The sequence below is a fragment of the Limanda limanda genome, chromosome 7 (genome assembly GCF_963576545.1).
Source record: "Limanda limanda chromosome 7, fLimLim1.1, whole genome shotgun sequence".
Taxonomy (NCBI): domain Eukaryota; kingdom Metazoa; phylum Chordata; class Actinopteri; order Pleuronectiformes; family Pleuronectidae; genus Limanda; species Limanda limanda.
In genome coordinates, this window is record NC_083642.1 from 10,928,540 (window position 1) to 11,000,628 (window position 72,089).

The following is a 72,089-nucleotide window of genomic DNA, read 5'->3' on the forward strand; positions in this document are numbered from 1 at the left end:
TATGTTACAGTGGAGTACGTCGGCCTGGAGCTTTGAGGCTTAGTCTCTGTGTCAGTGTCTGTAAACCAGATTGGCTGTGTAGAATGAGAATCCTCCAGACTGGCTGGCATGTCGTCTCTGAGGCTTGTCTCCCCCCCCCCCCCTCCCTCCCCATTCACTCATTGATTCTCCGCTCACATATCTGAAGACAGCAGCTCTTCCATGGCTCCTACTGTGACATAGGATGGGGGAGAGGGCTGCCAAATGGATCCAGGGATGAGCTAAGAGAAGTTTCCAAAGGAGGCTGCAGAGAAAGGGGAGAGGAGGGAGAGCATAATTAGGGTTCACATGGATAGAAAATGGAGCGTTGAGAGTGCAGCGAAAGTTTGTTCTAACATCCTGCCCCTTTGAAACCTCTGTGCATCGTTAAAAATTTAGTACATTCCTCTATATTGGTCTTCATCTGTTAAGGCATCATGAAGTTGTTTGTCCTTTGTGCTGAGCCTTAAAAACACACTAGTTTCAAAGATCCAGCAAAGCTCAACTATTGGGCTCAAAGCCCCTCTGAATCCGTATGAGACCCCTGACTCCTCCAGACTTACTCTGACCGGTGTGGCCCATCCTCACCATGTAACACACGGTATCAATCGCAGCACAACAAACTGCAACAGACAATAATTTAGTATGAAACTCCGGCTGAATTAATAAGTAAGAGGATTGCAGTGCATGAAAACTACTGCAGTGTCTGTAATGCAGGTAATGAAAAAGAGACGAGAACAATGATTTACAAGCTCTGATTAATAGCAAAAGGAGGAAAAAAATGAAATATTCAAAATAAACGTGTTGTAAGTTTATGTGAGACTTTAAAGCTAGACAACATGAAAACTCTTCAAAAATAATGCCAAATCATCCATACCTTGTAAGCGGATGGGAGAGAGTCAAATTACATGCCAAATATTTTTTTCTCAATTTCTGTCATTGGCTCCAAATTACTTCAAAAGAGAAAGATGTCAGCCCCTTTAACCGGGATATGTTAGTATAATATTTCTTCAACAAGAGGAAGTGGGGACGTGTGTCCATCCCTAAATACAGTCTATAGTTGCAGCAAGTACATATTCAATAGTAAATATATTTTACTATAATATACCTACTAAAATATTACACTGTGGAGAGAGCAGCTATATAAATCATGTATCAAAATGATGACATTAGGTAAAACAGCATGTAATGAGAAGCCTGTTTTCCTTAATGTCATTATCTTTTTCTCTCTCTCTCTCTCTCTCTCTCTCTCGAAACAACAGATGTGGCCAGATGGTTTCCCTAACAACTAGCCCTCCTGAAATGACACCAAGTGTCAGTGGGAAAGCAGACGTTCCTCTTTCAGACTGTTGGCATTTCAGCTCTAAAGCCCTCATTTTCTGATCGCTAAAGAAGACACGCCACCTGTCTCTAGACACAGACAGATGTATCGTGGCACCGGAGCGACCCTGGACCAGGAAATGACAGCGAGGCATTGATATGACCAGAGGCTTGGACAGCCACAGAGGGAACCACCCCTTTGATAGAAATCATTTTAAATGAGCTCCCTGTGGAGCCGTCAGCGTTAAAGGGATAGTTCATAGAAAAAATGAAAACTCACTCATCATCTACTCACCACTATGCCAATAGAGGGATGGGTGAAGTGTTTGATACCAGAAAACACTTAAGTAGTCTCAGGGGTATCAACTGAAGTAATTGAGGCTTAAACAATGTGTAAATGGCGCCGTTTTGAGTCCAATATGAATATCGAGGCTTGTGGACACTTGGATGACACCACACGAGCAGTTTGGAGGCATATTTTGTTCTTTCTGTTGTTTTGTTACGTCTGAAGTCGCTGGGCACTTCAATTGTATCGGATTCAGCTGCAACACTGTTTATCCCTGAGATTCCTAAAGTGTTTTGTGGACTCAAACACTTCACCCCCCCCTCTCCATTGGCATAGTGGTGGGTAGATAATAAGTGAATTTTCATATTTCGGTGAGCCATCCCTTTAAAGGCTGACGGGAAGAAGGGACAGCTAGAACGGCAAACGGGAAAAATTTGTGCTGAACAAAAATGACATGTTCCTCACTTTGCTCTGTCTGTTACACACAGAGTTTCATTCATATTGTAACTCAAAGCTACGGTTCAGCTGGCAGGCATCACATCGAGCCCTGAATAAAGCTTTTCAAAGATGGCCAGCATCACAAGAGAGTTTCATAGCTGCTAACCAGGCTTACCAAGACAGTGTTCCAGGGCAGCCAAAGTGTTGCTGACAAAAGGATGAAATTGAATTTCAAGGCTTTCTGGCAGAAAGGTTTTCCCTGGCTTCACTTTTCAGTTGCAGGTTTTGTTAGGTTGAGGCAGGTTTCAGAAAAGGTAATAGTTTTGGTTTGACCCTTTCAGGAGGCTGAAGGCTTTGAAGCTACACTTCTCCCATGTGTGCTACCTCTTAGAGTCTGAAACCTGGCAGCCTCACTCTTGCATTGACCAACTTTGATGACGTTTCGGTGTGTTGAGAAGGAAGGGCGGCGCTGATGGTTTATTATAAAGATATACCAACAACCAGCGGCTGAGAGGGAGGAGGGCACATCTAAAATCTCCCTCCACAAAGCTTCGCAGATGTTACAACAAACCCTTCAACCCCTAAGAGAGCTATGGCTCTGGGCTGTGGAAGACATCATCCTTACCTTTCACAGATAACACAGCCTGCCGAAAATACATCAAAAATACTGTAGTGTCTGAAAAGTACAAGATGTATGTGCAGAAGCTTTCCCAAACATAACAGGGTTGCGTACAAGAGGCATGTTTAACAGACTGTGAAGTATTGCAATGCACAGTAGTGATGGATGAAGATGTGGATGCCCCTACATTTTAGTTTTTCTTTTTTCTATAGGAAAAACTTTGAAAATATTCAGAAGCCATGGAGGACACATATAGAGCAGAGCGGGTGGATTAAGCTGCAGGTGCGTAGTTCTTTATCCTTTTTGTTCCACTATGAAACTAACTGTATTTGTAGGAGCCCATTTTATCTGACAGGAATTTAACCTCTCCACGCTCTCTGCTCATGAAGTAAGAAAAGGAGTCGAGTTGAGTGTTGAGCATGACTAACTTGTTTTGTTAATCCAGTTTGATGTAACAAAATGTTACCCTTTGCTCAGCGCTTTATACAGAAAACATGAGAAAATCATATCAAATTTGTGATAGCTACATTATTCCACAGTTGTGGTTTAAGTTCATTTATTCAGCTCTTGTGTTCATTGAATAAACTGCGTTCTTGTACAATATTATTTCACTGCTCTGACTTTTTAAATCAGATTTTTCTGTACTGCATGTTATTATTCTTTCACAGTGAGCAAAGTAAGAGGAATCAAACCGACAGCGTCCTTTTAATCTTATAAACTTCAAGTACAAAAAGAAAATGATGGCGGAAAGGGGACTTTATTTATTTATTAACTTCAAATTCAATGTAAATCTATTTAAGTGTTTTCTATCTTGTTGAATTAGTGTGAATGAATCAAATCACTGGAGAGTGAATCGATTAAATAAATTGTGTGTTTGATGTAAATATTTATGTATAACTTGTCTTGACCTTTATTCAATGGAATACATAAAGTCACCGTTTTAGGCAGATATCTTTTTTTTTGAGAGAGTCACTGAAGAGCCTGAGAGCACTGAGCTAAATCACGTCACTGTAGAAGTCACTACGGTTACCTATATCATTTAATTTCAATTCCACTGTTAAATATGTTGAAATGATTTTCTATAAATTGTCAACTTAATGGAATAAATAAATAGAAACCAAGATGGAAGCACAGCACTGATGCGTTATCACCTCTAAACCTGATATCGTGATGTGATGTGGATAGATGGAGCAACATTAGTATTTATAGGCTCTTTAGCTACTTAATGCAGTATTCACATGATACAATGAGTAAATACTTTTCCAATTTGTATGTTTTTCTATGGGCATATTTTGTTATTGTGTGAACAACAGCATTTTCAACAGTGATTTGGAAACGAAGTAATGTGATTCCATGTTGAGTGTGAAATGTTATTATGGGGCTTTGAGTCTGCCGCAGACAGATTAGCCTGGTGCAGACAGTAGGGCCCCAAAGCCAAGGAGTAAACGTGTTACCAGGCCAAGCTTTGTTTCACTCTTTTCCACTCTCATTTCTTTATCTGTGATCTGTAGATTTTATCCACAGTGTTTTTAATGCCAGCGACGTCTGTGGCCGGAGGTGTAATGTTTCTGGGTTGTCCGTCCGTACGTCCATCTCATTATTTTGAAGCTGATATCTTGGGAGTGCAGTAAGTAGATTTCTTGAAATTTGACACAAATGTTCGCTTGTACTCAAAGTAGAACTGATTGCATTTTGGTGGTCAAAGGTCAACGGTTACTGTGACCACATCCGTTACCTTTTGGGTTTTTTAATTCACCAGTACTTTGCCATCACCATTGCACTTAAGTTATTACCATCATCATAGTTGTCTGCTCTTTGCAAGTATGTATTTGGTTTTAATATGTTTAATCATTTGTAATCTGTATATAAATCTTTAAATGTGTGACTTATCCGTGTAGAACGGCAATTAAGTTTTTCATCCAAAGGTCGAAGGTCAACTTCTGGGTATCATTTAATGACACATCACCGTAACAGAAGGGGCTGAAGACTGTGACCATATTTCCTGTTGGCGGACGAGATATGTCTAGTTTTGTATCTGTGAAAGATCTCCCCTCCCGTCTCAGTTGTCCGTCCTCATCTATATTACATGTCAGTCGTTCTTTTCTCCACTCTGTCTTTGTCCTTTTAATTATCTCTGTTATCTTAAGATCTTGAGACTTAAAGAACCCACTGGTTGTAAAGGTTTAAGAAATCCATAATGTGAATAATGTGAGAACCTTGTAAGGGTTGTGTTGAACTCTGCTACAGTTGCTCAGATCAGAGACGATCTCACATCAGAGTCTCGCTTATTTGTATTTTTGTCCTCTTTTGGAAAGTTTCTGTGAGATCGATATTTAATTTTTGGTAAATCTATTGGAGATGAGTCAGATTTGAGAGGCGTTGTGTGTGTGTGGGACATGAGGCTCCGCTAAATCACAGCAGAATTGTAAATATGTCAGGATAATTGTCCAGTGACAGGAGCTGGGAGTGTGTGTGGAGGACACATGAGGAGAGACCAGCATGAGGGCAAATTCTGAATCTGCATTAGCTGCTGGGCGACGAGTCCGAACATTTCTGTCTCTTCCTCTCTGTTTTCGTTCCCCATCAATCACATCACAAAAATATGAGTCATACTTTCTATTTTGACCATGGAAATCTGTGCACAATTTCCTGTTCACCATTTCATGTTCTCAAAAGAGTCTTGAGTGAAAATCAAGGAACCAGCACAGCAGATTATGTTGAAATTCCTGTTGAGATATTTTCATCTCGATCAAATCAATCAGTCAAGAAGACCTCCTGAGTTCCCACGTCCACAGTTCCTGCTATCTCTACATGCTCTATCAGCTCTTTTCATCCAATCACAAGCTGACACTCTGGCCTTGAGCCAATCACCTGTAAGCTGACAAAGTTTTAAATGTTCTCTCCCCCTCCTGTCATTCAGCTGTCAGTCACCCACCTCCATCCCTGCAGCACCTCAACTGACCGGGTCATCGCCTTTCATCATGCATCCATGTTTCACTCCTCAGAACCACAACCAGGTTCTAGGCTCTGGGGAGGAAGTCTCCTTCTGTCGAAAGCACCTAGTTCACAACAACCACCTCCACGGTGTTCTACTTCCTTCTGGGGTCCGTAGTCTATTCCACCTGTTGACAAAACATCTATTTTACTCATTCTCATTTGTTTCTCTTTAAGTCCTTCCTCATTGAACTAGAGCCACGAGCCTGCATTATTAAAATCATGTTCGTACTGCGTGACGTGTTTGGAGAAATAAAGTGGCCGATGGCCTTTGAGGTCCTTTTTTTCCTAAATGGTCCAGTCCCCATGTGGACGTGCATCACCTCTGCAGTGATCTCCCACCACATCACCACCTCATCACACTTGTTATTCTCATTTCTCATTTCTCAGCCCCGAAACACCCTGTTATCGCGCCTCCGGTCCAGACACCAGGGAGTCCTACCTTCATCACCTCTGAAAACCCTGTAACCATTTGGACCTCAGGTGTTTTATGAGGCCAACAAATTAGCCTGTCCTTGTCACCTGTAGAGAGTCAGAGTCTGCTGAACTGGCAAATGACATTTGCATTGCTCTGTCAACACGAGTGTCAAACAGGAATTTAATTATTTCTCTTTACCAGTCAATTGCGTCCCAAATCTCAATTTAATACAGTTTAATTAAATTGAACATGCTTCGCTGCCATGAATGTCACCTCAAACTTTAACACGTATAAGTTGAGTTAAAATGATGCAAGGAAACAATAACTTAGAAAACAAAATAGTTATATCGTCCTGGTGGTCAGAAGGATTGAGGCACAAGCCAAATAGCCTTGACTTCTCTGCTTTGATTATGGACACAAGGCTTTTAGTCACATTTCATCATCACTTCCCCTTCTTTGTATTTCTCATCTCTCCCTTATTCACTGAAGCAAAGATATTCAATAACGTTTGTTAAGTTTATGCCTCAAAAAATGGGCTGGTTGATTTGTGGTGCCTGGAACCTCAGTGTGTTTGAGTTTGCGTACGCAGAGAATTCAATAATTATATATTTTTAAAAATCTTTATTATAACTGGAGAGCAGCCAAAATTCAGTCATGCTTTATTATGTAACTGCTGGCCTTGTTCTTTCGTTTCTGTTGGATAATGACATGGTTCACTGTTCAGGGTTTACATGGCAATGCTTTTCCTGGACTGTTTGATGTGCTCTTGTGTTACTCTTTGACTTCAGCTGAATTGGGAACATTTCATTTAAGGTTTTAGTCTTTAGAGAACAACCTATTTTTTTCTCCCTCAAACACGCACACACAACATACTTGTACTTCTATCTTAGTGAGAACACTCATTGGCGTAATGCGTTTACCCTCACCTTAACCATCGCAACTACATGACTAACCCTAACCTAAAACCAAGTCTTAACCCGAAAACAAGCCTTTGAAAAAGTGAGAACTCATCTTTTTGTCAGGCATTGACCTCAATACTAGACATGCTACGATTCCAGCATCTGAAATCCATCCAATGCTGCCGATAATGGGGCGGGGATCGGCAAGCACTCAAATCTATGTACTGATCCGATGACGCTCTTTTGTGTATTAGTTTCACACAGGTAAAAATGCTATTTTTTTTCCAACCCAGGAATGACTTCTTCTTCATTGTCAAAAACACTAGTTGCTGTTTGCTATTGGCCGATATGCAAAGGCAGGGACGGAATAAATGGTATCAGAACATCTCTATTCAAAACTCATTGTAGTGAGTAAATACAATTTTTAATAAAAACAACAGCAGCACATGAGTGGTCAGAGAGCGAATGTGAGCCTCTCATATTAAAACAATGACTTCATTTACTTATTTAGATATAGCTGGAGCATAATAAATATTTGATTACAAAAACAAGGTCATTGTTTGGGCTGAATTCTATTTTGGTCCAAAGCATTAATGCTAAGGAGAGATTTGAGCGTTTAGAGCGAATGGTAGTGTAGTTATGTTTTATTTTTATTAATAAAGGCTCTACTAGGCAGCACATTGGAAACAACTACAGCAACAAGCAGGCTGCAATTTCACTTAAATACTGCAGATCTCCTCTTATTCTGCGGAATGAGCGCTGCCAGGATGCTGCTGCTGAATATAGGTCATGATCTTGAATAATGGAGTCCAATGGAAAACCTGAGTGAAATGGCTGGAAGGTGCTGGCTGCTTCGGGCTCAGAATACAAAACCATGAAAAACTAAGGCACTACTCATCCATCAAAAAAACTTTGTGCCCTGTGAGCCTTTACTAACACAATTTAGGAGTTTAAAAATATATGTGCATAATATATGTCTATTTATCTGCATGTTTTACATTGTGGATGACTTTTCATCCCATTAATAGGTAATTTTTTATCCAGGTAGTTACAGGGAATAGTTGAAATCCAGCTCTACACAGTGAAACAAAATATGATACACTTTGATGCCATAAAAACAGTCACCAGAACAGGCTTCAATTGTTGAATCCAGGTCAACAGAGATGGACTGAGTCAGTTTATTGATGGCTGAATAATAACAAGTTTACTGAAGCCTTCATTCAAAAAAGCAGGGCAGCAAATCATTAGTGTCTATCAATAAAACCACACACAGCCACTAGTATTTGTACTTGGATCTCACACTTCATGTGTCATGGAGGACATGCATGGCCTTGGACTATATACGTCCAATTTAGCCAAACACACTTCTCACAGAAATGCACAGAAAACATGTTGACTCTCACACACACAGGCACACTGTCTTGTTACTCACTTCTGCTCAGGAGCTGCAGGTTGCGGACCTCTTCTCTGACCTGCAGCTGGAGGACTTGTTGGAGGACCTCCTGCCTCAGCGTCTCCTGCACGATCCCCATCCTCTCAAGCTTCTCGCCGTTCAAACGCAGCAAAGCCCGTCCTGCCAAGAGAAGGAGGTGTAAAGTGGTTAGGAATTCACTCATCTAGACAAATAGCCCTCTCTGCACGACACTAATATGACCATAAGAGCTGAGGTAATTTGATTTAGCCTGTGGAAATCAATCATTTAAGTCAATCAGATGGTGGAATTATTGCTAACACTTATAACACCGCTGTAAGAAGATATACGACATTTAAAGTGATTATTTATGTATGGTAATTGAATAATTTAACTATAAATGCATATTACTCCATTATTAAGTAGTCATTACATGCATTAGTGTGTTTTAAAGCATTTACAAATTCACATACTGCTAATAAATGCTAAACTAGAGCGACCTAAAGTGTTTCCAAATAATTAAGTAAATTTGTCAGTGCAGTGTGACTGTATATCAAATGTATGCACAGACACAGACGTGCTCCACAGAACCTTAAAAAAATCATTCAACCAATATCTTCTTAAAATACTCATTCAGTAAGTGATACAAACACTCCCATAAAATGTGTCCAGGTTCAAAACACAGCCCGTTCGCTCTCTGAGGAGTTTTCATGTTCCTGCAGGTTTCCTCAAATTCTTCAAACAAGTACATTCAACAGGGAAAGGAGACTATTAATTTCCTCTCATGTGCTAAGAATATGTCTGCAACTGTATATTGGATATTTTCCCAAGTCTAATTTAGATCTCAGGATGAGGTGTTTATTTTCTGGTGGGCCTGGCGGTCTGGCAGTAAAAGACGGTGGCGTGGGCAGGATTACTGGTGCTGGCTGTTTGCTGTGGCTGAGCCTTGCTACAGAGTTTGGCAGTCAACCCTGTGGGACACCCCCATTTAACATACCATTACCCACAGTAAGCAGCTTTTACAAGCAAGCTGCTCTCACACAAAGACTAAGAATATGCGAAAAACTTGAGACATGCATGGCGCACACACACAGGTTACCATGGATAGGGAAGCTATGTCCTTCACCAGTTCAGAGAGAAGAGGAATCCATCACATGAGCAGCCTCTCCGTAAGATGTCCAAATCCTAATTAGACTCATTACTCATGCAGCTCACTCTCTGTACCATTCATTCCCATTTTCTTCCCTTGGACATTAGTACACCCCTCTGTCTGTTGGTTCATCTCTTTACTTCCCTATATGTGCATTATGTATGTGCTGCAGAGGAACAGTCCCCAAAGTAATGTATGCTTTCACGTAGTATGTGCTTCATACACATACTACACACACACATGCAAGCACAGAGTTGTTTCTGTTCATTTTTCCATCCACAGCAACCAATAAGTATGTCTGAGAGAGGAGAGCAGAGAGAGCAAGAGAAAGAGAGATGACAGAAAAGAAAAGAACAGAGTAAAAGAGAAGATTAACAGAAGGAAGTTAGTGAAAGGAGAAATGGAGTCCTTTGTTCGCTTTTCTGAGCCCATGAAATATAAATGTCCTTAATAGAGAGCTGGCAGTCATATTTAATAAAACAGGTTAGAGAACAGACTTGAGGTTGTAACAGTGTGATGGACTCAGGTAGGTCTGTTGTGACCCCCAGTGGTTCCAGGCCTGGGCTAAAGTGCTCTGAAAGCATGTGTATAACAAACTGAGTGACTGCAACTATATCACAGTACTACAACAAACTAGAATTACTGCCCTGCAGTTGTATGCCTCCACCAACCAGTGCAGGTTCAGTCTGCAATTTTTTTGACGAGAGTCCAACTGGTCAGAATTTGAATAAGTTCCCTTAATAGAAACTTATCATATCTAAGAGGCCAAAACATGTTTTGTGAGGTCACCATGACTGTGACATTTGAAAACCCAAATTGAATCAGTCAATTTTCGCTCTAAGTGAACATTGGTGCCAAATTTGACGTCTTTACACGTGATAATATAGTGTATTGACAAGGTTAAAAAAAAAGAGTTCTGTGAGGTCACAGAGACCTAAACCTTTGACTGCTAGAATCTAATAAGTTCATCTTTGAGTCAAACTGACCATGGGGATACAAGAAGAACCCTAAAACCTAATGCCTCTGACCACTGGCTTTTTCATCTGTGTGGAAACATCACAATCATTGGAGACGCACCACATTGGTCTATAACTTCCATATTCCTCTTTTGGAATATTTTTTCCTCCATTATGTGGCCAGAGTTCTCGACAGTCTTCCCATGTCTTCAACCGTTTGTCTCAGTTCACTGATCTGCTGACCAATGCACTCTCACAAATCAAAGCTCACGAGGCTCTGTCTGGTCCAATCTTCATTTCCTTCTTTTTATGCAATTCTACCTGTGCACAGAGTCACACGCACCCTCTGGAGATAAAACACATTGGATCAAGGTATTGGACTTTGAGAAATCCTGTACTGAATCCAATCTCTTAGAGTGGCACTGAAGTAGGAGCTAAAGTTTGATTATCGGGACAGAGCTAGAGTCTGTACCTTGACCCCGTTTCTTCAATCAGCAGAGATGAGGGAACTTTTATTGTTAACAAAGCTTTGTTGAAGTTGAGTGATTGATTCTTTGATGGCAGCGGACAGACTGAACATTATATCAGCAAGCAGCAATAATTATGGTTTTCTTCTTCCATCCTGTGTCTTTGAGATATGAGACGCAGCTCTCAGTGGAACTTGACAGGCCAAACGAGGACAGAACTGTGAACTAGTCCCCTTACAACCAAAGGGGCTGAACAATGAGCACAATAGCCACGTCCACAGTGGGCAAGGCATAAAAAAACAGTTAGCTCTCATTATGTTTTATTGGATGTGTGTGTTTGTGTGTGTGTCTGTGTTTATTTACTTCTCTTCAGAGTCCAGGTGACCTCTTTTTCTAGCACATAGAACTGAACAGTATATTGTGTGTGAGCACAACTACCTATGGGATACAACAACAATAATTATTCATTTATTTTGTGCACAGTTACACAATTCTGTGCACAAACACACTCCTCTATGCACATACACACTCATCAACCTATTCTTCCCATCACCGCTATAGTTTTCAAAGGTGTCTGCCAGCTGTGTGCACCAGAAATACCACTGCTGTCAGTTTCTCTCTCTCTCTCTTTCTCTCACTCTCTCTCTGTCTCTGTGAATGCGTGTGTGTACCGAGCACCGAAATGAGACAAAGCAGATGAATGGAGCTCAAATCAATTCCCTTCAGACATACTTAATACAGGTCCTATAATAATTGCCTGCAGATAGGGAAAGTAGTGCTGTCAAAGGAGAGGAAGAAAAAAAAAAAAGAGACACAAAAACAAAAGCTGTTTCAATAGAGATTGCTTCTCTCAATTTGGCTTGCAAATAAACTGCTTATTAACAATGGCTGTGGGCAAATGGGAACCAGGCCGGGACCATTATAACGCTTAAAGGAGGGAGGAAAAGCAATCCAAGAGGGAGAAAGGTAAAGGCATCCTTATAAGAGAACAACCTTTAGATTAAACCTTTGATAGGCCACCAATTCAGTCCCTGCTTTCCCTGAAGGCCTGCATAATGTATCACCTCTCTGTCAGCCTGTATATACAGTAGCATCAAGGTTGAGTGTGTTGCCCTCAAGCTACATTTTGCATGTAACTCACTCCGTTTATTTCACTTCCACTCTGGGTAAATGTATATACTGTATATTCTCTCGATATATCTTCATCCTGTCTGCCTTATTTGGCAAACGTGGCATTAAATTGTGACCCGTGTCAGGAGACGACCTTCGATAAGATGAATAGAACATTAATGCAAGGTGTAAATTCATGCCGTCGCAGCTGGACTGTAATTCTATCTGTAAAATCACATCTGAAGGTGGTTTAACCTGCATTTTGATCAGATCTCAGTCTATAAACGTACTGACCGACTGCAGATGACAGTTTATTGACTGACAGCTGAGGTGCTGAAGTCGAACCTGCTGAGCGACTATATGGCTGCAGCTTCTCATGGCAGAGCGGGCGGAATGTAGAGAGTAATAAATAAATGAAATCAGTAGGTGTGAATGCAGTCGTGCCATTATTCAGAGAACCAATCTAGGCACAGACCACATCAATAATACCAGGGGGTATGAATAAACAGGTCTGTCACTAAATCCCATTCACACCATTGCCCCCCTTTCCCTGTCAAGCTTTCATCTGCCACTATTGACTATTGATTAATATACACTGTTTTTTAACCTAAATATTTCTTTAACTAAAATTAGACTAAAATGTGCTGCAGTTGTATTTAGAAAGTTGACTTTAAATGAAACTTGTATCTAAGTTAATTCTTTAAAATATGAAAAGTTGAACTCAAAAGAAATTACCCCCCCCCCCCCCCCCCGGTTCAAATCACTTCAGTCAGGCTGTTTTCTGCAGCTGCCTCACTTGATCTGATTGGAGCTTTCAGCGGTTAATTATATAAAACTTATTAAATATGCTAGTTGCAGTGCAATTGCTGGTGTGTGATGTGTAACTTTAATAAATCTAGACTTTACTAATCTTATGTTATTGGTAAACTACACTTAGGTATTTCTGATGATTCTGTAGATCCCAGCTGAATTATAGACCGCATATAAAACCCTGGACAGGTCGCCAGCGCACCAAAGGTTAGACATACAGAGACAAACAACCATTCACATTCACATTGAATGAAATCAAATGATTGGACCAACTTCAAACGTACTTGGATCACAGGTGTTCTGCAACAGGAAGAGAAGGTGACATGCTGTGACTCTGCTTATCAGTGAGAAGAGTAAATCACAAGGCAACTCATTTCCTTCACATATATTACTGTGTGGTGAAAATGCCTGGCAGTCAATGTCCTACCCTTGACCACCAGCCGATAGAATTATCTAAATGTAAAATATTTGTAATATAAGAGCCAGTAAAAGTATGAGGAAAGATGAAAGCATGATTTTAATGTGAGAGCAGGAGACACTGAAGAAGCTGCACTGACCTCAGGCAACTTGTTTCACGGTAATGGTGCCCTTACACTGGGAGACTGAGAGAATCACTTTACTATTACTTTTGGGTCAGTAGACAAAGATGATACACACACACAGACACGCACAGACACACACAGGCACACACAGACAGACACTCACTCCATGTCTTCACTGCTGCCGAGATCCAACATCCTTCTTTGTTTGAAAAAGGCAGAGACTTTTGTACGGAGAACATTTACTAACAACACAACACATTTCCCCCAAGCCGCTCCCTCCGTGTGTGTGTTTGAAAAGACATAAATAAAAGTGATCACATCAGAGCTGCTCGAACTGTGACGGTGGCAGCGTTGTTAACCCTGAAGCCAGTGTGTGTGTGTGTATAAATGTGCCTGTGTGTTTATGTGTTTATATGCAAATTTGAGTGGTGGCTAACCCCACGGCACAGAACAGCAATCTGTTCTCAGCAAGACACTAAAAAAGAAACTGCTCTACCGTGTGGTCTGTCATGGCCGTCTGAGGGTGTGTGTGTGAATAAATGTGTGGCATGCATTTGTGTGGGCTTATTCCCAAATGAATGCATGTGTGCATGTGTTTGTGTGTGAGTCTGTTGTTTGAACTTGAAACACAGTAACCTCCCATTTTTTTCTGCAGCTTTCCCTTTCTTCTCCAAAAATAGGCCGCACTCCTTTTCGTAACCTCACATGAATGCCTTCTAAATCTCCTTTGGAGAGATTTGGGTGTAAACCTGTTTCCAGTTGAAAAGGCTAAGCCCTGGATCCACAAACCTAAAAATAATATGTGTGTGAGATTTGGTAAGCCTTTTATGGCATTGCCTTGAAATGTCTTAGTCCGCAGGAGAATCACGGAGGTCAAAGAGCAAGGTTCTAAAGATATTAAAGGATTCTTTTCTGCATCAGTCTTACTGTTGATGTGGATCTTGGTGCCTTGGTCTGTGCTGTAAGGTACGAGGGAAAAACTGCACAGATTTTGCTCGGTTCAAAAAACCGCACTCCCATGTTTGAGGCGCGTATGAAAGCTCAGCCGTCCCACTGAGCTAAATGAAGTCTCTATATTTAAAAGTTCCCCACTGAGCTGTGACGGACGGATACCTTCTAATGCTGGAGTGTGGGTTTTGTTGCCGGATTTGACTTAATGCTCAAGTGTTACTAACAAAGTGAATGAGAAACACGGTACAAATATAGCAACATGTGTGCTGGCCAATGAATTTGAGGGTTTAATTCAAATTGTCCATCTTAACCACTGGTAGCGAAAACCTGATCCTTTCAGAATCTCTCAGGGGAAATCTACAGTTGTTGTTTTTTAATCTGTCTAATATGCTTTAGATGAGACAGGACCCCCATTTATTTTAGACCTATTTTATGCACACGTTGACGTATCAATGTTAACAAGGTCCACTTTAGATGTTCTAAACCTATATCCTTTAACCAATCCCAGGTCACTTTCATTTGATTTACACTATCAAGAGTCACTACAACAAAAGGATTTGATATCAGCATCTGGTTTCCGTAAGAAATTATGCTTGACAATGCTGTGCAATCAGCCTGTTGTGCTGTGGACTGTACCTGTGATGGCGTGATGAGAGAAGGCCTCGACGTAGGTCAGGTAGTTGTGAGGACAGTGTTTCTTCAGCCACTTGCAGACGTCCTGCTGAGTCCACAGCACCACAGGTTTGGACAGACTGGAGAGTGTGGGACTGGTGTGATACACAGTGAAGGCTTCACCCGGACGCAGCTACAGAAACACACAGGAAGCAGAGATCATTCCAGGTTAGTGCAGGTACAGTAATAGTTATACAATGTCAGTGAGTGTAGGTATATGTGTGCGTATTGGCAAGCTCCACATTTTTCAGATAACCACCTTGCAATTGCTCTGTAGCTTTTTAAATATTTATAACATGCAGAATTTTCTCATTAATGTTGAATCTGTTGCAGCTTGTTTTAATGTCACAGTTTGCAAGAAAATCCCTTTTTTTTGTCAAATAAATCAGTACGACGGAGTGTTAGAGACACTTAAAGCGAGAATAACGTAATAATAATAATATTATGAGAAAAAATATGTATTAGTAGGAGAAAAATGTCTAATTGGCTCTTCTTGCTGTTAACTGTTAATAGTTTTGTAATTTCAATTATTCCTTTTCAATTACAACTTTATTCTCATATTATTACATCATTATTGGTGAAATTTCAAATTTTCTTTTCATATGGACCCAATACTCATATGTCATATATCAGAAATGGAAGAGTGCATGAAATAAAGTTAGAAGTTATTTTGTAAGTTAAAGTGTTATATCTCTTTTTTATTACAGATACAAGCCAAATCATTAGTGTAGTGCTATGTCATAAGCTTAAATCTAACCCACTGTAACAGTGAATTGAGTGTTGAGGTTTGTAGGCACAGATGGACAAACAGCTGCTGTTCTTCTGATTAAAGGGCTCCCAGATTTTCCCCTTTCAAAGAGAATGAAGTTCCACTGCTTCCTTTTCTCACACATCACATTATTTTAAATCTGTACTACGCTCTACTGTCAACAACTCATCTTGATGTGCTATCTACATTCCAGACACTGTGTCGTATTGTGTCTGGCACGGTCATTCATTCCCCAGAGGTAATTTTCCCAGACAGCAGCGTCTTCATTATGCAGTCTGCATAATATGAGTGTGACTCTTGTCATCTTTATCTTTCAACTTCTCGCCTTTACACCTCTCATCCTCCATTTCTGTCTTTTCTTCTTCACACGCTTCTCCTTCGCGGCCCATCCTCTCTGCTTCGATGTGCAGGGAATTAATACGGACGTTAATAAAGTCACAACCAGTTCAGATGAAAAGACTACACAACCAGTAGTCTTCTCAGCTCTCTCTCTCTCTCTCTCTCTCTCTCTCTCTCTCTCTCTCTCTCTCTCTCTCTCTCTCTCTCTCTCTCTCTCGCTCTCTCTCTTTCTGTGTTGAGCGACTTAACTCTCATATCTAATCGTTTCATTCAAGCCGTGACTGAGCCAACTCCGCAACAAAGGACTTGGCTGATTTTCAACAGCGGAACCCTGAAGTGCTGCCAAATGTTCCACATCATAACTGACTGCGTTTAATGGGATTGTGTATGCTGAAATGTCGCACACACAAACGAAAGATGCACTTCTAATTGTGGCTTCATATCCAAAGTTGTCCGCTGTTAACGGCTCAAAGTGTAGCTCCAAACCTCCCTCAAAATGTGATAGAAGCAGGTTCATAATCATCTTTGCCAGCTGCTGTAATGAGACCACCTCCTGTCGATTTAAGCACCAATCAGCCCCATCAAGTTCTGCTTGGTCCACTCGCTAAGTGTGTTCTGCTTTGTAGGCTGTAATTGGAAACAACTCCATTTTCCCTGCCCCAGTGTGTTTCCTTATTACGCGCATGCAAATACATCCCGACTCGACAGACCGTTGAGGCCATTTTAATAACCCAAATTTACTGCTCAGCCCTGTCATTAATTGAGATCTAGTTGGGAAAGGTGTGGAAACGCTCCCTCTCGTGGGTGATTGAGTGTGGACAGGAGCGGGTAAGAATGGTCCCTCATCTTTATGGATAATAACTGACTCCACAGAACCCTGAAGCTACACCGACACTGGTGCACGAAGATCCGTTCATCTTTTTATTCAAAGTTCAGTGAAGCTTTAGTCAGTACGCAGAGCCCTGAACTGGAGACTCTGTTGTCGTGAAAGTAATCGTAGGTATACCCACTTATTTTTCAATCTGCATAGTGTATACCCACTTCTAAATCGCCTGTGGTGCGCATCATTCAATCGTGTTCCGCATTCGAAGAAGAAGACTAACCTGCCGTGATGTTATTACTCATCTCAGCAAGTATGCATGCAAGTACTGGTAAATGCGTATTCGTGTGTAGTATAATACTTAGGAGTCACCAACAGAAGTATTTCTGCTGCCGTTTTATTAGCGTGTCTGCCAGTTCCTTCAGTGAACATTTCTTAACAGACACCATTATTGTTACTCAGCGAATTTCTTTGCATTGGTAAACCAACCATAATACCAAGCTAATTGAGAATGAGTTTGTGTTAAATTATTATTTATAAACAGAGGACATTTGTGGATATAATAGCACAAGTTAACTTAATAGGTGTGTTGGTCTGAAGCCTTAACCTTCACCTTTAACAATTCACATGCAATGTGTGAAGGTAATAAGTTGTGTGTTTTAGGGGTTGATATTGCTAAATGCACATCCCGGAAAAACTCCTAAATATTTCTATAAAATATGAACCTATCATAAACAAAAGTGGTTGTTGACCGTTTCTTCAGAGTGCGAATTATTTACCAGAAATTTCCATTTTCTAGATAGAAAACATTGCAGAAGATTTCTAAAGCGGAGACTGTGAATTATTTTTGACAGAGCTGAAGAGGATTGCTTTGTATGAAAAATTGAAATGATGCAATTGGAAATTTATATTTCAACAGGAGAGATATGAGGGAATAGGAAAACACACATGAGGTGTTTTGATGTGCATCATCCAAAGACGACCCTTCTCAGCTCATCAGGAAACTTCACTCTGCCTTGTATTAAAGATTAAAGATGTTTCTAAACTCTTAAGAAAGGAGTATTTTTTACTACCATTATTTACATCTGTGCTGCCTGTATGAAGGAGATGATGCGTTTCCCTGCTGCCTCTACGACCCATAATATTAAAATATAAATGATCACAGTATTGAGTCAAAGACTTAGCCGGCAGATTCATAACAATCCAAGGATCTATTTTATATGAGCAAATACATAGAGTATATACTTCTAAAAAGATGACCCAACAATCTGTAATAATTTATCTTGTATTAGCTTTAATAGCAACAAAGTCATTGCATCAAGATAAAAGAATGAGATGTATTTATGAGATATATAAAATAAAGTAGTTACGGGAGGGGATAATAAAATATTCTCTGAGATTTTAAATTCACAAAATAAATAGAATTGCGTGTTTCTTTTGTGAATAAACCATATTGATTTACTTTACACGGTTGGATTTACTTCAGCACACGTATGCTGCTATTTTCAGTGTGAAACGCCTGCAGTGAAATATCTAATCAAATTGTACCTTTAAAATCAGAGTCAAGAAAAAATGAAAAACGCTTGTTGTCTTTGCTCACAATCGCATTATTATCAGACTTTGAAGAGACAGTGCCGTGAAGCAATGTACTGATTTGAATAAGTTGAGAGCTTTGTGCATCTGGGACAACAGTGCAATGGAAATGATGCTCAGCAAGCAGCTGCATCTCTAGTGTGATGAGATTGATTCAAGCTTTCAAAGTGAAGCACATGGCAGCGTGGTTCCTTAGCAATAACACACTTCTAATTTCTGACTTCAATCTCAAAGAATTGTAGATTTTGTTTCTTGAAAATGTATTATTTAACATTCTCAGATTTTATCCCGTTAAAACATTTTTTGTGTCGATTTACTGTACGCTTCATTACCAAAGAATGACATGACAATACAGGATGAACAAAGAACAACAAAAAGAACGAGACGACAATACACAGGGGAGCGGGGGGGGGGGGGGTACTCCTTGCGTGAGTAATGGCCTTCATCATCAAGAAGCCATACAGCAGGAAAATGGAATGATATGTCCCCATCATCCCACCCCCTCTCTTCCTCCTCCCCTGGTTCTCGCGTGGTTCTCTCTGCGGCCATCCATCAGTGTGTCTCCCCTCTGGCTGGCTCTCTTTCGTACCCGTTCACCCTCTACCACCCCCCCCCTCCTCCCAAGACCTACTTCTGTCCAGCGGGAGCAGCACCCTCATTCATTACAGAGAGGAGGGCGAGGGAGAGATGGACCGGGGAAGGGAAGAGAGGAGAGGCACAGGCAAAGTGGAGGCTATATGTAGAGTGGAAGTCTTAATAAGAGAATGAGGAAGAAGAGGAGGAGGAAGGTGGGAGATGTATAATAGGGGAAACAGACTGTATGGACAATATGAATGACCCATCTCCACTTCCTCTCACTATCCAGAAATGAAGCAAAAACATCCCGAATACGAACGCTGCCATCTTGCACATTTGGATCCAGAGGGTGGAGGTGGAGGTGGAGGGATGGAGCCACGGTAGCGAGGTCCCACCGATAAATGCATTTCACCATTCAGCTGTCAATCATGATGTTTCATTCTAGTTTTTGAAGCATCAAATAACTAACTGCAACCAAATTTACTGGAAAAAAAACAACACTTTATGTTTGTTCCATGTACGATAATATGGAAGAGGTGGGACTGCACCCAATCGAGATGCTGTGGCTTGACTCTGGGTCCATCTCTACATACTTCTGCTACAAGTGTCTTTTAAACTTGTTAGATATGAAATCAAAACACAAATAGAAGAAAAGTTGTGATAATTGATATCAGAGTGGGCCTTTAGCTCAAATATCAAATCATGTTGTCAAAACAAAATCTAAAAGATTGATACCACTCACATGTTTGTAGCTTAATATGAAACCGGTATAGGTCATAAATCCTGCCTCCTCCATGTTAGCGGATGGGACACGGATCAAATTAAAAAGGTGGTTCTGTCATTTTCGGTACTCCTTATTACAATAGTGTTCCATGGTCAAATTTCTCCAGTGAGGGTATGTCCAGTCTCTTAATGCTAAACTATAAGCTAATTGGCTAATTGCTAGCTTCATTAATGAGAGTGGGAAAATGAGGCAAAGCTTCCCCGATAAATTATTAACATCATAACAGATGGTTATAAAGGTGTGTCTGTTCCACAGGACGTGTTATTCTGCTGTACTGCTTCCTCATATCCCATCTGCCCTCCGACTCCACATACTCTCACTTACCTCTCCGCACTTCTCTATTGATCAGTGGGTTTGTATCCCAGAGCAGCTTATTTGTCCTCCCCTGCTTACTTTGTTTTATCAGGTCTCTCATCCCCACTCTGCTCGCTCCTCATAGATTTTACCCTGTGCCTGCCTGACACCCTGACATCCCTTTCTCTGGCTTCTTTCTCCATGACTTCTGTGCACTGTGCCATGATTTGTGTGTTTGTGTGTGTGTGTATGCCCTGCCTCACTGTGTAGCTGCTCAGGGATTAGCTGAAAGTCAGGAGAGCGTGGGGAACCCTTAACATTCCCTGTGTGGCCTGTAACACATCTCTTCTGATCCCTGCATCTGTCTCTGCACATCCAGATCCTGCTTCAGATTCAACAATAAAGCTTTGCTAATTAATTGTGAAAATCCCTGTGTGTGTGTGTGTGTGTGTGTGTTTGTTTGCAGTATATGCATGCATATTTAAAGGACTGTAAGATGCATTCCATGAGCTCACACCTGCCTTTCCCACTCAGCTCTGGATCTTTCCGTGCTGTCACTTCATCCCTCTACAGGAAACAGATCGCTCCCCCCCCATCTCCCTTGTCTGCTCTGCTGTCCCACCTAACAACTCTCCCTTTCCATCTCCCCACCTACTGTTCCCATCCATCTCCATCCCTGCCAAGAATCAGATCCCCGCTCTTCAATCTGCCTCTCCAGTCCCAGACATGTCCTGACATGTGATCCTTCGTATCTCTTCCACACCTCTGGATCCCTCTTCTCATTTTATCCCATCCTTCACTCTTCTCTGCTCACGTACAACAAACCCTCCTCAGTACCCCGGCTTCTGTTGCATCATTTAACTCCCTTTTGTACGCCACCGCTCTGCAGAGCCTTGTGCATAAGCGTTTGAGTGTCGTTGGGATTCTTTAACTGTTGATGTGCAAGATTTTGTGAGTGTCTCCTCGAATGTTCCTGTGCAAGTGAGTGTGTGAACTGTCAACCCCTGTTAGCGTCGCACAACTGTGTCGTCAGTTGTCCTCAGGACTCTGAGTGTGGAGACGTCTTACACTCATGTGAATATGAGCTGGCTCTCAGTGGGTGGACAAAAGGCCAGATGGGATGTTTCACAAAGCTCTTGATATTGAATGAGTCAAACATGTGTCTTGGTAAGAACGACACGTCCCTGAGTGGCCGGACGAGGACGGTACCGAGTGAAGCATTTCTGCCTCACTACACAGCCGCTCTGTGTCGCTCTGCTGTGTCTCTAAAACCAAGAGGCTTCACTGCATCAGTATACCAGCACATCCACTGACTGAGGGGATGCTTCATAACAAGTCCTCAAACCTAAACCACAGACTGTAAATAAAAACTGCTAAGTGTTGACTGTGACAAAAAGTCCATATGAGAACTCTCTGATCAGAGGCTCTTATCAGCAGGATGGTGTTGGTCTGTGCCCGTCAAAAATGACCCATAATCACATTAAAATTCATACCAAGTCTTGATCTACCACCTTAATCAGTAAACTTTAGGCAATTAAAGTTCTAGGTCAAAGTTACAGATGGTCCGGGTCCCAGGATACGAATGTGAGCCCAGTGCAGTCTGTTGCAAGGAGGTGTGACGCAAGCTGTTGCTTATGGAGTCAAAGGCACTTAGAGTAAACATCCAGCCGCATGTCTTCTCATTCTGAGGATTTGGAGCAATAAACAAACATCACTATCGTCATCATAATGAGAATACTATATGTTTACCAGGTTCACCGTATTACTTTTATATCTTAGCATGCTAATGTGTTAATAATCAGCAAAGCGCAAACAGCTGAAGTCCACACAATGATAATGTGGTATTCTTCAAGGACTTTCTATACTTGTTTGGAAAATGAATAGTATTGATTTAGAGCCAGACCAAAATAGACTTTTGGGGGCTGATGGCAATACAGATATTTGGGAATAAAACAAATTTGCAATACTGATCTTTACATTATATATATATTTAAAACAAAAAAGATGTTGGTACCAAAATCTTAAGACAAAGAAATGTAATTGAGGTTTGATATGTTGCAGTTAAACCAAACTAAGATATAAGTAGGTAAAAATAAAATAACAACCAAACATATAGAGCTTGAATTTAGTAAATAAACATATTTTTATGTACAATATAAAGATTAATGCACAAGTTTTCATCTCCGCATGCATTGGCAAACAAATGCTGATATATTTTTTACGAAAGGTTCACATCTATTCCATCATATATCCAGGGCTATTGAATTTCTAAAAGACACTGGGCTCATGTCATTGGCTGACTCCAGAGAAGAGGAGCAGGACAACAGCTGCAGTTACTCATGAATTTCACATGTGAATCCATAAAATAATGAGCTTGACCGGAGACAACCACCTTAAAAATGTAGGGTGAGTCTCTGTGGTTCTGTAGAAAGGATTTGTCAAAGCTAGAAAGTTTCTGGTGGTACATGTTTTTATTTCTCTCTCCTTACTTCACCGCCTTGTGTCTGTGTCAGCTGAGGTCAGCCACTGTGTTCTCTACCGAGGAGGGAAAGAGAATCATCAGACTGCTTCTTCTCATTCGCCCACCCAGCAAACTAGTGAGACTCACTTCCTGAAACAGGGGGGAGCCGGGGCCTGATATGCAAATCTCCTTCCAGTATTGTCACTCTGTTATTCCACCTATTCCCCTGTCTCATCTAAAGGTTCATCCACAAGCTGTGTGTGTCTGAGAGCCAACCACTAACCCCCCCCTCCCCCCCATCTGGCTACCCAAACGACAGCCAATCGGAGGGCACAGGAGAGGAGCCAGCTATGACTCATTATTTGGAAAAATCCTACCAGCAGATAGGTCTGCACATATAGGTCCACCTTCTGCAGTGTGACCACACAGATGAGTGTATAGCCTCCATTTTAACAGTTCATTTAAGCTGTTACTGGGTCAGCAGCAGCTACTGGGTGACATAACACATAATTACACTGTTTCCAGAACAAAAAACATTGCGTCTATTTTGAAGAAAGATCCACGTAGATAAAATTCTCTTCATGGAGAAAGAAACGTTTCATAGTGAGCTTTCAGAGTTTTGGGAAGCTGAGAGAGTGGAACTCACGATAGCAAAGTATCTCCTTACTGCTTATTTTGTACTTTTTTTCTTCTGGAAATATATTCAATCATCAATTCAACAGTTTCTTTTTTCTCCAAAACGGCCCCAACGCTGCCCTATAGATGGAATAATCCTCTATTGTTGGTATTTTTACATGTTCATCTTTTATATTTAGATTTGAATTACCTATTATGCAGCGATCTTCGAGAAAGTCTATACACAGAGTGGTGCAGGGTGGAGGCTTGTATAGCAGCGCATAATGTGTTTCTACCAGCTATATTAAAATGATAAGGAAGATTCCCCAAGTGCCACATTATATATCTATATATATATATAAAGAAGATGAGCTCTCTTTCACTTAACTCCCTCATTACAGCTGATGTGTGCACAACTAGTGTAATGAAGAGAAATCTAAACATCACTCCTGAGAGAAGCACACACACACACACACACACACACACACACACACACACACACACACACACACACACACACCTGAGGGAACTGGACTGCTCTCCCATTTGTTGAATTATGCATAAAGAGGCTTGTTGCCACAAGGAAATGATAAGCCTTACTTCTCATGGTATGGAGGAGGTTTAATTATCCAGTCTCTGTGATATCATATGGAAGCAGCTTCCCACTCGTCTTTTATTAAGTCTTTTATAGCTGTTATAGCTGAGGGGGCACTCATTTATGAATTATTGAAACAATCTTATGCAGCGCACACGTTCATCTTACAGCAGCAAACTTTTTTTTTTTAGAAGCAGCAGGAAGTCTAAACAAATGACCTCCACTGGGCTGTGAGCTCTGTTTCGTGTGAGGAGTAGGAGCCAAGAGGGAGGCTGATGTGGAATGGGCTGTTCTGCTGTGGGTCAGACACAGGCAGAATGCCTTAAAAATAGATCATTCCACCCCTTTGTTGTGCCTCTCTGTGGTGATTCACAGATGGGATGCTATTTTGCACAAGAGCGATATGTGGAAGTAAACGATGCTCTTATACTAGTGAGTCATTGAGCCACCAACCAGAGAGCACTGGAAGCACTTCCATATCCGGCTTGGATATCAGTAGCAAACATCTGTGGGATAAATGGCTATTTTACACTATTAACTGTAAATTCCCGAGAGTCTATTTTCTGCGTTTCCTCGGACTGAACGAGCACGGTTACATCACAGGCCATGAGGTAACAGTTCCTTGTACCACTCTTCTCTTACGTAACCACTTTCTCTCTGGTCGTGTCTACCCAGGCTCCGGTGAGACCAGCCGACATCGTGTACAAGAGAAAACAATTAGAACTTCCGTCACCGCTGAGCTCTGACAGCTCCAGATGCAGCCCTGGTGCGTTTTCTCTCGTCTCTCTGGTGATAACAGATTATCTGCCATGCTGCATTCACAGTATGAATTTTCTTCACCAACGTTAGAACAGTTTCCTTCCACCAATGAGACGCCACTTTGAAAACACACAGCTTTTATGAGTCACCAGTTAATTCACACTGGGCGATATTGAATTACGGCAAAGCTCCCCCCAAGGGAAATAATGTTTTCTTTTTTAAAAGTTCAAACAACTTCATTAAAATATTTAATCCACTACGAAGATGTAATTTAAGACAATAGTTAACAGTTATATTCGACTTATTACAACATGAAATAGGACATGTTGCACTTGAAATATTGAGACACTGAAATATTGAGCTACTATATCCCCCATGCACCTGCCTGTCTTTCTTATACTTTATCTCAGATAGAGAAAATCCTTGAGATATTAAAAGACATCTTCACCACTGATGATTGAGCTGGTAACCTATGATCACACAGCATTTACATGTCACTTTATATCTGTTTCACATATTTGTTTTATATATTATTTATATATTTGGTGGAAAATATTAAAATATTGCTTTTTAATTTTTGGCCAAAAAATATATGTTTATATAAATTATGTAAATGATAAACACAAATTGCCGGGGTATGAATTTATTCCTTTTGAAAAATTCAAACAAGAGACAGATTATGCCTAAATCATTTTCCTTCACCTGGGAAAGTCAAATATGTTCTCTTTATATGTTCACTGAGGCCAAACCCTCATGATTCTCCCCTGTTGACTGAACCTACTTTATCTACTTGATCTGTGATTTGATTTTCATACAAGAAGTATGCTTGTATATGCTTCTAATCCAGTTGTTTGTCTTTATACCTGGATGCCCTCTGTGCCGGGCTGCTGCAGTAGCTTGACGGTGCGTGAGTGTCCCGTCTTCTGGCCGCGGCCGTCGTGCCAGGTCAGGTTGCTGCCTCCGGCGCGACGCGGCAGCTGGTAGCTCAGCTCCTCAGCAGACAGCGTGTGCTCCAGGGAGGCACGGCAAAAACTGAAGCTGGACGCCGCTGAGAGGAGAGAGACAGAGAGAGAGAGAGAGAGAGAGAGAGAGAGAGGGGGAAGAAGACGAGGGGAGACAAGCAGGAAGAGAAGAACTGATTAACTATCACTTTGTATGGTCTTTGTTTAAGGGGTTGGAAAACACGTTGTCTGTGAACTGAGCAACAGGAACACCAAAAAGAAAACAACAGAATAAATGATTGATAATCCTCAAAGAGCTTAAAAGGCTGCGCTCACTCGCGGTAACTCGCTTTGTGTGCCGACAGAGCTGCAAACAGATGGCTGTTTTGGTGATGCTGGTGGGCAGCAGTGTTACTCCACTGTGATCTCCAATTATGCTGAGTGCACATTCACAGAGGCATGCAGGGTTTTTGGGAACTGTCTCCCATGTCAGATTAATCCTTGATTATTGAAATCCCGCATTATGTATATTTGATTCTTTTTTTTCTTCCCTCAGTGTGTCTATCCGTCCCTCTTTTCCAACTAAGGATTACGTTTTTCTAAAGGATCTGCAGTTCAAATACAGTCCCTGGTCCTCTTACCTATTAGTAATGGTAATGATGAAAGAGAATATGTCTGCATATAAGCCAGACGCAACAAAAAGGAGACAGTGGAAACGAGCAGAAAAGGTCAAAGAAATTGTGTAACAAAATAGGAAACACTTAAGTAACCTTACATTTCTTGAGGCTTAAGAGAAACCTGGTTATAAAATAACACAAAATGCCAACCATAAAATAAATAAGTTGCAGTTGCACTCAGAACTCAGAGCTTTTACACACTCCACTGCAAAGCTTGAGCATGATTCACCACAATCATACTTTAAATAAACTGTGATAAAGGAGAAATCAGATCACCAAGCTGCTGCCAGTAAATGCAGGGTTGCAGTACTTTGTGATTTCCATCTGAAATTCCCCAGTTTTGTGTGAGTGCATGTAAACGCCGTCATTGAGACAAAGACAGAATCGTTAATGATGGTTGTAAAAGCGGAAGGAATGATAAATGTTTGCAAAAAAAATAAACCTGTCTCTTCACAATGTCAGAGTGTTAGTTTGGAAAAGCTTCAGTTCATTTCCCACCAATGATTCTTAATTTATGTTTCCTGCTCCTCCAAAAAAAGATTGGATTGAACTTTATTTTCATTGCATTCAGTACTGAGACGAGAAACTGCAGTCTAGCATCGAAGCAGAAAAGCAAAAAGCAGCAAACTGCAAAGTAATGTATATTTAAATAAATAAATGACAATGAAGGGAGATATATGTAAATGAGTATGCTTAATTTTTTTATTTTACTCAAGTAAAATGTGTGAGTACTTCTTCCACTGCTGAATAATATGAGCAGGAATAACAAGTAGAAAATTACAGGTATATAAAGCTAGAATGACTTTTAGGGTATTTACAGTATGTTTATATATTTGTCCCATTTTTGTTTTTTATTTTAGGTGAATTTGGACACTGTGACTCAGCTCTATATTCACATAAAAGAGCTGAAAAGAAAATAATTGAAACATAAAACAGAGGTAACAACGAAACTAACAGATAAAACCTCAAACCAAAGAATCCCTCCTGGACTGTTCCCATTTTAGAATTGCACAACGGACCACTGAGACCTGCTGTATGACAGCAAAGGCTTGTGGGAAAAACCTGGTTGCAGATGAAAGAAGTGGGAGAGTAAAAAACCCAGGTCTGAACGAGTGAGCAGCAGAGTTCGCGCGGCCATGATGAAGGAATGAAAAAGAGGGTGAAGCTGAAAAAGAAGAAAGGCCTGTCAGGAACCACTGGTGTGTAGCCTGTTCTGCTTCCCTCCCCTCGTACACCAGCGTCTCTCTGGTTGGGCGCTTCACTCCTGCTTTCCTCATATCCATACGTTGCTGCTTTTTGTATCTTCTTATGCAGCAGCATCCTCCTTATACCTTCTTTTCTCTCTGGCTGTCACGTCTTCGGGGTCGTCCGGGTAAACTAGGCACGGCCCCGATGTAATTACTGTCAGTCTCACTGAGGGGGAGGAGACAGGAGGAAGAAACGTGGGAAGCTAAGTGCCTCGCAGCCCTAAAGACCTGCCAATCGCAAAGAAGGAGACAAGAGAGACCCAAAAAGCGAGAGCGAGACAGACACGGAAGCGAGCGGGAGAGCGGCGCTGTAAATTAGCTCTCTGATCCATGCAAACCGACAGTAACCTGATCAAACTGTGTTGAGGTAAAGGAGCCCAGGGACGAGGCGGGGGAGACGCATTAATAGACCACGAAACAACTTCATTTCACAAGCTGTTAAAGACGGAGCTCTCCAGTTATTAGACAGAGACCACCCAGCACTTTATAGACATCACTTTGAAAATGAATAAGCGAGGCATCATGACTTCCCTGCGACACTGAAATCTCAATCTCTGCCACATCGCCAGACCTTGACACCCCCAAGCAGTCATAAAACCAAGACAAAGCACCCATCCTGCCCGCTTTAATGGACCCAGTCAGCTTAACCTCCTGGCACAGGATACGGCTCTGAATTTAGAATCAGCCAAAAGCAATTAAATATCCATAGATTCCCACTGACCTCTTTTTTTAAATGACATTGCAACGTGTGCCTCTGCTGGTCGCTACAAGAAAAACCCAGAGACTGGATGAAAGGATTTTACTCAATGTCCTTAGAAGCATTATTTGTGATCAGGGATGATTATTACCATCCTTACAAATCAGCAGATGGGGGGGGGGGTTGGATATATGTGTCACCTTCCCTCGTCTACCTCAACGTGCACTTGATCAGCCCGGCCCAGATCTCCTGTGTCCTATTTATCACCAAGTGCTGTTGTATTATCTCTGGCTGCCCTTGCCGGCGACTTTTATCACCTCCAGTCGACGGAGGGGAGAAAAGAAGGGATGATGGAGGGCGGCCGTAAGGAGGCAGGATGAAAAGTGAGAAAGCGTGATATGTATCTTCTGAGCTACAGGCAGTGAAAGTACAGACTCACATAAAGACAAGAAAGGTAGAAGAAAGAGGAAGAGAGAGAGAAGTGGTAAAAAATATGAGAGTGTGTGTTTACTTGAGTTCCTATCTTTGTGGGGACCAGTTTGGCCCGTACACCTTACATAAGTGTGAAATGGTGTGAGTGAGGATCTTCTCACCCTCACTTTCTGACACACCTTCAGAGGGCTGTCTAAGGTCTTTTTTCACCCTCTGTGACAGGGCACACAAAAGCCGTTTTCAGACATGACCTCGGGGCAAAATCTGGAGAATTGGCTCCAGAGTTTACCCCAGTTTGACTTTCACTCATGCACAATGCAGAGGGAGGTTCTCTGCATGGACACGTTCACAAACGGAAAACATAAAAGAGACAAAAAGATGAAGATACGTTTTCGGAATAGTTTCTACTTGCTGCATTTTTCACATCCTTTAAAAGCGTTCCAGAGATTTTTAGTTGCTCGAGATCAATAGGTTCATGGAAATTGGGTTTTTTTCTATTTAATATGCGACCTCAATGGTGGTAGTGTATCAAACTGGACCGCTGACATCCTGAAATATAGACTTGGAAGCAATCAGGATAATTTTGCATTTCTTTGAAGACATGAAATTGTTCCTGACGGCTTCTCAGAATTGGATGGACCCAATGTTGCCTTTCTTTTTTATTTAAGAAGTGTGAGGACCACAAAATCCTCCTCACTGCTCGACCTCATTTAATCTCCTACTGAAAATATTCACAACAAACAGAATAATAAATCGCATCGGACTCCAATGCGGGCTCAAGAAACTCGGTGAACTTGGTGTGCAAAGACCTGAAAGCAGAAAAAAGCTTTTGTAAAGCACAAATAAATAAATAAAAACAGTTAAATGTATCCAGAAGAAACCAAATTTCTTCCCACAGAATCATGATGCATGTGCTATAAATCCTTGTTAATATTACATATAAAACATAATATGCTACTATTTTCAATTTCAAACAATTGGAATGTTTGTGATTTTGTGAGATTCTTATGACAAAAATGTGCCGCGGTACCAAGAAAGGTAGATAAACACTGTTTTAAGGGTTAGGACTTGTTTTGAAGGTCAGGGTTAGGCCTCTAGTCGTGATGGATAAGGGTTGGGTTAAGGGGCCATGAAATGCCCATGAAGTGTCCTTACCAAAATAGAAGTACAAGTGTGTGTGTATGTGTGTGTGGAGGTTAGGTAGGTCAATATGACTCGAGCCCAGTCGAGTGTAACCTCATATCAACTCCTCTTGACTGAGCCACATATCTGCTGTGCCGAGTGGCTGCTAAATCTCTGAGGTATTCCCCTCTGAAAAAAGGTAATTAAGCTGTTAGGTGCGTCTCCTGGAAGGTCGTTCCAAGCCGAATCCCACAATAGATTAACATGACATCACTGGACATCACTCATTTGACACCAAATGAGAGCATCTAAATTAGCCCATGTGAACTATTTTGCTGTGTGGGCTTTTTCGCAGAAGTTTGATCTTTGCACAACCTTGGCATCAACTTCAGGGCTGTGTGTGTGTGTGTCTGTCTGTGTGTGTGTGTGTGTGTGTTTGTGTTTGCCTCATACTCTTATGAGGAAAGTGGTCTGGTTAATCCACCAGGGTGCCATCCATGGTGCATTTCCCTCCCGACACCAACCACCTCTTATTCAACTCAAAGATAAAAACTATTTGCAGTGCAAGTGTTATATGAAAGAGAGGAGAGGGGGGGAAAGAGATCATTCTTATTCCTCTGTAATCCTCAAGAGGAGGAAACTTCATCATGGAGATTTCATGCATCTGTAATGTACCTAAAATCCAGAGTCCAACTATAGCATCAACTGGACTAAAGCTGCCAGCACCGACAATACACCCCCCAGTGAGACAGATTTGTTGCTCCTATGGTATGTTGGGGGTGAAGCGAAGGCCTATTTACAACGCTTCCACTCCACCAGACCTGGTCCTCACCTCAGGAATGAGCCTTGAAATTACTCAATTTTTAAAAGAGCATGGGGGGGGAAGAAGAATTCGGTTGCAGCTTTAAAAATAAATCTAAAACCCAGGACCCCCGGGCTTTTTCCCATGATGCATTGCGGTCCATTATCCACTCTGACATGAGACATTGTCGCCAAGGCTGGAGCTGAGGTTTACCTTTCAGAAACTATCAGTGTCATGGGAGCGCGGTGATAGGGAAATGGGAGTGAACTTTGGGCATCCACCACGCAGGCTGATTGAAGATAACAACACACCACCTCTCATCAGGACACAGACGGGGGAAATGCCTGCTGAAACTGTGTGTCATTGTGTTTGTGTGTGTGTGTGTGTAACTGAACACCGGCACGCTCATGCATACGTGAATGTGACAGCATGAGGACTTGCATATCCACACGTGTGTATAATTTCTGTCTGCTTTGGTTTAGGAGAGCGGACCTGAATAAAGCTGCAAAGAGTCTGTAGCTGTGGCTCAATTCTGGGGCCGCATCCTTCAGAATCCGCGTTCGTAGACTGATTACGTCACAGCGGCGAGATAGACTATTCCAATTCGAAGGCTCCTCCAAATGTGTCCTTCCACCCCTGACCACCGGGTGGATCATTCCCAGCCCAACAGATCCCATGATTCATTGCGCTACGGAGACAGCGGTAATGTTGAGGCGAAAATGTTAGAAGAATTTATTTTAAATGTCACTACTTAACCAAACAGCTAACGGCACACGTGTTATTAAAAACATGTTTTCAACCGAATACTGTTTTCCTTTGTAGCTTTGTTGCTACGGTGACGGGAGGCTGTAAGGGCGGGACAAGCTGGTGACGCAACAGGAAGACCAGGCTGTCTCATTTTGGTTTTGAAGACCGGGGTCGGCAGGTCCTTCAAAGGATGCGGCTGCTGAATTGAGACACAGCTTGTATGTGGACGGAGGTTGAATCTGGATTTTAGCTGCAGGGTAATAAGGGCCCACGATGCAAAGTGCAGCCCAGGACACAGGTGGAGTTGGCATTTTTCTTTTGGACCTGACAGAAGTCCAACTGCACTCTGAGAACAACAGAGGCTGGTCGGAGAAATGCCAAACCCGACCTTGGCCTCCTCTCTTTAGGCAGTGCTATGACACCAAACACAAAAAACAAACTGGAAGGTCAAGCGCTGAGGACAGGACGACTTTTACTCTCTCCACTCTGGTCCCCACCGCTCCAGACAGATAGAACTATTGATTATCCATCACCGTGTGTGCGAACATACAATTACAGATCACTTTAGATAAAACACACACACACACATACACAGTCACACACACACAGACACCATCTACCCAACTCCTCCACCCGAGGCCACTGGCTGTCACATTCGCTCCGGCTCAGAGGATCTCATACACGTTTCACACAAAAGAAGAAAACGGAAGGATGACACAAAAGAGGAGATGGAACACAGAGGTCTACCGTGGTCACGCCCTCTTGAGGGGATGAAGGAATTAAGCCCAGGGTGAATGTCGGAATAGAGACATGTAGAAATAAATGAGATGACAAGTCACAGAAAGGAAAGAACAGCTAAAAAATGATGCTTCAGAATAGAACAATGCTATTATTTGCATGAGGAAATGAAGGGTAAAGAAAGAGGGAGCGCAGGGAGAGGAGAAGGGTTTATGGAAATCGTGCACTTCTGCTATTTTCTCCCCTTCACAGTCAAGTCCCCCTATGGTGATACAGGACAGATTACATTTCACTGACAATCGATAATTCAGCGCAAATGGCAGACAAGAAGGAGAGGGGAGAGGAGGAGTGAGACAAGGTCGACTAACAGGATGTGAGGTGTGATCGGGCTGGGGAACTAGAGAACGGACAAGATCGATGAGTCCCTCTGTGTCCAAGACAGACAGGAGGAGAGAAGTATGAAAGAGAGACAGAGACGGGTAAGAGAGGTTGGAGAGAGAGAGACAGGTAAGAGAGAGGGATGAGAGAGAGAGAGACAGGTAAGAGAGAGTGTTGAGAGACAGAGAGAGACAGGTAGGAGAGTGTGAGGAGCTAGACACTGTGGAGGGAGGGACAAGGTAGACAGACAGACAAGTAGGAGAGAGGTATGAAAGAGAGACAGAGACAGGTAAGAGAGACATTGGAGAGAGTGCGGAGAGAGAGAGAGAGAGAGAGAGAGAGAGAGAGGTAGGAGCGACTGATGAGGGAGGTGGAGAGAATGGTAGGGAGAATGAGGAGAGATAAAGACACACAGAGAGGGAGCAGATAAACAGGCGGGAGTGAGGGAGGAGATAGACAGGTAGAAGAGATGGATGAGATAGACAGGTAGAAGGCATGGAGGAGATAGACAGATAGAAGGTATGGAGGAGATAGACAGGTGGAAGGGATGGAGGAGATAGACAGATAGAAGGTATGGAGGAGATAGACAGGTGGAAGGGATGGAGGAGATAGACAGGTAGAAGGGATGGAGGAGATAGAGAGATAGAAGGGATGGAGGAGATAGACAGGTGGAAGTGATGGAGGAGATAGACAGGTAGAAGGGATGGATGAGATAGACAGGTAGAAGGGATGGAGGAGATAGACAGGTAGAAGGGATGGAGGAGATAGACAGATAGAAGGGATGGAGAAGATAGACAGATAGAAGGTATGGAGGAGATAGACAGGTGGAAGGGATGGAGGAGATAGACAGGTAGAAGGGATGGAGGAGATAGACAGATAGAAGGGATGGAGGAGATAGACAGGTGGAAGTGATGGAGGAGAAAGACAGGTAGAAGGTATGGAGGAAATAGACAGGTAGAAGGGATGGAAGAGATAGACAGGTAGAAGGGATGGAGGAGATAGACAGGTAGAAGGGATGGGAGAGATAGACAGGTAGAACGGATGGAGGAGATAGACAGGTGGAAGGGATGGAGGAGATAGACAGGTAGAAGGGATGGAGAAGATAGCCAGGTAGAAGGGATGGAGGAGATAGACAGGTAGAAGGGATAGAGGAGATAGACAGGTAGAAGGGATGGAGGAGATAGATAGGTAGAAGGGATGGAGGAGATATACAGGTAGAAGGGATGGAGGAGATAGACAGGTAGAAGGGATGGAGGAGATAGACAGGTAGAAGGGATGGAGGAGATAGACAGGTAGAAGGGATGGAGAAGATAGCCAGGTAGAAGGGATGGAGGAGATAGACAGCTAGAAGGGATGGAGGGGATAGACAGGTAGAAGGGATGGAGGAGATAGACAGGTAGAAGGGATGGAGGAGATAGACAGGTAGAAGGGATGGGGGAGATGGACAGGTAGAAGCGATTGGGGAGATAGATAGGTAGAAGGGATGGAGGAGATAGACAGGTAGAAGGGATGGAGGAAATCAACAGATAGAAGGGATGGAGGAGATAGACAGGTAGAAGGGATGGAGGAGATAGACAGGTAGAAGGGATGGAGAAGATAGACAGGTAGAATGGATGGAGGAGATAGACAGGTAGAAGGGATGGAGGAGATAGACATGTAGAAGGGATGGAGGAGATAGACAGGTAGAAGGGATGGATGAGATAGACAGGTAGAAGGGATAGAGGAGATAGACAGATGCGTGATGTACAGTATGTGAGGGTTCGGTCAGAATTAACCCACCATTGCTGGGAGGTGTTGGAGTGTTGTTGGGATAAAATACTTCCTGTACATGTATTTATGCTGAATGTTTACTCCCCTGCCTTGTGAAGGTGCTGTGCAGAGGGTGACTTACCCTACAGCTAAGTCCAGCTCCCCTCCAACCACAGAGCCAGCGTTTCTCCCCAGCCTGCCCAGTTGCATAACCTCCCTGACGACTGGTATAGAACATGAGCTACTGCTCTGGTTTGTGTAGTATTCTACGTATCCTTTTTTTGTTCGAAGAGGGCTGTGTTTGCTGCATGGCTCAGATACGTACTGAAAATGGAGAATCTAATGAGAGCTGATGTAATGAGGGCTGCATGCTGATGTTAAATTTAAAATCTTAAATTGGATCTGCAATTATTGTGTTGTCCCTTTCACTTTCACTACAGATGGAAACGCTAAACCCAGCAGAAGTTCAGGCAGCAAACAACAAACAGTGTTCATCCTCATCTGCTGAGGCTATAGACCTTCATATTGTTATGATCATATACGATAAACAGGGAATATGCAATTATGAATAAACTGCTGTCTCAAGTTCCATTGCAGCTATAGTAGAAGAATATTTTATGTTCTTCACAAGTGGCCCATAAACAAATCAGGTTTAAGTCTTTTTTTCCCCCTCATAGAATATTTCATGGATCTTTGAACACTGTAATCAGGCGCGTTAAAGGGACTGATCCTTGTGAGTGTGTGCTATTTGGGATCCACTAAATTTAAACTGTTGGGCCTTGGCAGAGGTATAATGATTCTAATGAGCTCCCTGGAGACAAACACCCTCAAAACTGTCTTCACATATTTGAAACAATGCTAAAAGATGTAAAATCCTGAATGGTTCACCAGACACACACACTCACCCTTTCCCAACTTCAATTCGGTAAGGAGAGCACATTTCTACTTAAGCAGCAATTGTTAGGATCACTCATCTTCTAATCTAAGAATTTGTTTTGGTTTCAGAGAGGAGCAGAATCTCCACACGAAACATGTTTAGCATTTTTCGGATGGAGGTGGTGGAATTAAAAAACTGCACATGCAAAACTTTGACCCTGAAGACTGTGCTCTGGTCCACATACCGAAAAGCAACACAAGCATTTGCATAAAGAATTTATAATTTAATCATCACAGTGGACCGAAGGCCTCTGTGTTTCAGGGCTTCAAGGACATGTGCTATCTGTGTTTATTTGCATGATCTTGTACGCGAGATATTAAATTATAATTCGACCAGCCAGCCTGACTGGACAGGTAATAAGATGATTAATCTGTCCTCACACAGCCACTACTGTTATCACTATTATGGAAACCTTTGGCAAATCCATCCAAATTAACCTGGTTAGGAATTCAAAAGGGATCGAGGCATCAGATAGGATGGAGCAAATTGCATTAAAAAGGTCGAGCAGGCCGAGCATGACTTTCTGCATGTTGAGGTGTTTTAAATTCCCACAGCAGTGACATCCACAGGCAGCCAGGAGAAAGGTTATAATCTGAATTGTAACAGGTTTGACTGGTTGAATCCTTTAATACTGGAAAAAGGTCAAATGCAACAAGTTAACTGATCAAACTAGTTTCTTTCCTTTGTTGTCCTTGTTTTTGATTGATTCAAAACTTTAAAAAATTTACTTTAGATCCCGTCTGAAACTTTATACTTCACAGTTTAAGATGTCTGATGTTTCTGACGAGTATTTAAACTGAGGGAAGAGCTGCCTCTATGTTCAGTTACAATCCTTTTTCCGCTGTCCCATAAAAAAAAAAAAAAAAACGTTTTATTTTTTCAGCTTTCAAATCTCAGTACGTGCTGTGATCTAAAAAGCCTTCACAGTTTGTCGTGCAGACCATCCCCCACGGTATTATCCTGGAAAGAATCCAAGACCGTCTGGGGAATGAGACGAACACAGGCACGTAACTTCTCAGCTTAGGCAAGACTGGCTTTTTAAATATTTAGTGTTTGTTTACAGCTGTTCCCATGACTGGCAAAACGCTCTGTCTGAGTGGATTAACCAACATTTGGGCACAAAGTATTAAAGATCCGAAATACTCCATTTCCATCGTAACACAATGGCCTCGATAAAGACATAAACTGAATTAAAAGGAAGGAAATTAGTCATCTACCAGGAACACCACAAAAACAATGTCTGCATGCATTTCAATATCAAAATTTAGGCATTTGGAACATCAAGCTATGACTCTGTAAATGAGCTCGAAAGTTACCTAAGCAATTGGGCAAACAGATTTTACCACTGAAATCAAACATCCACTTTTCACGACCACCAGCGGCTCCTTGACTTCACAGCACAAATACCTTCAGTGAGAGCCTGCAGCGCCGGCCAGCAGGGATCCTCCCGGCTCCCTCTGCCCAACATAGGGAAAACCAGCTCCATGTATGCCCAAGTAATAACGCTTTACAATTAGCACGAGAGGAGGAACTGCGGCCAGCTGCAGAGGTTCAACTTCCCCGAGTGCCCGAGTCTGTGTGCAAGTTGGCACTCGCGCATGCAAACGCACGTACGCTGGCCTGCGGTGACGAGAATGGACTCCAGTTCATTGGGACCATGTGGTCTGTAAATCGATGCGGTGCACTGGCGCTGTGGCCTGGTGAGAGAACGAGATGTGGCCGGGTTCAGCACTCAATACTTTATTGAGCGTCCTCGAGCCGTGACTATCACTCGAGTAGCCTACTTTGTTTGTGCATGTGTGTGTCATCGCTCGTAAACCTCTGTGACATATTAGAGAAGAGATGTCGGGGCAATGTAGTGTGTCAACAATAACAACCAGACGATGGCACAAAGCGTGCACACACACACACACACACACACACACGCGCGCACACACATACACACAAACAAAGGTTACTGAGCACCGAGGGGTTTGCAAACAATGAAGTGAATAAATGACCGTTGTGAGAGTTAGTTGGTAATCTGCTCTACAGCATCCCTGCATCCTCACAAAGAGACCAGGATGAGGGGATAAAATAAGATAAATGGGGATGAAAAGAGGAGGAAATAGGATTATAGAATGGGCGGGGAGCTGGTGGAGGGAAAAAAATAGATAAAAGTTAATGCTCCACAGACGCAGAGAGGTAAACAGAGAGAGAGAGAGAGAAGCCGAAAAGTGCCAATGAATTTGGAGCTGAGATAGAGGGAGAAAATGAAAATTGCAGACGGGGAGTAGGTTCTTAGTTTTGTGGGTAGTGGTAGCGGTGGCGCTGGCAGCAGTGGGGGGGCCACTTCTGTCCGGGCAGCCGGCAGAAATATGAGAGTCTTTAAAGTTTGCTGTAAAAGACGAAAGGAAGGAAAGAAGGAAAGAGAGAAACTAAGAAAGAAAGAAAGCAGGGAAGAAAAAAGAAAGACAGAGAGCAAGCAAGAGAGACAGAAACTAATAAAGGATTAAAAGCATGCAAGAAAGAAAAAAGACAGAAAGAAAGATAAAAAGACAACCAGACAGCCAGACAGCAAGAAAGCAAGAATGCAAAGGCCATACAACGTTAGTACCTCTGAGACAGGTGAGTTGCAGGAGATTTGCAGAACTAACTAAGTTCTACAGGCGTTACAAAGACAACAGATGTAAACCTGACACTTCCCCTGCACTCTACATCTCTTCAAAGTCTGCACCCTGAGTTTGAAAACTATTTTTTTTTCCAGATGGAGCGGCAGCATCAGCAGGTGTCGTCTGTGGATGGCGTGCGTGCACATCCCAGTCAGCCATGTTTGATACCAGCCCTTCAGGAGCCTCCTTGTTTCCGGTCTAACAGCGAGAGAAATAAGCTCCCACACCTGGGGCCGCTCGCCCGTCCCCCCTCTGTGTGTACTCTCTCTCCACAGGCCTCCCTCTCTCTGTGGGCTGCAGCAGAATGCTGTGCTGATTGGGGGTCTCGCTCTCTCAGCTTAATTACCGTGTTATCCAGTCCACTCCTGCACTGCCCAGGACTTTCAGTCAGATGGACATGCCAATTACCTCTCCTCCTCCACACACACACACATCATGCATGCATGCACACACACACACACACACACACACACACACACACACACACACACACACACACACACACACGCTCATTCACTAGGTTTCGTGAGGCTGCGCGCTGTCAGACAGCAGCTAGGACAAAGTAGACAGTTTGGGATGAAACAGGAAAGAGAATCAAAGCACTTTGTCGTTCTTATCGGTACACACACACACACACACACACACACACTCACACACACACACACACACACACACACACACACACAGTCCCAGTAGGAGTTTCTTGTCCAGGCCATAAGATCTCAAGGGAACTTTTCTTTTTCTTTCATTTCCGTCTTGATCCAATACTCTAAACACACACATGCACACAACACATTCTTTCATTCATCTCTCTTTTTATTCAGAACACACTCTTTATCTGTTTCCTCATGGGTTTGTTACAGTTTCATTTCAACACTGAAATTGACACTTGTTTCAGTGCAGTAAAGAATCTAGAGCCTGCAGATGATTCTGCTTAACTTAGACAGGACGCAGAGGGAAATATACACTGACTCAAAGGTAAAAAAAAAAAAAAGAGAACAAATTATATTGTGTTTATTTAATCCAATACAAAAAACAAAATGAGAATTTGTGGAAATTTTCCTTGTTTGTGTTTTGTTCAGATTATATAAATAAGGTTAGTATATAAATTGAATAGTGAGCTTTAGTGCATTTATCCCCATTTTCTGATATTTTATTAACTGGATTATTAATTATTTTAAAACAGTCAAGGACAAATTGACGATGAAATCACACCCCGAGCACACAGCAGGATTAATGTCTCATCTGAAGGGCGCCCAGACAGAACATACCAACAGTCCTCTTATGAAACTAAAATGATGAGATGCAGATGGTATTTTGGATGTGCACCAAATTGCAAACACTCATAAATATCCGGCCAAACAAATGCAGATGAAAACGTAACCTCCCTGGCAGTAACCATCCTCTCATGAACGTGTCTGTGCCTGTTTCTCTGTGAACTCAATCTCTTAATTATGGGACTTAATCGAACCATCCGCAGCCACAATAGTAAATCTCTTAACAAGTAATCCCCACAGTGATGGTGAATGTAATTCTGTGATTTACAAGCAAATTCCTCTTCCGATGTTCAGTGGTAAACACATCACAGCGGATGATAAATGTCAGGTTTTCAAACGCTGCTGGATTTCTATTGATAAAACCCTGAAAACGCTGATCTCTAATAACGCCAGATGTTTCATAGATTCTATAGAGACCCACTTATTAATCAACATCAGTGCGTGTGTGTCTGTGTGTGTGTGTGTGTGTTCTGGTTGTTGACACTGACACTGCCACCACACACTGGTGTGTGTCCCGGTGATTTCAGTAATTCTGGTCCAACACAGCAGCAGCCAACCAGCTCTCGTTCCAGCCCTCTCTCCTCTTCCACTCCACTAACGATTCCCCTATTATCACTCGGCTACTCAGACAATCTCCCTCGCACACAAACACATACACACATGCACGCACACACTTAAACACACTCCAATTATCCCACAGACACATCATGTTAACAATGGGGCATTAATAGCACATGCAACCCCCGCTTTTCTTCTTTCTGTATCACACACACACAAAATTGAACATCTACCCTACAGAGGACATTTTTTGCCATAATGCATTTTCCCTTACCTTAACCATTCAAATTAAATGCCTAACCCTAAACCTAATTTAAACCAAACCCTAAAACCAAGTCTTAACCCTCAAACAGCCCATTAAAAGTAGGTCAAAATGTCCTAACTCTGTAGGTAGTATAGGCTCAAAATGGTCCTCACAAAGATATCTGTGCAAGTACCCACACACATATCAGTGCCATTGCATCTACTCGTATAAATGTGCTGTCTGATTGTGGAGCATTTTCCCTTTAGATGAGAGGACTAGAGAGAAAAGCTTTATTATACAAAGCTTAATTATTTCACTTTAAACCAAATTAGGTGCAGCTCAAGCTCAAACCATCCAATTTCCCTAAGTACAGTGACCGTGCTCATCGCTCTCCGTTATGTTTTATTGAAATCTGTCTCATCACTGGTGAGCCATTCTGAAAAGCTTTGATTACCTCCATTGAAAACACAGAAGTTAGCCTGCGAGCTAAATACGTGACTTGCATCCGCTGAAGCCTCTTTCTCTGAGCCTGACCCATCTCCGCCAGGGCAAATGTACGTGCACACGAGGGCATAGACTGTACATATACGTAACTTGAGCTACGTGTTCAGAAGTATTTGCGTCGTCGTGTGTTATTGCTTCTACCGAGACCCAAAGCCTGCAGAGCACCAGTGACCCGGTATATAGGGCGAGACCGAGAGGCTGGTATGACAGTTTAGAGCCCACCCCCACTAACTCTGACTGACAGCCCTGTAACCTCGGCTGCCTCCCGTGACAATAGTTTGCACCGGCTTTCTTTTTAACATCTGTCATTCCGGGCTCAATAAAAACAACTACGTCTGGGGCAAAGTTCCATTAAAGCATTGCGAGAGGACTGGAGGATAAAAACAAATGGAATGAGGTGGAATAACTGCTTTCAAGGCGATACACTGGGACTCTGACAAACCGATGGCTGTTTATCAGCAGGAGTCTTGCCATGCCCCAGGTGGTTGTAAAGAGGCAAAAGAAACGACATGTCTATACATGTATCCCTGCAGGATCCTTTGTGACCAATGCAGCACTTAGGCAACGACATCCCGCTGACTCTTGCCGGACAAATCCCTCCTAATCTACGGATAAGGTACAACAGTCGCATGTCTCACCGGATTTCATCGAAAATCAGGTCAAAAGGGTGCAGCCGCACAAACGAGCATTGTTGCACACAGACACTAACACACACACACACACACACACACACACACAAACACACACACACACACTGCACCGAGCCACAGCCAGTTTTCACTCCATTTGATGTGAAGGAAGCAAAAGACAAAAGGGATTAATACAACCACCAATTCAAAGAAAACCAGGTTAAAAGGAAAACCAATGATCTCAGTAAAGAGGGAATTTAAGAAGATTTCAGCTACACTTACTCACAGTTGAAGCCAGATTAAATTGGACATTTATTAAATATATAAAGATGTTTAAGAGCCTGTCTTTGGCATCATGGCCGCAATCTCTTTCTGAGAATGAATCATTCAATAAGAAGTCCGGAGAAGGGCAGATGAGGCAGCGGGTTACACTGAGGCTAAAAGGGATCTCTTCAGTTCAGCCTGCAGGACATTTCCTGGGCTGCGACATTCAGAAAATCACAGTCAGTTCTTATTTAAGGCAAAAAATCGGTTTGCGCCAAAAAAAAACATGTCACATTAAACTGGTCAGGAAGTAGAAATATCCACATTAACTGAGCGTGATATAAATCTCTGCAATATGTATTTCCCCCCCGATGTTGACGGTGCCATATGGCTTTTATATATGCGTAAACCAGAGCTTCCCCCCATGGGTTCAGTGAGTGTGAGAGTTAAAAGAAGCACAAGACTGTGAGGTGAAAATCTCAGTTAAATGTTCAGTGAGCATGCAGAGGACTGTGGGATTTGCATTATCGTTTGGGGAAGGCTTTTTTTTCTTTAATGCAACTCCAGTGAGCTTCCAATGAGGGGGAAGAGCGCGAGAGAGATTAATGTTGTGATGAGATGAAACCTGGAAACCGGACAACGAACGCAGCGATGGTGCAAGAAAATGCAGGCGAGAGAGAATATTAGTTCCAGGGGGTTAGCCACACAGTTGACCTGCATTTTGACAACTCTTCCTCCCCACCTCAGCCGCGGAGCTGACACGCTGACACTTGGCTGCCTATTGACATAGCAAATTGAGGGGCCATTTGAGAAGCACTGTGACAGCCAGAGGAGGCCACAGACAGGGCTGTTTATTCACAGGAAGCAGGTTCAACACACACCAGGGGGACGGGAGTGGGAACGGAGAGAGAGGAAGACAGCGGAATATGGATGGAGGCTGGGAATGCGACAGAAGGTGGTGGTACGACGGTGGTAAGGTGATTTAAAAAAGTGTGAAGTAGGGTGGAGCAGCGAGAGGAGGAGCAGCGAGAATGGGAACAGTTAGAAGGCTGATAAGCGGTAAAGCAATTGTATGATTTCTATTTTTGGAGGACAATAGACCAATGATTGGGATGAGTCTAAAACATGTTCAATTCAAAACTCACAAACACACACACACTTGGATCGTTCTGAAATTTGCATTAAAAAAAAACACTTTCTGAAAGACAGAGCCAACCTGTCAGAGATCATGCTACGAGATTGAGAGTGGCAGTGTAATTGCTTTTTTTCGAGTGCACGGACGTGACTTGTGCTCGCGAGTGTGCAAGGATGGATGCCTTGTTAGGGCGTACCTGCAGCCATTAGCCATTTGGTTTAATGGGTAATCTGTGCCGCGGGTGCCACTGACCCCCAGCACTTGGTAGGAGGAGCGGGGGGGGTCAGCTTATTAACGACGAGTGAAAATCTCCAAGCTCACCCGATCGCACAAGGCCACACTTAATTAGACTGTTTGTTCAGCGGACTCTAATGGGAAGGATAGACAGAGCGTGTGGGTGCGTGGGGGGTGGGGAGAGAGGTTGACTGCTCTCCTTGAAAGTGCCGGCTGAAAGACATCTGGCCAAGGATGAGATGGAGGACACAAGATATTAGTGGAACGTGGCCTCATCACATTTAGCGCTATCTCGTTTTCCCGGGACAGATGGTAATGATGGGGAGCAACATTGAGCGATGTTTATAAATGGTGAATTAAAATCATTACAATTGTACAAACATATATTCTGAAGTCGCAGGATGCCAACGCCTCATCGAAGCAAGCGTGAGGGGGGGAAATACAGCGAGGAACAGAGACAGTGATGGACTTTGTGTGTTTTAAGTCAGCAAGTAACAACAGTGCGATACATGAGGGACACAACCCCTGTGTCAAATTAAAGCCAATTAGTGTGATCCTTCAGAAAAATTACATCTCTCTTCTTTATCCACCCTTACAACCCCTTATACCCGTGCAGAAGGCTAATTAAAAGAAGAGAAATTGGATATGGACCCGTGCGCACTCTAATTCAGAGAGAAGGAAGGCGAGAGGGGGGGGGGGGGGGGGATTCAGACCTGGGACAAGGGCACTGGATCAGAACGGTGAGGCCTTATCATTTCTGGACGTATTAAAAGGGATGGTGATGTTAGCAGTGAGGGCCCGGCTGAACGAAACGGTCCAAGTCTGACGCGTCAGGACAGAGTCCAAAAAGAAATCCACTTCATTTTCATCCACTGCTGATTTATACTGAAGTCCGCCCTTTACCACTTCATCAATCAGCGAGTCGATGAAGATCTACCGAACTGTCCTCTGTTCAACCCACTTCAACACAAAGGGGTTAGAGGTCGAGGCAGTTGGCGGTGGACCACTAGAAAAATCCATCAGATCAATATCTCCCTGAAAATGTTTTCCTCCCTTGACAACAACAACAACACTCCTATAGATGTTTGAGTTTGACAAAAATGGATTATTGCATTACTGTTACAGTGAAAAGTCCAACCACCGTAACCAACGAGATAAAGTGCGATACATACGAGCTCTTTCGACTGGGGTCTCATTTCCCTAGGATTGTCCATCTTTCTTATTGGCACTTATATAACCTTGTTCTCACCAGTGTAATAACTGAGATCTGGGAACGTGATAATATTGTCAAAATGAAAAAGCACACACCTCGACTGAGGCCCAAAAGTTCTCTTAAGTTCAAATAGGTCCTTTTTGTTTCAGCATAGTTCTAAAGCTATTGAATATGCATATAAACCGTTGATTCCTTCAGAATCCACATTATCTCAGCATCATATTGGCAACAGTTCAAGGGTAGTGGCTGGAAAGAACGTTCCTCTCTAAGAAACAACATCTAAAATCCGCGAGATATGGATTTTTCTTTGGACTCACACCAGATTGCACAAACTCATATATCTCAGTCCCATAAATATATACCGCCATCAAGAAGCGTGCATTATTCCCTGGGAAATAGTTGAAAAACACGCTCTTGCAATCTCGGATCTGTGCCAGAATGTAATGTGTTGTTTTTTGGCTCAGCTTCCATCCTTTCACCAAGTTAGAGGCAAGTCCATTTCATTTTTGGGGGGTAATACTGCTGACAAACAACAGCCCCACTGACAGACAGGGGGGAAAGCATAACCTTGGTGGAGGTAAAAATCCAGATTGGGTAAGGAATGCATAAGCAGTCCCATGATCATACAGGTTTCAGAGAAGATTCCAGTTACACCGAACTTATTTGGAGGATCAGATAACAACATTTAATGTCTTTGTTTAAACTTCAACTAAGCTTTCCTGTTCAATCAGGGATCGTAACCATGGGTACGATCATTCCTGTCGTTACTCCACCATGTAAAGTGGTTCAGATAAAGTTTAAAAAAACAACATCCTCTAAGATGCTGATTAACTGACCGATCAATGTGAGCACTTTTCAAATCCCCTGATAAAGCATCGTGCGAACTTCAGACAGACTCCACTAGATTATACAAATACATCCTTCTCTGTCTCCTCTCTCCCTCTGTCCACTTTGTCTTTGCCGGAATCCACAAGCTCAGACCAGGTGCAGCTGCAGAGCTGCGGTGGATCAGAGACTTGATGATGGATGACAGGAGGCTGTGTGTGTGTGCATGTGTGTGTGTGTGTTCAAGAGTATGCTCCATGAATTAAACTGAGTGACACACTGCCTGCTGCGAGGAAGCAGGGGATGATGATGGACAGGGCAAAGAGGTTAACAGCTTGCATGCTCTCCGTGACACACACACACGCACACAGAAGCGCACACACAAACACACACACACCCACACAGCTGTATAACCCCCACTGTAACGGAGAGGGTTAACACACTAACACCATATTACTTTACTAGAGGCCAGAAAACACATTTGGCTCCAAACACCAAATGGACGCCGTCTCCAGCAGGCGACGAAACACACGCCAGAAAAACAACAAAGGGTGTATTTGTCCGTGTAAAGCTAACACTCAACACCCCCGTCCCCCCCATACCAACCCCCCCCACTGAGGTGCCGGCTCCCCCTCTGCTTCATCTGCATGCAGACACACACAAACATAAACACGCACATGGACCAAAACACAGATTGAAATCCTGTGGTATAGCAGGAGCGCCCCCCCCACTGGAAATGGGCAGTTATTTCACAGTTGAATGAGCACACGACTGTGTGACCTGATCAGAGGGAAGGGCGGGTTTGTGTGCTGTTGGAGGTTTGGAGAGAATGGTTCCCTGTAACCGTTCCCAAGCTTAAGAAGACAGACAGCTGCATTATTCCTCAGCTAGTTAGTGATAAAATGATGGTTGTTACTGTGATTACTGGCATTAAATTCATCATAAATGGTCCGTGGTGAATATATGTAACTTCAGTGTCCTTTGAGGAGGAAAATCCTATTAGATTTTATTTCACTTTTGCTCCACATTCGTTAGCCCTCTCCTGCTCACACGTCCATCACTAAGGCAGCACAGACACACCATCACCTCTCGTACAGTGGTGTGTCTACACACGCTCACAGAGACATGGGGGTTTAGATAAATACATAGGTTGCTTTTGGACTGAGATCCAGCGGTGGGCTTGTCTCGATGTGGGTCTGTCAGAATGACGGTGGGCACGGCAGCTCCTTTTTCTTTTTGCTGTGTGTGAGCATATTTCCAGCAGTATATGATGTATGGATGCAAGCCAGCCTGGCGTCCTCAGCCAGTTCAAGTCTTTGTATGCCCAACATGCAGATCTTAGTATGCCTCTGTCACCCTGCACTCCTAGCTCCTCTTCAGAGGGAAAAAAAATCCCTGCATCTGGAAGTTCACTGATCCAGGAGCATCAATTTGTGTGGCTATCTGAAATATGACAATACAGCCGGAGGTCCTGGGCGATTTAAGCAAACATGTGATGAGTTTCATCTACTCTGAATAGGCAAACACCGAGGGAAACATAATTATAGAGCGAAACTCGCTGAGCGGCAGACAATGTAATTCCCTCAGAATGTACGAATATGAGGAAAAAAAGGCAATTATACCATTTAAAATGCAGATCAGCCCTTGTAAATGATACAGTCACAGGCCTGTAGTTGAGAACCCACCTAACAATCAAAGAGCGGCCCACTGACAAATTGAAATCAGGGTAAAATTAACTAAATCAACTCAGCCATTGTCCTGTGCAACAGTTAAACAGGGATCAGAGATGTACAACTTTAAACCTCCCCTGGCTTTTCAGAGGATGACGGATCGTGTGTCTAATATTTAATCACAGATTTGACTTAAATCTTAGGGATCTGTGGTCCTAATCATCTCCGCTGGTTGTAAATCCAGCCCTCAGTGTGTGCGTTTGTGTGTGTGTGTTTAAACAAAGCAACAGTCTATCCGGACCAACATTCATTAAAGTTTAAGTGGCACAGCACACTGACAGGGTGGTGTCCGTGCCCAGGGCATTGGGTAAATTAATGATGCTTAAGTAAACTGTGGATTAATTATAGATAGCTCAATGTGTCACAAGGCATATATGCATATCTGACTGAGTGTCTTACCTGCAGCAAGGAGGAGCTAACCTGCTTCAGCAGACCAGGGGCAGATGGGAAACACACTTGGCACTACGCTGATGCTCTCACACACAGTATTGCCCTTGAGCAGAGAGAGGTTCTGATTAGGCTTCACTTAAGTCAGTTAGCCCGGAGCAAACAGCAACCAGCGAAGCACAGGGAAGAGAGCGGGGCAGGAGAACAACAGGACCAACGAAGAGATTCTCATGCACGGTATAGTTTAAAGAAAATAATTGGATTTGTCCGCTGAAGCTTGAAAAGCAGGGAAGAGGACGAAAACAAGATATTTGTTAAAAGCCAAGGATGAATGAAATGTGGCCTCTTCCAAAGATGTTTGATCATTTCCAACATGTCCTCACAGAAACTGGGAGGTGATACCAGGAGGGATATTGTCTAATTCTTGTGTAGACCTATCTCTCTTTCTTTAGGGCGTGTTGGATTTATTTAAAGGGGCAGCACGGTGGAGGAAATTCTCCCTAAGTCTGAAAACATGCAGGTTAGGTTTACTGGGGAAAGTGGCCCATGTGTGAATGTGATGGCGAATGGTTGTTTATCTCTGTACGTCAGCGCTGTGATAGAGTGGCGACCTGTGCAGGGTGCACCTTATCAGCTGGGATCGGCTCCAGCACCCCCACAACAAGTGACCCTAAAGAAAGATGTATGACTGCATGGAGTGATGGATGTTTGTGCTTTTATTTAGATTACTTTTGATTGCATACATAGCAGAGGTACATAAGTTATGTTCTATTTATACCATTGTCTCGCCATCATGACTCAAGGTAAATAATGACGAACAAAGACGGCTGCCTGACTGTTATATATTCCAGAAGTGAATACTGTCTCCCAGGTGAACAATGTGCCGGCACCGCAAACACAGAGCAGGAGAACTTATAGTTCCAGGCTGCTTAGCTGCAATGAATCTTAAAATATTCCAAAACAAGAGAACACTACTATAAAGGATGAGTCGACTGATACGTTTCTGAGTGGATTGGGTTTTCAACCTTGCAGGAAAAAAAGGATCCATCAGCACGTTGACACATTCTGCAAATGGGTTAGGGTTCTGACGCAACTTAGAAATTGTAAATATAATGTATATATGGCTGCTTTTACTGCAGCTTTCAGCGTAACAGCTCATCATGAACTAATTTAAATGCAGAAAAAGAAAATGTCCACATAGAAATACTGTTTAAAAATGTATCTATTTTCTAATATAAGATTTTAGGATATAAAAAGTACATTGGCATCAGTATGAACTGCCTCTTACATTTCAAAATAAGCACAGATGGAAATACTCCATACATTTTTTCTATGGTCTAATAAGAGATTTCAAAATAAAGCAGTAAAATAAGATCAATATAAACTCTTACTTTTCAGAATAAGCGCATGTCCATAAGAAAAAATTGTATGATTATATATTATTGGCCAATATAGGATTCTACAATGTGAAAAAGTGCATAAAGATCAAATTAAACTTCCTCTAACATTTCAAAATTAGCACATGTCAATACGGAGTTATTGCATTAAAATGGGTCTATGGTCTAACATGAGATTTTGAAATGTGAAAAGTACAATAACATCAATATTACATTTCAGAATGAGCACATGTATTCCATCAAATGTGTCTATGGTCCAAAATGATATTCTGAAATATGTCAAAGTGCAGTGAGATGACCGTGAACTCCTTCCTGGACATGAAGTCCCAGTTGGAACAGTGGGAGTGATGCTGGGATCTCTTACCGTCCACGGCCATGCTCGGTCTCAGCGTGTATCTCTCCGTGGTGTCAGCTGGACTCTCCCATGCTCCTGCGAGAAATCACGAAACGAACCGGGAAGAGGAGCGCGTCTCTCCGTCCTCTCGGAGCCGCTATGGGAGCATGGAGCCGGCTGCGGACTGCGGCCGTGCACCGGGAAGAGACAAGACAAAAACCTCCATCACTCTCTCACGCACATTTGTTGTGCGGGACGTCGCGGGACCGCTCGGATTTAACAGCGGCTCCCTGTGAATCTCCGCCCCCCTCGCCCCCCCCCCCCCGCTGCTCCGCACCTGACCGCCGGGAGACAAAAGGTCATTACGCACCGAGCAGCTGCTCCTGGAGCCAGACTGGATCCTCCCGCTCTCTCTCTCTCTCTCTCTCTCTCTCTCTCTCTCTCTCTCTCTCTCTCTCTCTCTCTCTCTCTCTCTCTCTCTCTCTCTCTCCTCTCTCTCGCATGCACACAACACACACGCCCCATTTTATTATGATGGCAACCATAGGCTACAAACGAGGCTGTCATTGTTTAGGATCTCTATTTAATGGAAATATCCCAGAGAAGTTCTGATATAATATTTCTCCATATGATGGTTTTGACACACAAGCGACAAATACACACATTGTCCTGTTCGAAGTGTTGAATATAGGTTTCTTTAATTTGTTGTTCTGATTTTTTCTTAAGTATTTATGTATTTTGGATCATTACAATAAAAAATGATGATAAAATGGTGATAAAGATTACTTTTACAATCACCATGAGTTGATTTGGCCAGAACCGCAGAGAGAGTATGTTTTCCAAGAAGGTTATAAACTGGGTATAACCTAGTATGATATGTATACTGGGTGTCAGTGTATCTGTCCCTCCAGTCCTCATTTTCCTACTTTCAAAAACAAACCCGAGTATTTGTGCTTGTGAAATAAACCCGGCTGTAATAGTTATATTTTTGTTCTATATCACTGTTGGTCGTGAAAGGCTAGATTTCTTTTTTTATTCACCACTTTCTTTATAGAGATTTTTGAGGTTGCAGTTGATCAGGGCACAAGCCTCCCAGATTAAACAAAGGGAAACTTCAATTCAGCAGAAATCCTCGAGAGCACGTTTGTTCTTTGGGTGCAGTAAATATTCCCCCCCTGGGAATGAGCTCCCTTTAATTGTAGCCTATTGTGGGAGCTATGAAAACTGCACAGTGTGTGCCTTGTCTTTTTATTTTTGCATCTTTGTAACTTGCAGACACAAACCATCGTCTTGTATTCGACGCTTCTCCTCTTTAATAAAAAGATAAATCAAAAGCAAGCCTTGTGCACGTCAGACTAACATAAACAAAACCTGCATACACAACTAAAAAAGTAAGTAATTAAGTAAGTTGTAAGGATTGATCAGCGATATGCAACTTCCTCTGTTTACTCATGATGATACTTTCTGTTATTATTTTGCAAAGTTTTCCAATTCTCTGAATCCTTTGATGAGTAAAATATTCTGAAAAGTCAGAATACCCGAAAATATGGCAGTAAGATCTGTGATATAAAGTACTGGGAGGAACTATAGCACTTCCATGAAGACACACAAATACGACCAAAACACTGACGCAGCAGAGGCTGAGATATGCTTTTAGTTTCCTCTATATATCAAGCTTCAAATCACTGTATACAATACCTGCAGTGCAAGTAAAGAAAAAGTTGTCCTGCCTGTAAAAGTTATTGTTATCGCCTGATTTTTCTCACAGGACACATTCAGTTTATAACACAAACTTTCTGTCGATAGGATAAAAGTCTCAAGCCCAACCTGAATTACGCCTGAGGGTATCATGAAGGTGACACTTTACAAAGCTTCCTCCAGAACTGCAGAGGTTATTATATCGGTGCTTTTTTAGGTTTGTATAATCTGTGGAATTGCCCTTTTAGGGGATGAGCTTTATCAAAAAACTGATTTATGAGCACGTGTGGGATAACACCTGAGCAAACATGTGATCTTTGCTCACACCCAGAAAAAGATCCTCTGGAATATTACGTAAACTTGCAAAAAATCCTAAAAAACAGTCGTCCCTCGACAGACACCCACGTCAGCCTCTATTTGCCCATGAGACGGTCGAGCTGTACTTCAAAGCCGAGAATGTGGTAACAGGTTGTGAAAGCGTCTTCGTCAATCTGCTGTTACAAGATGCCCGGCTAATTGTTTCTGATTTTATTCAGACTGCTCAGCGCCCAAGCCTCTTTTTTCTGTCTCGTAGAACACTGCAGAGCTATGTGTCCCTAGAAGACTTCGAGACGGTCCATCAGACTGGGCTGGAAGATGTGGGCCCTCCCTGAAGCTCGTGCAGACACTGGATCAACAAAGCCTGAAAGACCATGAACAAAGGACTTTCTGGTCCATCAGGGCTTCACCAGGACACACGCTGACAAGAGCTAAAAGCACACACTCACCCGCCCAGACACACACACCCTCATTCAGATTCATACATGATGTTGCACTCATTGTTATTCCCACAGACACAGTCACGCACACATGGAGGGATGCACATTTGCACGCACTCGCTCATAATCTCAGAGACGGAGCTTAATTTAGAAATGTGCCAGCGAATTCTTTCTGCAAAAATAAAACGGAGTAGTCGAGGCGCGTAGCTTTAATCCAGAGGACGGTCAGTGCGGTGAATAATGAATAGAACCTGCAGAGATCAAGAAGCAAGATTTGCTGATACCAGCTCGCCGGGAGTCAGGTGGCAGAAACACAGAAGCTACAACATGAGCTACTGTTGGGAAAAGATAGGTTTGTCCTGTGTTTTGTGGCACAGCAGCAGCAGGAGGAACAAGAAGGACCAGGAGAATGAAAATGTTATTGTCTGTAGATGTTCATTCCTCACGCTGTAGCCAAGAGTTTCCACTGGGAGTTAAGTTAAAGCATATTTTCTGGGTGTTGAGGAATGTTGTAGCATCTGCATTACATCATGCGACAAACAGATTATGCTATTAAACTTTTATTGTCTCTGTTAAACCGTTACACAAGGCCTGTCCTGCTCCTGCCAGGAGACTTTGTTGTATTGCGACAGTGCAAGACATATGCATGGTGCAAAGACACAAAGCTGCAATAAAAAACATGCGTTTGTGCTGCAAATTGCACACACACTCTTTTTTTATGCCAGCTGTAATGAAAACAGATGTATTGGGAAAAAAAGAGTGTGTTTGTCCTGCAAACAGCCAGATTGTGGCTGATAACATGAAGTGAAAGGAACATCTTGAGTCGGTGCTAGAGATCTCCTCAAAAACAGAAAGAAAGAAAGAGAGAGAAGCTGAGAACACTTCCTCAAGAGACATAGAGAGGCCATTGATATACTGGAGTGTGGCATCCTTGCCAAAGCTGGCATTATGGTGAATGGCTGTCCCTTGAGTTGGCAGAGCCCACATACAAGCGCCAAAGGTGCCAAATAGACCAGAGGAATGGAGAGAGAAGAACAGCCCAGGAGAGAGCAGACCAACCTTTGGTGCAACTGAATGTTTTAGAGACAGAAAAGATTCAAAGAGGTTGGATTTCAATAGAACATAAGAGTTCTCCTCTGCCTGCACTTAATCTGATCTGAAAGGGAGGGCTCTTTCAGGTGGAAGTGAAAGCAATCTAATGAATTCCCACAGGAAGCTATTTACTCCAGCGAGATGAGTGCAGATGACAGAGGAGAATCCACTTTATGGTGTTAAGTTTGGGGCCTGAGCTGTTTTCCTAATCAGAGACCTGGGAGAGTTTTCTGTGATTCTAAGTGCATATTGTATATAGAGGGGCCGTCCTTTGAAAGCTGTGTCCCCTGCTCCGAATGCATTCAGAGAGGGGAGCAAAGGATGACAGAACCTATTTGAGAGATGTATTCCCTTTGCCTGATCATCACCTCCTGTCTCCTGTTCTGCACCCTGTGTGTGTGTGTGTGTGTGTGTGTGTGTGTGTGTGTGTGTGTGTGTGTGTGTGTGTGTGTGTGTGTGTGTGTGTGTGTGTGTGTGTGTGTGTGTGTGTGTGTGTGTGTGTGTGTGTGTGTGTGTGCATGCACATACCATATGAAGGGAGGTAAGGGTGGGAAGTGATTCTCATTCCACTCACTCTTTGATGGTGACCTCACTCTTATGCAAATTACCACAGTGTAACAGACAGTCTGAGTTTGACCTACACAACCCCCTGTCTCTCTCACACGTGTATGCACACACACAGAAAACACAAAAACACTTCGCTCTCCATCATCATCATCAAATCACGAGGCTGCTCACCATATACTGGGTTCATTTTGTTTTTCACATGCTGTAGCTCTCTGTCTTTCATCAAATCTCTTTCAGTTTTGGATGTTCGACATGATCACACTTTGCAGTAAGTGATGAAACAAAATGTTTTTGTTTCCATCAGCAGGCAAAGCACTTACATTTTTTTCTGAAAGTGGACACTGACACCATCCTGAAAATAAAATGGCAACCTCAGCGAGTGAAAAAAGAACAGCAATATTATCAAGAATCATCCCTTCTTATTACGGAAGTTTTCTCTGAAAGTGCCCCTCTGTCACTCTAGTGGTCAGTCTTCCTCCAGAGAAGGTTCCTGATGTACATGATTACAATATTATGCCTATTTCTGATGCTTTTTTGGGAGAATTATCTGGGACTTTTTCTTGAAACTATGGAAGCAATAACAGATGAATAATGCGTTATACTGTAAAAAACAAATTGCCATCAAAAGTAACTCAAAATTCAGAGGTAATTTAAATAAATACCGGAGTTTCCTACATACATATAACATTACAATCAAAGTACACAACCTGAGTAATATCACAACCAGCTTCTATGCCAATGTAAAATACGTACTTAAGTAAAGAATTGACTGTGTTTCACTAGAATCAATCTGTTTAAATAATTTCTGCTGTTAACCACAGCTTCATAGTGCAATGAAAATGATAAACTCTCTATGTCTCTGTATTATTAATTGTCCTCTTCACAATGTGTTCAAGTCTTCAACAAATTAAAATTTCTCTGAATGCAGAATCTAAAAATGAGACAATTATGCAAAAATACGTTGTACTCTGGCTGAGTTAAGACGACACAAAGACAGAATCTGGCATGAAACGACAGATAAAGAGGACACTGATATTTGTGTCATCTTTATATATTTTCTAAAAACCTATTGGTGTTGGGTCCTCAGGGATGATTCGGATGGGAAGGAATCCAAATTTATTCAAGGGCCATAATTTTGAGGAAGACAGGATGCTCGGTCTATCTCACTCTAAATGTTGAAACTCAGGGATTTATATCTCTCTCCTCTCCTCAAAATAACCCATCAGCTAAATACCAGCCTCAGTCAAACAACAGGTCATATAATGGCTTCAGTCAATAACCTCATTTATCTCCTCAGCCGTCAGGGAAACAAATCAACTCGGGCATCGTGAGCTGTCAGAAGTTTAATGTGAGAAATGTGAAAACCTCTCACTAAAACCATTGTGCATGTCATTCACTTGCCTTCAATCTCCACCATTGAATCAATTTAATGCTCATACAGATGTATCATGGCGGCAGGTTGCTGCTGTGATGTTAAGTGAATAATAAGGCACATGCTATTAGCAGTGTTACTGTTTGAGCTTCTGTAAGTCTCTGTCAGACAAGTCTCCTCCCAAGGTGACCCCACTATTGAAGGAGAAGAGTGTAAGAGGTCCTTTTCTTTACATGGCAATTAGTCTAACGAAGCATTTCCAATAGGATTGACCCGCAACTCACATGTGTCACGGTTGTCAGTGCATTAGTATTCACGACACAAAATCCATCATCTTTTTCTCCTTCTGTACGCGGGCTCAGATCCTCGGCTTGGGCTAATTACTGGACTGCCCATATTCAAAGCTTTGTTGTCACACTAAGCTCAGTGGATCAATGAAATTCCATTTGAGCATCTGTTGCCCGAAAACGGCTCTGGCTGGCCTCCTCTGAAGGAAGGCCCTAATAGCAATTTACTGATGTCCTTTCACAAGGACACTTTGCTTTGTTTCAGAATGATACACACTCGGTAATTAGTGCAAAATAAATCATTAATCCTCCCCTGACTTTCACATACGAATGAAGTCAGGCTTTGTGCGTGCAGGCTGCTTTCAACTCAGAGACACTGATGGAGTTTAACATGAGTGTGTAATAGTGAAAAATGATGTCCATGTCCTATTTTGCGTCCCCCTCCCCCCTCCCCCCTTTCTTTCTTTCTTCAACCACATTGTACTGTTGAAATATAATGAGCTAGATTAGATTTAACTGGCATTGCAGCTCAGGCAGTGTGAATGATGTGTCTGCATGTTTGTGTGTGTGTGTGTGTGTGTGTGTGTGTAGGTGTGTGTTTGTGTGCGATGCATGAAAGTGTATCAATAAACCTGTCATCTCAACATATCTCCTCCTGTGCATCTTTTTGGCAAACCGCTCAATCCGTGGACCATAAAAGGGGCCCGATGTTATTTGCTGGGATTTTTCATCTTGTACTTCTTCGTGTCTTCCTATATATTTCTGCAGCATGCATAAAGCCGCAGCTACATTCTACGTATTAGATGTCTTTTAGGACAGATAGTCCAGTGGTCCACCCCTCCATCCCGTGTCATATGCACTGTGTAAACAGATTAAACTGAGTCAGGCATCCGTACAGACTAGCACACACACGAATGCATAAACATGTCGAAACATGCAGATTACAGAATGCTTCCATGGAAATACACACAACAAAGTATAACACATAATAATTCTGCTTGTTTATAACGCATTTCAATTCACCAGGTACACATTCATTGTGTATTTTTTTATTCGTTTTTTTGTGACTCTCCCTCATCAAAAATGTAATTACATCCAAATGAGGTGATTAGTCTTTGTTAAAAAACAGACTGAGCTATTCAATTTTTTATTTCAGCTTTGCTCATGTTGACAAATTGCACTAATGGGTTGTTCTAAACTGAGAAAGTTATTGCTTTTTTTGTGTTCAGGATAATACAAATCTGCAAATGAATTGTCAAACACAGCAGTCGCAAATTATCTTAAGATCAGGAGCATTTACTTTGAAAAATAAAAAAACATAATTTCAGTGCAAATCAAATATAACCTACACACTCTATAAATTAGTCAACACTCATGACACAGTCGCTTTTAGACTCTGTGTCACGATCCAAGTTTTCTATCAAATATGCAGATAAAGTATTTTCTCACTTGCTGATTTCATAAAACTTTTATTTTATTTATAAATCCTTAGAAGCTGAATGCATCACAGTAAAAATATGTGCACTTATGTAAAATACGTGTGTCCCTCTCCAACAACAGTTGTTCCACAATAGAATATTTCGGAGGGACAGGAGGCTGTCGGCCTACTTAGGTAATATTCATTGTTATTTCAATGAAAACTGAAACTGTTGAAGAAACGTTTGAAGCTGAATCAACTTCAACCGCACAGCAACTTTTCATGTTGAATTAACAAACATTTCTGTCTGTGTACACAGGGAATTACAATATAAAATGATGACAAAAGAAAAAGTTTCTGTCAGGTAAATATGAATTATATTTAGCAACACAAAAAACAGAGTCCAGAGATTAACAACCTAACAAGAAATTAACACTTGTTTCATGGAAAAACAACAAACAAACAAATCAGTTCAAATGATTCAGTGTCTCCCCAGAGTGAACGCTCCATCTAAAAACAGAACCAGAGAGGATCTCTGCTAACGTTTCTATTCCTCTTCAGTTTAGCTTCTCCTCCACTAGTGAATCACGCTCCCAAACAAACCCACAGAAGATCAGTGATGAGGAAGTAGGGTGATAAGCTGTGGCTGTGCTGGACTCCCCTCCAGCACCAGGCCTCATGTCTTCATGTTCACAGTGTGAGACCCAGAGTTCGTCTGGAGACAGAGCTGCAGGTGAAGCTGCTGCAGGAACAGATGCTCTGTGACACACTCTTCTGCAGCGGGAGGCGCCATCATGAGCCTTACTCTCCATATTTAAAGGTAGAAAGGTGGGATCAGTTCAGAGCAGGACTCAATCTCATCGGCTGAACAGGGTTTGGGCTGTCATGAGTGTGGTTTAGTTTGGGTGTGCATGAAAATTTTATTTGGAAAGAAGAAGTCGTTTTTACATTAGTTATCAAAAGTATATCCTGTATCTGGTTAAAGAGACAGTTCTATGTACAGAGTTACTGTAGTTTAGGTAAATTCTAGTGTTTCCAACACTTCCCCATAGTCATAAATCAACTGTTCTGTTTGGTATCTTTTGTTAGTTCAAGTTAGCGTGTTTGAATTAATCCCCCTTTGTGTGTAATTGAGCCAATCACCTTGTTTAGTATAAATATCATAGCTTCAGTTCAGTGATTTTATGGGCCCAGAACTTTATTGCGTGTTTCTTTTTTTCCTGTAGGTAGATTCTCCAAATTTTTCAGGGTAAATTAAGCTGGTATTTTTCAGAATTCCCATGTGACTCCTTCCAACTCGGGCCCACACAAACCTGATATCTCCTACTGTCACTGTCACCATGAGCATATTATTATGCACTTCATACTGTATGTGTGTGGTGGAGGTTGCTAGATTCCTGCTGAATGTGTTTATTCTTATGGAAACACACTGTCATTGTTCAAATACAGGCTGCTTCTTTATGTAGAATTCCTATTTTAGCCATTTGAATGTAACACCGTGGTTATCACTGGTGCATTCAAAATGAATACAGGGCTACATGTGTGCTTCAACCAGGCATTGCACGATTTTTATATTGTTAGTATTGGGCTGAATTATTAAAAATTCAAGTATAATAAAGAGACAGAGCAAATCATTCATCTATGGGTCAGTATTGTGATTTATTTTTTTAACTGCCTGTCCTTTATTGCAAAACATATACAGTGTGAATTCACGCTGCACATTGTACGTGACCGTATAAATCCGCATAGAAATAATTGAAAGAAATTAAAAGCAATGCAACAACTGAGTGAAATCAAGGCTCAAGTAGCACTTCATGTTGAAATTGGCTCTGGGCTATGGGCGCCATATATCTTCTGATGTGTCTGACAGTCCATTTTCATCATAACATCTTCTCCCAGGAGAGAAATTATGTCTGCCCTCCAGGCAATGTAAATGAAGAGAAATGTGAGGGTCTGGGCTGAGGCTCAGACTATGGGTGGGTGAAGTTAAACGTAACTGAAGCTAATTGATGTATGGCCTCTCTTCGTCTCACGGGATGGAGCCCAGAAATGTCATGTTAGAGTGTAATTAACTCTATTGCCGTCTCCAGTCTCATGTTTGAATCCAGACTCTCCAACGTGAATATCTTTCACCCATAATGTAAGATAAGTTATCGCTGCGACACATTAACACATGTCTGTCAGAGCTGCACTGCAATCACTTAAAATATATGCCTCACATGTTATCATCCTCTCTAAGAAATGAAGTCAATTGCAGTTCTACTAAACTATTAATTCATTATTTTTTCAGGGAGCCAGAGTATATTAAGGCAAACTTGGTTTTACTGTGGAGCACATGAGGATACATTCCAATGTAGGAGCCCTGCTAAATCCCTGAGATGATGAATGGGAAGGTTTTTTTTACTCATGCAGAGTAAAATCATGAATAAATATCACAAATCAAAGCATAAAAATGCACAAAATATTCGGTTTAAAAATAAAGTTCTTTCTGGGAGAGTTATACAATGTCATATCACGATGTTACTTCATGCAACACAGGATTTACCCACTGGAAAAGTTGTATTAGAAAGAGTTCTTTACAAACCATTAAGTTTAAGCTTTGAAATTCAGAGCAAAGTCTCAACAGGCCTCTTTTTGTTGGGTATCTGGTGCCCTCCTGTGGCTTCTGTGTACAAAGTGACATCACCATGAGATAAAAATAGATTAAAAATATATATAATTCCCACCACAGTTACACAGTGGGAGGTGGAAATTAAAACATTGATATGATTCACACAAAGAACTTCATGAGCTTAAAACATGCCATTAGAGACTCTAATGGCATAAACTTAAAACAGTACCCATACTCACCTGTGGGGGCGCTGATCTTTCCAGAAAGCTGTTCTCTGGTACCGGAAGTGCGACTGTTGTTTATCCGGCAGTGAGCCTCCTCGTCGTGGGCCGTCACAGAAACGATGGCGAGTTCTGGTCCTAAGCAGGCGCCCAAAATGTCCAACAAGGCCTCGGCGGGAGGCGCCGGGGCCGCGGGGACCAACGCTGCGACCCCGGCCGTGCCCCTCGCCTCTCCGCTCATGGGGAAGAAGAAGAAGCCTTTCCTGGGGATGCCCGCTCCGCTCGGCTACGTCCCCGGTCTGGGCAGAGGGTGAGCTAGCTTAGCTACCTAGCATGCTAATAGCTCTCTAGCTAACAAGCTAAGTTCGGTCTGTTGAATGAAGTCTGTGGTTCAGCGAACTTTCCTGGTGGTAACACGTGTATACAGACACACATTAAGCATAAATAATAAAATAATAGTTGTAACAACAGCAACACATAATGAACCTAGAATTAATGTTCAAAATACACATTAACAACTTGCACTAACTAAGGTATTAGCTCGGCATTATCTGTGATTGCATTGATTGAATAATTAATAACGGCAGATAACGGAAACAAATGCTATTGGCCGACCGTAAAATTGTTTTATAGTTTATATTTATTAAAGGAAATTGGAGCCTGTTGTCAATGCAGTGTTCATAACTTCATTCATTACTTTCTCAAATGTACTCTGTTTTCTGATCAGCTCCCTGACAATAGTGAATGTTGTTTACATGCTGGTAAACTCAATTTAACTAAGAGGCCAGCAAACTTGGTTCTATTAGTCAAACAGCTACAATTTTAAGCGCACATTTGTCACATTTTTCATTATTGAATATCCCTGTTCGAGTCCTATGCCAAGTTTTAATTTCTGTGATTTCTCCTCAGTGCAACTGGCTTCACCACCCGATCAGATATTGGTCCTGCTCGTGATGCCAATGATCCAGTGGATGATCGGCATGCACCCCCAGGGAAGAGGACGGTTGGGGACCAAATGAAAAAGAACGAGGAGGATGAAGAAGATCTCAATGATACCAATTATGATGAGGTGCATGTGACTCGATTATCTCTGGCTGTTATTTGATTTTTTTCTGATGAAAATTGTGTATGAAGTTTCAAAACTCATAGCTGACCAGAACCATTAATCTGTATATCATAAGGATTATGTGATACTTTCTGCCATCCCCATAACATTAGGCTGTTGTTTCTCTTGTAGTTCAATGGATATGCAGGTAGCTTGTTTTCCAGTGGGCCCTATGAGAAAGACGACGAAGAAGCAGATGCTATATATGCTGCACTAGACAAGAGGATGGATGAAAGACGCAAAGAAAGAAGGTAGCAATACATTTCTCCCACCTGGGTTTTGAGTTAAAGTTTATTCCAGATTTCACACATTGTCTTCATATTTGACATCATCCTTTGCAAACTTATAATGTATGTGAGGCTTGTTTTTAAAGTTTTCTTCTCTCTTTTTTAGGGAGCTGAGAGAAAAGGAAGAAATTGAGAAATATCGTATGGAGCGACCCAAGATACAGCAGCAGTTTTCAGATCTAAAGGTACAAAGGTGCACATTTGCCAGACTGCTGCCTTTTCCAACCCAAATCACCCAGCTTTTTCTCAGCTGTCCTCATCTTACACCTGTCTCTCCACATTTTATTGACTCTGTCGCTGTCAAGCGAAAACTTTATTTTCCTATTTTAAACTGTAAGAATAGGTTAACATCAGTGTTGTAACCTTGTCTACCAAGACCTTTTGAGATTATCCAGGTGGAGTCATTAGGGTTACGTCAAATCAAGCTGGTAGAGCTTTTTCACAAGATATAAAGCGATACACTGCACTATATTTCTCACACAGATGCCACATGACTGACTTTCCATTCATAAATCTCTTTATAAAATGTCATCCTTAATTTTTTTCTATCTTATCACAGAGAAAGTTGGCCGAGGTGTCAGAAGAAGAGTGGTTGAGCATCCCTGAGGTTGGAGATGCAAGGAACAAGCGACAGAGGAATCCCCGTTATGAGAAACTCACCCCAGTCCCCGACAGCTTCTTCTCCAAACACCTGCAGACCGGAGACAAGCACACCAGTGTTGACCCTCTGCAAGGGGTCAGTATACACAAAAAGACCAATTGCTTTACTGTGGACCACTACATTAAGACAGACACACATCTGTGAGCAATGTGTAGTTTCATCTTGCACCAGCAGGAGTCATGATATCTCACTGCAAAGAAACAAATTACTTAAACTGTGCAATCTCAGTAGACATCGACTTTGTAACTTTGAAATTATCACCTGTTTGTGCCAATCTGATTGGTTAGATTGACTGTTAATGCAAGTGGAACCCATTACCACACCGATGGCAATGGCATGTTAACAACTGATTAAAACAACTTACATTAATACTATGAATATATTGCACTGTATTTGTCAGTCTGCATTATTGGAAAGCTATTACTTCGACTTTTTTGTGTCTATCATTCACACTGGTAGTGTCACATGATCCAGGTCTATTTTTCAAAACCTTTTCAAGATTAAAAAATGCTCTTCTCTTTTGCTGATTATTTATTTTCTTCCCTAGCTGGCAGGTCTGAACACCCCTTACCCTGGAAGCATGACCCCCGGTCTGATGACGCCAGGGACAGGAGAGCTGGACATGAGGAAAATTGGTCAGGCCAGGAACACACTCATGGACATGAGGCTCAGTCAGGTAACTGATGCATCATCCTCATTCGCCTTTCCTTTTACCTTGTTCTACAACTCACACTGCACTTGATATCCCAATGCACAGTATTTATTTATTCTATCTCCAGTAATTACATTTTATCTGTCTTCAGGTTTCTGACTCAGTGAGTGGACAGACAGTGGTGGATCCTAAGGGCTACCTGACAGATCTCAACTCAATGATCCCCACACATGGAGGAGACATTAGGTAGAAACACTGAAGGCACACCAAGATCCTTATGTGTCTAAAGTAAAATGGTGTTGGTCTAATGATTAATTTTTGCCTCCTTATGTCAAGTGACATCAAGAAGGCTCGTCTGCTGCTGAAATCAGTGAGGGAGACCAATCCCCATCACCCACCTGCCTGGATTGCCTCTGCCAGGCTGGAGGAGGTGACTGGCAAACTACAGGTGGCAAGGAACCTGATCATGAAAGGCACCGAGATGTGTCCTAAGGTAGGCACGGGCATAAACAGAATTTGTAAATATGTTAAGCTCATTCATCTATATCTATAAACTTTAATGTATGTAATAATATTCATGTTTCTTTAATATTTGGCCAAAGAAAGCTATTACTGGTTACTTTTTATGGCCTTCTATCCTTGTTGATGTTGTTGATGTGCAATCTATGTAAGTTTTCATAGAAGCACATGCATGTCATTTTTTCATTGTAAATTGCGCTTATTCTACTTTTCTTGTCAGAAATAGATCAAATTTATTATCATCATTGTTATTATTATTTAACTTTGCATCGCCAGCTATTTCATTTAATGACACAGTAATGCTTCTTGCTATAAATATTTTTCTCTTCCCACCAGAGTGAGGATGTGTGGCTGGAGGCAGCCCGGCTCCAGCCTGGGGACACAGCTAAAGCCGTGGTAGCCCAGGCCGTCCGTCACATGCCGCAGTCTGTCCGCATCTACATCAGAGCTGCAGAGCTGGAGACAGATGTCAGGGCCAAGAAACGAGTCCTCAGGAAGGGTAAGGCAGTCATACAATGTTATAAAAGATCTAAATGACCATAGGAATGCTTTTAAATCATTCTCCTCCTGGTGTAAAATAAATTGAAAGTTTTGAAACAAACTGTTGCTGTCATGTTGCTATGACGAGAGGCTTGTGTGTGTTTCCAGCAGCGCTCTGTATTCATTTATATTTAATGGTTTCCTTGCCAAAAGGAAGTCACTGCTGTCTGCAGGGCAAAAATTCACAACCAGTCTCAATCTGTCCATTGTGTCATAAGAGGCACCCACACAGAGCTATACTCACTCCCTGCAATCATAAGATTGCATAAAATATTTTATTATGGTTACATTTGGCAGCTGTGGTTCTGGCTTTTCATCAAGGCCAAGCACCCGATTAGAGCCATGGTGTCAGTGCCCTCACACACATGCACACGCACACTAATATTTCCCAGCAGCATACCGCAGTGACAGAGATGGATGCGGAGCTTCCTCTGTGGAAGGGGTCTCTCCGCCTCTACATGTTCAGTTGCCTCTGCGTTTCTTCCCAGACACTATTGAACTTTGTATTGCAGGATTTGCTGTTGTATAACGTTTGTTTTCATTATGTTCTATGCCCTGGTTCTATATTCACTCAAGCGAATAGTGTCTCTATTTTGTTTGCCGATTCACATGCTGTGTTGCTAGTGTAAATAAAGGTCTTTGTATTTTCATTCTGAAGATTTCTAACATTTTCGAGTTAGTTGTTTTCCTTGAGCAACACACAGTCCTGCTCACTGGTTGTAAATCTCTTGGAACAAAAGACTCGATGAAATTACTGAACTCTTATGTAACTCTTACTCATGCAGCCCTGGAGAACGTGTCCAAGTCAGTTCGACTGTGGAAGACGGCTGTTGAGCTGGAGGAGCCAGAGGATGCCAGGATCATGCTTAGCCGAGCTGTTGAGTGTTGCCCTACGAGTGTGGAGGTACGCTTAGCACATGCAGATTTCTTTCCACCAACACTATACATCACTGCATCCACATCAATGCAATGCAACAAACAAAGCTTTGCACCTACCTCCATATTAAATTATTTTTTCCTGTCCTACTGTAGCTGTGGCTGGCACTGGCCCGGTTAGAGACGTACGAGAATGCCCGTCGTGTCCTGAACAAAGCTCGAGAGAACATTCCCACTGATCGCCACATCTGGATCACCGCTGCTAAGTTGGAGGAGGCTAATAACAACACTCAGATGGTGGAGAAGATCATCGACAGAGCCATCACCTCTCTACACGCCAACGGGGTAGAGATCAACAGAGAGCAGTGGATACAGGTGTGTTGCTGTGGCTATGTGATTTATTTGACATCGCTGAGAGTGAAAAAGACACAGCAGCAAGTACTGCAGCTGTTTGTAGAGCAATTAAGAAATGCACTTGTTAAGATCCGCTCTAAGTGTGAGCGATTAGAAAAGAGCAGAGGAGCAGAATCTCTTGTTGAACAGCGGAGTCATGCGATACAGTTATAAGCACAAATAATGAGGCTTTTGAAGATGCAGGGCTAGGGTAAAAATGTCATCCTGCATAGAAATAAAATAATTTAATGCATCGATAATCGTTTTATCATCGAATCGTATCCATCAGAATTGATTTGAATCATGAGGGGGCGAGAGATTTCCACCCCTAATGAAAACCCTATGTGTTTTAGTGCTGTTGTGTTCTGATATACAGATGTAACTAATTTACTCTGTCTTTGTGCACCACTAAAAAAGAAATGGAGCTTTGATTGAGTTATAATTCTCAGTCTACTGTCACTTCAAAATTTAGAGAAACAGTAAACAAATAGTAACAAAGTTGTTGGTGTTTTTCTGCCATAACAAAAACATCAGTAATGTTCACCAACACTGGAGTAAATCCAGCCTGTAGTTTCTTTTTTGTTTACACCGTTGAATTTGTTCACCCGTGTCTCTACCATTAGAGCAAAATAAACCTGTAAGTTATAAGGTGACGAATGAATGTTTTCACTTTTTAAATGTTGAGTGAGTAGAGACTGCGTCATGTGGTTGACAGCTTGCCAGTATACTTTGGCAAAGCTACCTTCTGCTATTTCATCTGGGTGCAAAAGAATAGAAGCCAGCTCTGGGTCTTGACATTTTTACTGCCGCTCACAGTTGTTTTGCAATCACAGAATAACTTTCTCACACTTGCTCTTTTCCTCACTATCTTGTCTGGAACTGTGTGTTACGCTCATTGAAACCCCGACGACAGATGGACTTATTTCTTATCAATCAGAAATCCAGGTTAATTTCCAGGTTTCTGGTTCCAGCTCCATCATTCCTCTCAAATTAGTGTCACTAACTTGTGCTTTAACTTTTTGCATTGTCCTCCTGTGTACCACCCACAATCGCTTTCCTCCTCAATGTTTCCTCTTTTCTTGCAGGATGCAGAGGAGTGTGACAAAGCAGCCAGTGTGGCTACCTGCCAGGCTGTGATAAGGGCCGTCATCGGGATTGGTATTGAAGAGGAGGACCGTAAACACACTTGGATGGAGGATTCGGACAGTGTGAGTAATACGATATGTTTGTGTTTTTTACACATGCCACGCTTAGACCCCAACTCCTTGAGAGGAACTTCACATACTAATTTACCTGCAGAGTTTAATAAATGCTAATCTGTTATGTTTCAGTGTGTGTCCCATGGAGCGCTGGAGTGTGCCAGGGCCATCTACGCCCACTCTCTGCAGGTGTTCCCCAGTAAGAAAAGTGTCTGGCTCAGAGCCGCCTACTTTGAGAAGAACCACGGTACCAGGTGACCAGCTCTTCTTTTGTAAATGTAGCTCACCCTAAAGCTGGAACTTTCTTTATTTCTTATTTACTATATTTAACATCTGCTTTTCTCTCCTTTACTCTGCTTCATCAATTTGTTCTGTGCTCCTCTCATCCATTACTCTCTCTTTGCATCTTTCAGAGAGTCTTTGGAGGCTCTGCTCCAGAGAGCTGTGGCTCACTGTCCCAAGGCCGAGGTGCTGTGGCTGATGGGTGCCAAGTCCAAGTGGCTGGCTGAGGATGTGCCTGCAGCCAGAAGTATCCTGGCTCTGGCCTTCCAGGTGATGATGCAGTTAATACAGTATTTTGACCTGTTCATATAGTGTCCATGTGAGCATGTGTCATATCTATAGCTGCTTTCAGGCATGCACGGAACTACAGAGATTCTCCGTAGTTTCTCCGGAGGAGTTGTATGTGTGAATACAAATTACCTCCTAGGTTTCTGCAGAGTTTCTGCAGACGCAGTCGGAGAAATTTCGATCCTGCAGACAATTTATTTGCCTTTTATGAACATGTCTGAGCAGAGAACCTCAAGCTGCATTTTTTTCGAGTGTGAAAGGTGAACAGCAGAGAAAGTCCGGACCCAATTTCTGGAAACCCTCAGTAGGACATGTCTGAACTGGATCATGTGTGACCCTTTCCTCTGTCTCTCTGTCTCACCAATTTGTTCTACCTCTGACCCAAATTATTTTTCTAGGCTAACCCTAACAGTGAAGATATCTGGCTTGCTGCTGTCAAACTGGAGTCTGAGAATAATGAGTATGAAAGAGCCCGTCGACTGCTGGCCAAGGCCCGTAGCAGCGCCCCAACAGCCAGGGTGAGTGAGAAGACCAAAATAACGTTTTTCCCTTTTTCAAACTCTCATCAGGTTTATTCTGAAGAAACTCCACTTCTCTGCTTTAAATAAAGTAGAAAAAGTTAGATTATAAAATATCCTGAAAAGAGAAAAATAAGGAATGTGCATATTGTTTTGTTGTCAAGATTGAGGCCATAAGGACACCATGTTCTTGGGCTATTAATTTGTACAGAGAAATTCTGTCCTTTCATGACCCCCTGTATCAGAACAGTGAGTTTGTTTTTCTAAGTACTGGTGGCTTGATTATCAGATTTGATTTCTCTCAGCTTTACAGCCTTTATTTAATTGTCAGTCACTAGTGCATTGAAATAGAGAGTTTCTACAAACATGCTGTTTTCTCAGGTTCAGGCTTGCCAGGATCCTTTATCTCAAAACAGTTGTTCAGAACAAGCTACCACTCTGTCTATCAGGTGACCTCTCCACCACTCTTTTAATGATCTGCAATGTATTCATTGACAGATATAACCGTGTAAACCTGCTTTACCGTAGGCTTCACTGATTGTCCGGTCAGATAAGACAAATAAATGGAGTTGATGAAGCAGTATTGAGATTTTGCCTGGGAAAGTTTGTATAATAAGGGTCTGTTTATATTTTCTGTCTAAACGTCTTGTGTGTGTTTGTAATCTCTTCAGGTATTTATGAAATCAGTGAAGTTGGAGTGGGTGCTGGGAAACATCGAAGCTGCCCAGGAGCTGTGCACTGAGGCCCTGAAACACTACGAGGACTTCCCCAAACTTTGGATGATGAGAGGCCAGATCGAGGAGCAGGGTGAAAACATGGACAAGGCCAGAGAAGCGTACAACCAAGGGGTGAGGATGGGGATCTAAAGAATGCATGCAAATGTTAACATTGATTTAAGTGAATATCTGTATTTCTCACAAATAATCATAAGCCTGAACTGCATTGAGCAAAAAAAGGATTGTAGGGCCAGGCGCCTTGCACAAGCTCCACTGGCAGAGTCAGAGCGCCTCCAGCCCGGCTACTCCAGGGATTACAGTGGATGGGCAGATAGGGAAATATCATTATGTGGGGGGTAAAAATCGGGGAAATTTAAACTCCAGGAGAACAGCAGGGAAATCAAAAGTATGGGATGCATATTTGATCATTTATATAATATATATATGTTTTCTGGCCCATGTAATAGAACAGACATTATTCACCTGCTCCTAACTGACAGAGAACCACGTAGTTAACTACTCCCCAACACTCTAATTCTGAAAAAATAACCTAAAAACAAAAATGTACTACTTAACACCTCTATCTCTTATTTATCTGTGTACATTAAATGGAATTTCCTGTTAATTTAAGCATAATAGCACAGGTCATGGTCAGATGGTATATTACGCAGTTTTTTTCGACTTCGGATAGCTCTCTCTTATTTCACCATACATGTGTTTGTAAAGGAATTCTGACTTCTAAGGGTTATTGTTGCTCGCACGTGTTTTTGATGAAAATTGGTGTTTCTCTAATAAATGGCATATGTCTCGTTTTTTGCAGTTGAAGAAGTGTCCCCACTCGACGTCCCTGTGGTTGGGGCTGTCTCATCTTGAAGAGCGAGTGGGACAGCTGACCAGAGCCAGAGCGATCCTGGAGAAGGCACGACTCAAGAACCCCCAGAGCCCCGAGCTATGGTGAGAAAACACACAACAAGCTTTTGATAATGTGTCTCCTGTGTAGTTTATTAGTGAATTAATTATAATAATGTGACTGTTTAAAGGGATTATTATGAAATGGGCAATAAAAAATTCAAGGGGCTTCCCTCTCTTTACTCATTTTATGTTTTGGGCTTTTAGTTGCAATTCCATTAAACTGCACGGAGGAGAAAAAGCTTGCACCAACACCCACGCACAGATTGTATTCATTTCTGTAGAAGTAGAAACTTGAATGAGAGAACATGAGACAACATGGGCTCATACCACATTTATTAAGATGCAGCAAAGAAACACAAACTGAGATAGAAAATTCCTCGAACTCTGACAGCTCTGTGTCTAAAATGATGTGTTCATGATCATATTAACCAGGCTGGACTCGGTTCGACTGGAGTTCAGGGCCGGACTGAAGAACATCTCCAACACACTCATGGCCAAAGCCCTGCAGGAGTGCCCCAATTCAGGTGAGAGCATATTGTTGCTGTTGTGTGAAGTCTCAGGACATTAATTCAATTTTGTCCTGAAATCATTTTCAAAAAACTATACTACAGACCTTTAACAAAAAACACAATTTCTAATATATTTTTGGCATTTCGTTTGTTTTTCCGTCTGTTATCTATAATTCTCCATTTCCCTTCACTCCCTGTTCCTTCCTACAAAGGTATCCTGTGGGCTGAGGCTGTGTTTCTGGAGGCCAGGCCCCAAAGGAAAACTAAGAGTGTGGACGCTTTGAAGAAGTGTGAACACGATCCCCACGTGTTGCTCGCTGTCGCCAAGTAAGTTCTCCCTTGTTTCCTTCTCAATAATAAGCCCTGCTGTCTTTGCTGGTTTACATTCCATTCAGCTTTTAACATTTCTGTATGACAATGTTTTGGTTCAGCTGATCTTGTGTGTACGTTTCAGGTTGTTCTGGAGTGAACGTAAGATCACCAAAGCCAGAGAGTGGTTCCTCAGGACGGTGAAGATTGACCAAGACCTCGGAGATGCTTGGGGTCTCTTCTACAAGTTTGAGCAGCAACATGGAACCGAGGTGAGAATCTTACTATTGACTGTCCTTCTCTGGGTGAGAGAAGGACTGAATCCTATAAAGATCTAAATTCAGTCAATGCAATTTTACTCCTTAAAATTGTGCATCATTAAGATACAAAATATGCTTTGCCAAAAACTATGTCCAACCCCACTGATGTTTGGTCCACCAGGAACAACAGGAAGAGGTGCGGAAGCGCTGTGAGAACGCGGAGCCCCGCCATGGAGAGCTGTGGTGTGCCGAGTCCAAACATGTCCTGAACTGGCAGAAGAAGACGGGAGAGATCTTAGCGCAGGTGGCCAGCAAGATCAAGAATACATTCTGAGACTAAGGGAGGACATTTGGACTCTATACAGGTTGAGGACTCTGGCAGTCACGAGTCCAGCAGGGAACCGCAATGGACAAGCTCAACCTGTCCGTCTCTGGAACGTACAAAGTACTGGAATCGACCCCCTTCACATGTTTTGTTGTTGGTCTGCTTTTTCTGATGATCGGTGTCAAAATCCAAATTTCAGCATCTGTGGTTTGTTGAAGACTGAGAGAATTAAAAAAAACTTGCAGAAATTAAAATAAATAATTTCAGTACCCTGTTTTAGACAAATGTACGAACACACACAGTTTGATTCCTCCTTCAACAGTTCATTTTGGACAGGAACCTGTAGGAATCAAATGATCTGTAGTTGCCCTGTAAAAAATGTGTTTAGTTAAAAAAACTAAACATCACATTTTACAGGATTTTTTTATTTTCCCTCGTAGTGTGGGTGTGTTGGAGTTGTAGATTTGGCTCTGTCTGTTCAACAAGGTGTGAGTGAATATAAACTGTCAGGGGCTAATATCTGATCTAGCATGTTGTAGTGATCTGCTTTTTTTTATACACAGCTTGCTTGAAATGAATTTGAAAAAAAATACTTTCCAGGATTCCAATAAACAAAGTTTGTTGCACCAGTCGCTGTCGAGCTTTGTTGTTAAACACTCTGTTATGACTTGATGGGCATCACTTATTACCGAGTGTGGTTTATTTCTGAGAGTTTGACCTGCACTCACCCTCCGTGCTCCATCGTTATAGGAGACTCTGGGGGTTTCATCCAGTTAAACCACCCACTGTGAAAATGTGGGCTTTTAAGTATTAAATGTCTTTCGGAGAAGTGTTCCACCACATCCACAGCTGCTCCTCCTCGGTCTTGCATCTCCCTGCAACGAAATCGAAAGAGTGGAGAACAAAGTGATTGATTGCAGAAGTTTTCCTCGACTTGATCGGACTGGCGTTTGGTGAAATCCTAAACCCAGCGTCAGCGATCCATGACCGGGAAAGGAAACTGGAGTGTGCCGTTGTTAATGTTGGAGAAAACCACGGGGCACTTTATTGGAAGTCTATCCGCCACCGTGTTAACCTATCCACCGGAGGAAGCGTGAGAAAGTCCTGGGGTGGAGGGGTTTCGGGTGCGATGATCCCCGCAGGACCAGGGGCTGATTCCTCGGGTCTCCGTGGCGCGGACTGAGATGGGTTTGCTCCTGTGAGGATCCTGCAGCAGGACATGATAAATGGTGAGTGGGAATTTAAAAAAAAACATGTGGTGGCTGACGGGGAACTTGACAGATGTTGGTCTGCGGACACGGCGACTGTCAGCGTGATCTCCAAACATCTGGACAGGGACAGATGCTGATGCGCGCTGAGCGTCCGAGCAGGAGCTAAATGAACAATTTACCCATCGTCCTTTATTCCTCCTATACTGATATAAAGTGGATTATTTCATAATAACACACACCTCTGTGTTTTGCAGTGTCTGGCCGGATCTTTCCTCCGCAGTGTCCTGGCGCTTCTGTTGTTGGCCAATTGTCATTGTGGTAAACGCAGATGTAACTATAAAGAAATCCTGGACTCCTACAGAGTTGTCATTTTCGTTGAGCTGCAGAGTCTGGTAGGAGAATGTCTGCTTTTAAACAGATTTATATCTTATCATCAAACTCCATTAACCAGCATGCTCCTTGTGAGTGTATTCATGTGGGGGGGTGGGGGGGGATGTTTGAACACCTCTGTGATGAGAGGCTGCCCTCCAGTGTCTGCTGCAGTTTTCTCTGAACAGACTCTGCTTCTGCTGTCTCATATTGTGAATGACAAGCAATTTTTTAATCTATATTGATAAATCCATATTTGGTTTCTCTTGCAGAACTTGACAGGCTCAACTCACACCTCCAAAGACAGAGACCCCTGTCCCCACGCAAAGGTAAACAGAGTGTATACTTTCAGCACCATGGACAGTGGAATGATCACAACAGCATGTCACATAATCCGTCCCAGTGGCTGCTACACATCGATAATTAAAAAAATGCAAAAAGGAAGAGGGAATTATTATTACATTACATTACATTTAATTTAGCTGATGCTTTTATCCAAAGCGACTTACAATAAGTGCATTCAACCATGACAGAACATCAAGAATCAAGAAAGTACAACTTCTTTAAAAAAAGCAAAACTACAAAGTACTTTAAGCAAGTGCCATTTAAGTGCTACTGAATTGTTAGTTTTAAAATTGTATTCAAGGTATAGTCGAGAGAGGTGTGTTTTTAGTGTTTTAATTATGAGCTATAACGGCAATTTCCCCACGGCAGGCACGTCGCATCCTGGTTTCAATATATGGTATGACACAGCAGGTCCGGTGTCACAGGAGCGGCTCTCAGCGGTCTGATCTGGAGAAACCAGTGGAGAGCATGGAGCAGCTTGTCGTTCACAACTGCAGCCCTGATTATCTGGTGAGGAGACTCAAGATACACAACATACCTTGTAATTTCCAGTTTTACCACATTCAACAGAGGAAGCAAAGAAAAGGATGTTCTACTCACCGCATTAAGATAGTTACAGGTTCTTTTAGTCTTCGGCTTCGATCCAAGGTTGGGTTTGGGGAAATGGTTCACAGAGAATCTATACAAGGATATTCTCAATAATGCACATCTGATAATTTTAGAATATAGGTGAATGTCCCTTGTATGATTAAAGGTATTTATTTCAGTTAAGTGACCAACTTACTTATTTTTTTCACTGCTGAACAATTATTTATTCTGGTTATACTCTTTCAGGGGCGGAGAACCTCTTGTTCCACTGTCAAGAAAATACGAGGAAAGAAGAGAAAGAGGAACAAGGTGATCCAAGTTATCAAGGCGTTGATCACTTGCTGGCAGAAACTTCAGAGCGTCTATAAGCTCTCAAAGTAGCAAGTGTTGTTTCGTCCTGATTCCTGTGAACCTGCAGCTTTCTCATGAAGACATCAGGTGGATTTCCACTATAGGTTCTCCACATCTAACAGTGGACATGACGCGACGTCTCCTCTAAGACAATGTCATGAATGTTCACTGTTGTCAAGTTCTCACTGTTTTGTGTAGTTAAACTATTCCAGCATGTCCTTGTTTTTCTGAATAGTTTAAAAGAAACCACAGATAAAGCTAAACTAAATATCAACAATGCATTAAGATCATTTCTGAACTCTCTTCCTGTTGTAGCAACTATCATGTTTGTGTTTG

The 72,089-nt window shown here is 42.3% G+C and overlaps 2 protein-coding genes across 2 annotated transcripts; one reads left to right on the forward strand and one right to left on the reverse strand.

Annotated features, from left to right (window-relative positions):
* Nucleotides 1-260: 260 nt before the first annotated feature.
* samd10b (sterile alpha motif domain containing 10b) lies at nt 261-48,558 on the reverse strand. The gene is made up of 5 exons (XM_061074208.1): nt 48,546-48,558; nt 25,530-25,714; nt 15,026-15,194; nt 8,425-8,565; nt 261-283 (listed from the first exon to the last, which is right to left on the reverse strand). Exons 1-5 carry the CDS (start codon nt 48,556-48,558, stop codon nt 261-263), a joined length of 531 nt encoding a protein of 176 aa, XP_060930191.1.
* Nucleotides 48,559-58,641: 10,083 nt separating this feature from the next.
* prpf6 (PRP6 pre-mRNA processing factor 6 homolog (S. cerevisiae)) lies at nt 58,642-69,518 on the forward strand. The gene is made up of 21 exons (XM_061074970.1): nt 58,642-58,848; nt 59,448-59,607; nt 59,776-59,894; nt 60,037-60,115; nt 60,490-60,666; nt 61,139-61,267; nt 61,395-61,489; nt 61,580-61,736; nt 62,099-62,261; nt 63,088-63,206; nt 63,335-63,553; nt 64,657-64,779; nt 64,903-65,024; nt 65,184-65,322; nt 65,739-65,858; nt 66,530-66,706; nt 67,395-67,528; nt 67,919-68,010; nt 68,208-68,322; nt 68,450-68,576; nt 68,746-69,518. Exons 1-21 carry the CDS (start codon nt 58,661-58,663, stop codon nt 68,896-68,898), a joined length of 2,907 nt encoding a protein of 968 aa, XP_060930953.1. The 5' UTR covers nt 58,642-58,660; the 3' UTR covers nt 68,899-69,518.
* The last annotated feature ends 2,571 nt before the right edge of the window (nt 69,519-72,089 follow it).

Coding starts and splice junctions, on each gene's coding strand:
- samd10b (XM_061074208.1), bottom strand. Junction 15,195..25,529: donor CCGGCACAGAGGGCATCCAG/GTATAAAGACAA, acceptor GTGTTTCTGTAG/CTGCGTCCGGGTGAAGCCTT. Junction 284..8,424: donor CCTGCAGCTCCTGAGCAGAA/GTGAGTAACAAG, acceptor CTTTCTCTGCAG/CCTCCTTTGGAAACTTCTCT.
- prpf6 (XM_061074970.1), top strand. CDS start 58,661: ATGGCGAGTTCTGGTCCTAAGCAGGCGCCCAAAATGTCCAACAAGGCC. Junction 64,780..64,902: donor GGATGGAGGATTCGGACAGT/GTGAGTAATACG, acceptor GTTATGTTTCAG/TGTGTGTCCCATGGAGCGCT. Junction 67,529..67,918: donor CCCCAGAGCCCCGAGCTATG/GTGAGAAAACAC, acceptor CATATTAACCAG/GCTGGACTCGGTTCGACTGG.